This window comes from Eurypyga helias, unplaced genomic scaffold (assembly GCF_000690775.1).
Source record: "Eurypyga helias isolate BGI_N326 unplaced genomic scaffold, ASM69077v1 scaffold9204, whole genome shotgun sequence".
Taxonomy (NCBI): Eukaryota; Metazoa; Chordata; class Aves; order Eurypygiformes; family Eurypygidae; genus Eurypyga; species Eurypyga helias.
In genome coordinates this window covers 13339-71975 of record NW_010245592.1, presented here as the reverse complement: position 1 = coordinate 71975, position 58637 = coordinate 13339, and the positions used below count along the sequence as shown (strand labels likewise).

At 46.5% G+C, this 58637-nt stretch overlaps 1 protein-coding gene across 1 annotated transcript; it reads right to left on the bottom strand.

The window, feature by feature from the left end:
- Nucleotides 1-6130: 6130 nt before the first annotated feature.
- On the bottom strand, nt 6131-33120 carry KIAA1211L (KIAA1211-like ortholog). Its single transcript, XM_010150126.1, has 10 exons — nt 33072-33120; nt 31943-32108; nt 28956-29091; nt 28428-28592; nt 27724-27792; nt 24306-24536; nt 20571-22188; nt 9868-10067; nt 7082-7220; nt 6131-6276 (listed from the first exon to the last, which is right to left on the bottom strand). The coding sequence occupies exons 1-10, from the start codon at nt 33118-33120 to the stop codon at nt 6131-6133; spliced, it is 2919 nt and encodes a 972-aa protein (XP_010148428.1).
- Nucleotides 33121-58637: the final 25517 nt, after the last annotated feature.

The window sequence follows — 58637 nt, the reverse complement described above, 5'->3', positions numbered from 1 at the left end:
ACCGGGGCTGGAGCTGGATTTACTGTGCCGTCGAACCGCCGCGTAGCCCGTGGGTTTGAAAGGGTGTACGGGCGAGGTTTGCAACGCCACGAGGCTGGGGTGCGGGAGGGACTGGCGCCACAGTCGGGTTTTTTGGGGCATGACCCAAAACGAAGGCATGACCCAAGCAGGCGGCTTCCTTAAGCAGAAAGCAATCCCTTTTGCATACTTGAGGCGAGTGTTGCAGGAAGAGGCAAAGGAGTTAAAAGAAGTCAAGCCTTGTTTAAAGGAGTGGCCAGATGGAGAAGATGATGTCTGTTTTGCCTGGACAGGCTCAGGGCCTTACTCTTCCGCCTCGTCTGCAGGCAGCCTGCCCGTCAAAATTATCTCCTGCGCTGAGTGCAGAGAGGACGAGCCAACAGCTTATTAAGGAGTCTCTCTTATTTCTGCTGAGAAAGGTGGCTGTTATTTTCCTGAAGGGTTATTAACTGAATTCTCCCCTTGCCATAACTCTGGGTGTTTTCCTCTGCTCTTTCCAGACAGTTCTCCTTGGTTCTTAGATGCAGGCAACAGTTTGGAGGGGTTTACTGATAGTCTGGTTAAATTCGGGGCAGGAGAAATAAAAATAATGTGGGAATAGGATTTCTTTAGGAGTTCAGTGTCTTCCAGTTTCTGACACGGTGTGGAAACCTTTACAGCACCTTGGGCTGCCACTCACACAAACAGTCCCGGGACTGGAGCCCAGGGATATGTAAATACCATCACCTCACCCCAATGCAGCCCAGTACCGACTGCTGGTTGGGGAGTGCAGCAGAGGGGGTGGTTGGCAAGAGGAGGGTCTTGCCAGGTTCCTCTGCCTCCTCTCCATCTCTGGTGGGGCCATGCTTTTCCACAGTCCGGCCCAAGAGCAGTATGGGCAGCCAAGTTACATTGTCCTCCTGGAGCTGCTGGCACGGGTGGCAAATGACAGCATGGAAGCCATGCACAGGTAATCCTCACGGGACCCATTGGCGCTAAGTGTCCTTTTCCAGCAGTCAGTGAACAGTGATTTCTTTTTCCTTTCTTTTTCAATTAAAATGATCCTCAGGCAGAGCTGACTTTCAAAGGCAGGGTAATGAATTACATGTCAATTTTAAGCTTTAGAAATCAAACCATATTTGGGAAAAACAATGACGGTGAGTTAAGGGGCCCTCAGATACCACCGTACCCAGCTTAGCATCCTTCAGTAGGCTTCGGTGGAATTATGAACCTACCATTTCGTATGCAAGTAAGCAAATAAACAAAGCAAAAAGAAATCAACAGTGGAAGTACTCAATGTGAAGGCGTGTGAGATGGTGGGAAGGAAACTTGTCCTCCATCGCCTTGCTTCGGTAGAACCTTACGCACTCTTAGCTGCTTTCCTAGAGGTTCTTAAGAGAGCGATTTGGGATCCTGGAGAGGGAGATAGTTCAACATTTTCCTGAACGCCCTGCATTTAAGCTGCCTCAGGTGAGGTAGAGAGGTTTTCTTCTGGGAATGCAGCCAGCGTTGTACACAGAGACTTAGAATCAGCAGCAGAGGTGCTGCAAGATACTCCAAAGGAAGAACATCCGAATGGGCTGTGTGTATGTGATCCATCAGTCTCCAGCCTCAAAGTGCGACATGATGCAGTGAATTATCTTGGAGAAATAATCCATTATAATCTTCACACGGTGTTTATTTTGTGAAGACAGACAGTAAAAGATCCTGTGCTATAAAAACTCAACGGTTCCTGTCGTGTGTTGAGCAGCTTAGGGAATGTTGGGAATACGTGAGCCTGAGACCTGTGCCCACTTGGAACTGAAATGCCTTCTCCTACAGGAGTTAATCCCATGCAGCCATTCTGTGGCAGATCACAGAGGGTTACACTCCCCCCTGGGGTTTTATGAGACATGCAGCACTGCCCAGTGTTCACAAATGGCTTGGTTCTCCTTTTTTTCTGTGGGACTCTGTAACAGTACAAAAGTTATATCTTCTAACCCCAAACACAAAATCCTGTAATTAAACCTTTGTTAGCCACAGCAGAGCGCTCATCGTGTATACAAAGCAAACATTCTGGCAAGTTTATTGTGCTCCTCGAGACTAAGAGGGAATTAATGGCACTGCAGAATTACAGCAAGCGGCTTGCTACGCTGCTGCTGGATATTTTCACTGGCAACAAGACTTTGAATTCCTCTTCATCTTGGAAAAAAAAATAAGCAACGGATTTAATAAACGTTTCTACTGTCAAAGGCAGCACAGTGCGAAACACCACATCGAAGTAAAGGCCAGAGGGATATTTTGGCCTCAAAAATGTACTACACTTTGCATTAAAAATAATGCAGTTGTAATTTTTTTTACTTTAAATCACTAAACATTAGGAGGAAGCTAATTAGGATAATCCAACCAGTAAACTGCGTAAATCATTGAATCTAGAGGCTTTGCACTCAAAGACACCTGATACGCGACTTCATTTGCATTGGGCTCGGTCCCTCACCGCTGGGAAGGACCACCGTCACCTTGCTCCTTAAACAGAAAGCCAAGAAAGTCTCAGGCAGCACTTCTGGGCGAGGAAAATTCTGTTTCCAAGTCCGTGTTGTTGTTGTTGTTGTTTGACTGCAACTCAAACGAAGTCGGTTTATGGGCATGAGTCACGAACAAAGGGTGAACTTCTACATCTTCTTTCCCTGTTAGATGTTGTGCACCAGCAATATATACTGCAGCTGCCTGAGCAAAATGGATCGGGCTGAGTCAGTCGTACTGCTTCTCAGCTGGAGAAGCACAATGCCGTCCTCAGGAAAGCTGATAAGATCTGAAAAGCTTTTCTGGTGGTATCGAGTCTGAAACATAAATCACTGTTTGTACAGAGAAAAAAAACCCCATTTGTATTTTCATCCTTCCGTTGCCACAAATGAGACATTTGACCAAAGAGGAATCCATGGGCTCTAGAACTATTTTCTGCCTGCCCCTTGACAGGACAGGTGTAGCAAGACTTACTTCGACTTAGACTGAAGAAGCCTGGGTACAGATTGATGCCATGAGAAAACAGCAGGTCCCCTAGCCATCAGATCAGAGGGCCAGCTGGCCAAGTGTCTTCTCCTGCACAAAGGCCAGGGCCATTGGCAGGAGAATATGAAGATGGCAAGTCCACCAGTCACACCGCCTCCCAAAGTCTTTCTCAGTCTCCCAGGCCAAGGCCCTGTCTTTCATGCTGCGTGGCACTTGCTGGATTTGGTTTTCTGCTGATCCATCCAGCTGCTTTTTGATGTCACCTAAACGTCTAGTGTCCACAGCCTCCGGTGGCAATCAGTTCCAGTATAACCACGCATTGCATGGAAAGAAGAATATAATGTTACTGCTTCTCTGAAACCTATTTTGTGATAAAGTCCTCCGTAACTATGGCAGAATCGGTCAAGAACCCAAGTTTGGCTCACGTTGGCCCGAGCTGCCCACGGGGCTGCAGCCCCATCCCCTGGGAGGTCAGGTAGAGGTTGCTCAGGGCCTCATAGGGATCCATGAAGCCAGCCGCCGCCGCTCATGGCAACCGGAAGTTGAGCCAGCAGAAACCCTAACACAGCAATGCCTGGACGACATCGCAGTCAATGGCAAACTGCAGGCTGATGTCCGCCCCGTGCTTCCAACCTCAGTGCGCTCCTGAATTTAGATCCCCTACACCGCGTGGAGAGTAGGGCTGCGCCCTGTGAAGAGCTGGTCCCCCCCCTCACCTCCTCTCCTTGACATGTCTGCAAGGGGTGGGGGGGTCGCGGGGCTTGTTCTCCTCGAGACTGTGCAGGTCTTGCCACAACACCTCCACCTTTCATCTCCGTTATCCCTGAGCATCCGTCAACAAAAACAGGAGATAGTCCAAGAGATTTGTACTCTCCCCCACACAGCTGCACAGGTCATGCTCCAGGAATCTAGTCATGATTCCACACAGTCTTCATCATTTTAAACAAGGAGAGAATTGTAAGGAGACAGACCGTACCTTTAACTACGTTTTCCTGCAAACACTGTGCTCTTTGCGTGGAGTGGCAATAATTAGGGAATACAAATTTGGTATTTTTTTTAATATATTATATTCCTTTAATACAGAAACTGGGGGGTTTTGTTGGGGGTTTTTTTTTGGTTTGGGTGTTTTTTTTAAGATTGCTACAAAAGGTAGTAGCATATCTTAAAATCACACTTTATGCTAATCAGTTATTTATTACAGAAAAGGTGTTTTGGAGAGAGAGGGAGTTGAGATGTTTCTTACTGTATCTGAAAAATGTGCCTATTTCTACTGTAGGCCCCAGAGAATGATTTGAATACCAAAGAGAAATGACTTGAGACGAAGGGCTGTTGGTGCCTGCTCACGGGGAAGCAACGTGAACGTTGTTTGCGCAACCAACCTTCGGGCAATTGAGCCCAAGGTTGCCAGTCCTGTAATGAAGTTACTATTTCTGTTTCTCAGAGCTGTCTCACCACTTCTGACTTCAGCATGTAATGCCCGCACCGCCTGCTGTAATCTGCATAAAGGAGAGAACCTGGGACAGCTGGCAGCAGCTCGCTGGAGTCGGGATGGCTGACAGCTACCGAGATGGGCTGGAGCGTGTCCGGCCGGCGGCTGGGTTGGGCCGGCAGCAGCCACGCGGGCTGATCTCAGCAGGCACGCAGGCTGACTGGCTTTATCCAAAGGCTTTGCCAAATAATGTAGGACTTGGTTTTCCTCCTCCTGTTTTTGACAGTGAAAAGTTTTTGACAGTCTGAAAACTGTTACCAGTGTCTTGCATAGTCACATATTCCAAGGCCTGTTTTTTATTCCTTACAAAGCGCAGTTATCGTTACCCAGGGAGCTCAGGTTTTCCTCCTCACCTCCTTAAGAGAAGCCAAGATCGCAAAGCTGCAAATGCAGGTGTTAGGAAATGCCAGGTTTCCTAGTCTCCCTCTGTTTTTCCCAAAAGTACGTTAATGCAACAAGAAAAACAAAACCACACCTATAGACATAAGTAAACCTGGGTACTGGGGTGCTCAGGTAGTACCTCACACATACGTACCCAAAGTGAAGCGCTGATTTGCAAAGAAATCCCCTAATGGAGTTTGTCGTTTGCTTCTTTAACTCACAGGGAGGTCTTAAAATACATTTGGGGTGGTTTCGGTCAGTCAGCAGCAACGGTTTCTCTTGTCAGCCTCATTAAACAGGTGAAGAGCGCAGGAGGATTCATGTAGCAAAGTACAGAGATACTGGGTTTGTAACGAGGATAATGAAGATGATGTGGGGGGTGGCGTGTGAAGCTGACACCACAGTGAAGCTCACCATTTTTCCCAGCATTTCAGTTTGGACTGTTGCTGAAGGCTTCTCCATTCTTATTTTCTAACTAAATTCATATTGTCTGTCGCTACCAACACTATCCTCCTAATCGAGAACGATGATTTCCCATAAAGGAAAACCGGTTGCAACCAGATAAATTCAGGTAGGAAAGGGACTGTGAATGCATTGATGAGCTTCCAACCGCAGTTCGGTTTCCTCACTGCTCGCCAAACACCGTGCCACCACGGCGGCCCACAGAAGGAGCTGAGGGATTTGCATTCATGGTCGCACATAAACGTGCCTGTTTGAGCCTCGTGAAACGTAACCTCAGCCCAGAAACTGCAGCGCTGGGCTCAGCCGGGCAAACACGCAGCTCAAGCAAGGCGCTGTAGCGGAGTGCTCGCCAGCAGCTACTCACGAATACCTCCATGGTCCCAACAGTTGAGTCCAGTGAAACACATCAACAGAATCGGGATGTTAGTGCACAATTTATAAATGTAAACAGAGAAAACCGTAACAAACAGAAGCTCTCAGCAACAACAGAAGTTCAGCTAAGTTTAGCAATGATCCTGTATCGATGCAAACATCATTAAAAGCAGGAAATGCAGGAAATCCGTAAGGCATTTTCTTTTCCACAGTGTAAGCATGTCCTTAGCATAATTTAAGTAATCCATCGCCACTGCGATCCTGATCACTACAAAGTTGCAGGTAAACTTTTTTGACTGCACCTATTGCACGCTTTCTCCACAGCTACACAACAAACCCCTTCTCCTCTCTCTTGAGATTCTTCAGGGTGATTAGCTGGTCTGTAGAACTTCAGTTAAGCAGCTGACTGAATTAGGAAAGACACTGTTCGTGTGCATCGTTCTATTTTATAATCTGTGGCATATCACTCCAAGCTTGCGATTTCTTTTTGGCCAGTTCCATCCACGATGGCTGATCCGGAGCGGCATTACTGGCTTTCTTCAAATGGCTCATTTCCTCCTTATCCCCCAGAGCTGGTGATGGAGCCGCTGTGAATAAAGCGCACGGACGTTTTAGGTTCACTTGCTGTGCAGCCCCACGGCCTAGCGCTTTCATTGAAGACTTCCCCTGCCTTCCCCCGTAGCAGAAAAATCTTTACCTCTCACACGCAGCTTCTTCTGTGGTACCTTATTGTGGCAATAACCGTTCTGGGCTCAAAAGAATACCGTGGTTTTGCCATCATTAGTATCTTTGGGTCCCTACATTTACCAAACCCAACACGATGACCTTGCTGTGCCCCGTGTTAACACCATGCCCAAAGAAAAGCCTTTTCATTAGCAAGAGCATTCATTTGCAAACTCCTCCTCCACCCACCCCCAACTCACAGGCGTTTTATTACCTGCCAAACTTCTGCCCTTCTTTCAAATCTGAATTTACCACATAGATTCGCAGTTACTGTGGGAGGCCTGATGGGCAGGCGGGTTGTGATCACGTCATTCCAGCTGGCTGAGGAAACCACATGAACGCTGAACGCTGCTCAAAATAATTTTGCCTGCATTTTACTTTTTACACTGGGACTGTGTACTTGGGACCCTGTCCTGGGAAACGGCCCAGTGCCCCCCATTCACGTTTCCTTCAGCAAGGGTTCTGACTACTGTGTAATCAACGTGGTAAAAGGAAGAGGCCACCACATAAAACCCCAGGCATGAGTGCTGAGCAGTTTGCCCCTGCTGATGTGGAGCTGGGGAAGAGATTAGGGTCTAGCCCCTGCTCCTTTGCCAGCACACTCGAGCAGGACTTCTTCTGGCAAGGTTGTGAGGTAACAGCCTACATTTTAAGCATTTGATTTCCTACCAGGGACATAATGTGACAGTGAACTGGTTCTCAGCAGCAGCTCCTTCCCTTCAGTCCGTGTCTCTTTCCTCTCCTCTTCAGAAGGGGCTTTGCGTGCCGCCGGCTGTGAAGGTTTGCTCCGTTGCTGCTTCACTGACCCCTAGGCACAGAGAGGGATAAAATCCAAGTACTGCAGAGAGAACAAGACAAGTTTGGAAGAACGCGAGCAAAGGGAGCGGACGTGGTGTCTGTCATGGTCCAGAGACCATGCGCACTCGGCACACATTGGTCCCAAATCTCTCACGTGAGCCCATACCTGTTGAGAAAGGCCCCATGGTTTCATGTTAGCACCCAAGATACTCAACTTCACAAATGAAAACGACCCCTCTGCATCTCTTATGGTATCTGTGAGTAGGTTATTAAGAGTCTTCCATGCAAAATATATTCCAAGCCCTTTGCACACCTCTACTAACATATATGGAATGTGGAAAAAGCTGCCTTCTCTCCTGTCTTCCTTCCACTTCCTGAATTTTGTGGGTTAGGGTGCTATATTTTGGGAGGGCTGACGGTAAATAGATTTTCCATAAAAAAAGAAATCGAACACATCCTCTCATGGATTTTCTTGCCAGTATCAAAAACTACCCTGAAGTGACAGCGCCTGCTGCCGCGGGGGAGAAAGAGAACGTGGGAGTAGCACAGTGGCACCAAGCCTCACACGCTGCAGTCAGGAGCGTCTTGGCATGTTTCTGTTAGCTGATACTGGGAAATAAAATGCATGGCATGAATTGTAGGGAACACTGCCAGCTAAAATCTGGAGTTTCCTATTCTGACACAGAAACTGTATTTTGGGATCATTTAAACCCTCGGTGTTTTAAGCGCTCTGACAATGTTGAACCTTATTGCAGCTCATAATCTTGCCTCGATCTGTCATTAGGCATTATTTCTCATTAATCTAACCACTGCTGGTTTTCCTCATCCAGAGATCTTCTCTTATTCCAGGATACAGTACAGCTATCTGGGCCTCTAACAGCACCATCTGAAGCAAGAAAGTAGGCCATTTGCACTGGGAATGCTACACTGGTATAGGACTGTGCTGGGTTTGTGTGGTGGCGTTTTGGAAGTGGGGGAGGGGCTACAGGCATGAGAAGCTGCTAGAAGCTTCCCCAGCTCCGAATGGGACCCACCTCTGGCCACGGCCAAGTCAGTCAGTGTCTCTGTGATACCATATTTAAGAAAATATATTTAAAAACCTGCTGGGGAACCTGCAGCAGAGAGAGGAGTGGGATGTGGGAGAGACAACCAGGTTAGTGGAGGAAGGCAGGAGGAGGTGGGCTGGAGCAGAGGTTCCCCTGCAGCCCGTGGTGAGAGGGCAGGCTGTGCCCCTGCAGCCATGGAGGGGCACGGGGGAGCAGAGACCCCTCCTGCAGCCTGGGGAGGGTCCCACACCAGAGCAGGTGACTGTGCCCGAAGAAGCCCATGACCCCGTGGGAAGCCCACGCTGGAGGAGGCTGCTCCTGAAGGACTGTGCCATATGGGAGGGACCCACACTTGGGCAGTTCCTGGAGGACTGTCTGCCATGGGAGGGACCCCACGCTGGAGCAGGGGCAGAGTGTGAGGAGTCCTCCCCTGGGGAGGAAGGAGCAGCAGAGACAACCTGTGATGGACTGACCACAACCCCCATTCCTCGTCCCCCTGCGCCGCTGCAGGGGTAGTAGGTAGGGAAATGGGGAGCAAAGCTGAGCCTGCGAAGGAGGGAGGGGTGGGGGGAAGGTGTTTCAGATCTGGTTTTATCTCCCATTATCCTACTCCAACTTGATTTTTAACAAATTTTATGATTCTATGAAATTAATTTTTCTTCCCCAAGTTGAGTCTGTTTTGCCCATGACCAGAACGGGTGAGTGATCCCTCCCTTTCCTTGCCCCACCAGCCTTTCCTGATGTTTTCTCCTCCCCATCCCACTGTGGGGAGGAGTAAGCGAGCGGCTGCGTGAGGCTCTGTTGCCAGCCGGGGTTACACCACGGCAAGGACACACATGCTCCTGCCCCAGTGCAGGAGGTGGTACAGGCAGGACTCACACGCTGCTGCCCCCAAGAGTTAGCCCAGCACCAGGGAAGCCTTGTCAGCATTCTGGATTAACGCTGAGCGCTTCTGCTGTCACAGCTCTGTCACCTGGGGAGATCACTTGCTCCAGTGATCTTCCCTCTTTTGCATGGGATCTGTGGAGAGGCAGCATCAGCCCATATTCCATGGCACCACATGGGTGCCCGAGCTATCCGTATACAGAGAACCAGAATGTATATCTTGGCACTGTCTGCAAGTGCAAAAGTTATTTTTATCCTATTTCACTTCTCAAGGCTCTAAAAATTGTTACCTAGGAGCTTCTGGGACTGAGCTGTTCATTCAGTGTTAAATCAGTCAGGAGGTACAGGAGGTTCAATGAAAAGCTGTGCTTAGGAGGACAGTTAAGGAGAATGTGTTCCCTCCTTATTGAGAGATCTGAGACTGTAGAATTTAGCACCTCATTTGGGGTATTTTAGCATGCAATGCACATGTGAGATCTGGTAAGTATGTACTGGGCACCCAAGAAGTTTTACATGCCTCTCACAGTTCCAGGGTTGCTGGAAGATGCAAAATTACCTATGTGAACTCCGAATCTGTAACACCTTCCCGAGAGCGGTGCCTTTGTTAATTAGGATCATACTCCCTCAGAATCTAATCACTGGGGCATGACAGGTAATGCAGCAGTAGCTCCAAAGAACGCTACCAGAAAGGGAGACGAAAGCATCACACATTTGCTCCGTAAGTACCTCTGTTCGTTCCTGCTCCTTACTCTGTTCCTCTGGATCTGACTTAACATCGGGAGCCGCAAGTTTTTCTCTGTCGAGTTCCTGTTCCTGCTGCACGCCCCTCTGCTTTTGCCTCGCTATGGAAATCCAGGCTGGCTCTGCGGGGGTGTTGGAATCTCTTCCGGAGTCTCCAGCAGCCATGGGGGAAGGCACGCTTCTCTCTGTCGACAGATCATTTACGTATGTGGTTATACGAGGGAGAGTTGTAATTAACTGCAGCTCACACTTGCTCAATATGCTGATTGGTCCCCAGGCATGCGACTGGCCTGGGTAAATAGGAATTCTGCTTCGCCTGGTCTCCAGAGAGCAATCCTCCTGTGCTCGCTGTTTTAAGGTACTGTTCTACTGCTGAGAAACGCTTTGCACGTTTGCTGGAGTCGCAGTGTCACTGTCCTCGTGCAAGGGAGATGCAGAAACGTGAATCAAGCTTCACTATTCACAGAATGACGGCATTTCTCTGGGTGGAAAAGACCAGTAAGATGCTCGAGTCCAACCGTTAACCCAGCACTGCCAAGTCCATCCCTGCACCGTGTCCCTAAGCGCCACAGCTACATCTCTTACATACCTCCAGGGATGGTGACTCCACCACTTCCCTGGGCAGCCTGTTCCAGTGCCTGACAACCCTTTCAGGGAAAGAATTTTTCCTGATATCCAATCTGAACCTTCCCTGGTGCAACTTGAGGCCGTTTCCTCTTGTCCTATTCTACCCATTTGCCAAGTTCTCCTCTTCTGTTCCCTCCTGCCGTCTGCTTCGTGCCCCCTTACAGACAAGCAGCAGTCCATACAAAGCTGGATAGGGCTGGATGGCGGTGTTGCAAAGGCAACTCCCTCCCCGCCGGTGCTGCCCTCGGTTCCTGCTCACCCTGGGCGGCAGCCGATGCCTTAACCTGGTTCCTGCCCTCCTCCCCCCCTTTAGGAGCAGGGTCCCTCGCAAAGCCCCTCGCTGCCTGCAGGAGTTGTGCTGAGCACAAGGGTCTCTGAGGAAGTGAAATACCCTCAACTCAAATATTCTGTAAAGGGAAATCCTGTCCGTACACTGAGCAGACCTGGATCAAGAGAAGAGCCTCAGCTCCTCTGTTGGCTCCAGCCCCCAGGTTCTTCACTTCTTCGTTGGCCCATACTGCACCCAAAATTCAGTTTTCCAACTGATGTGGAGCCTCTGTCTGGTTTAAGAGAGGAAGAAGAACAGTACTAACACTCTTAGAGCCATGCTAGAGCCGTAAAGAAGGACAATTTAACCTTTCCCAGCCGTTTCTGGCCACTAATGTACCCAAATTTACAGGAGGCTCTTCCAGAGCAGAAGTTAAGCTCCTCATCCTCAGATCACGCATGGTCCTGCCCCTAGGAAAAGCTCGTTACCTCGTCGGCATCCTGTTCAGGGGCCCAGGAGGAGGCAGACCCAGCCAGGACGCATTACCGCCTCAGAATCCCCCGGGGCTCAGCTGCTGTGCTGGCGTAGAGCTGGGCCACCCAGCCACAGGACCCTCTGGAGCTGTCAGGCGCGTTTCCAAGGGCTACCGACTAATTTAGAGGAACATGGTCCCAATCAGCAAAGCAGGCAAATGTCTCTGAAGGCATGTTTGCGATGCCTCACAAAGGCAGAGGAGATGAAAGGGATGACGCTCTCTCAAGAGCTGGAGTCTGCGAACTCAGGCATGTTATGAAAGCCCACAGACCTTCTTTGCTCAGGGATTTTCTCAAGTCAGTGCTGCACCTCACCAGAGACAGTCCAGTTATTTGAGCAAGAAAACACTGTAAAGCCTGTGTCAGCTGCAAACCACAAAAAGGGAAAGGACAAGTTGTGCTTCAAGGCCCAAGCAAGATGTTTTGCCAGCTGATGCCTGCACTTCCCTTCACATTCGCCTCATGTGGTCTCACTGGGAAACCTCTGAAAGAAACAAGGCGGGAAGGCCAGCTGTGCGAATGCAGCACAGACAAAGCAGGGCCCTTGGATGCTGGATGAGCTTCCTTCCCTCCTGCGTGGCAACCTACTTCAGTTCTCTGCATCCTACCTACGCCCCGTCTTCCTGTGCCAACGGCTGTTTCCCCCACAGTCTTCGTCCCTTCTCTTCACCAGCTGCCCTCACTTCATTTTGTCTCATTTTACAAGACGACAGAGAACGAGGCTGGGACAGATCTCAGGATGTCACCTGGTCTGTCCCTCAGCTGCAAGGCAAGGTCAGCTGCAAGATTTCACATGAACTGTTTCCTGACAAACATGTGTCTAACCTGGTCTTGAAGCCCTTCAAAATGGGACAGAACTCCGTCTCCCTGGACAACCTATCCTATGGCTTGGCTGTTCTTTTTCTACTCGATTTTCTTCCCCTTGGGCAAGTTAAATCTTCCTTGTTCTAGTTTGAACCATTAACAACTTCTCCAAAACACTAGGGTTAGGGTTAGGGACACGAGCAGGTTACTCATAGCCTCCTTGCAGTGGCCTTTTATGTGTTTGAAGACTTAGACCATGTTTTCCCTATTTTTTTACTTTTCTGATTGGTCATACTCTCTAGATCACTCTTGCTTTTTGTGGGAATTGTCCTAATTTGGTCCAAATCTTCAAAATACAGTGCTCAAAACTGACAGATAGCACTTGAGTGAAATGGTGCTACATCGGGTGAAGGGGAAGGACGCCCCTGCTTCACCTGAGATGGTTATTCCTGTTTTGCATTTGAGGTCCAGATCGTGATCCTTCTGCTCTTCCATTCCCCATCTATATCTGTGCACCACGTTATTTTTGCACACATAACAGAACTTTCTACTTGTCCGTAATGATCTTTTCAGACATTGTTTCTACTTTCTCAAAGTAACTCCGATTTCTGTTCCTGTCCCCTCGTGTGCCCACAGGCTTTCCAGCTCGCTAACACCTGCGAACGTAACAAGCACAGATTTAGTTCTGTCACCCATGTCCTTAAATACACGGAACAGTGTCAGACCAAAGATGGCCACCATCTAATACAACAGTGAATCGTTAGCTGGCACACTCAGTAGCTTTGCATCAACACAATGAATAGCTTCACCAAGACTCTATTTATAGGAATGTCCTGATATTTATAGGAATGCCCTACGATACTGGTCATCATTTGATTGCTCTTGACCAAGTCATGTTGGTTGGAACTTACACCTACATTTTCTTGTAGACATATAGAAATCGCTCAATTACTCCTTTCAGTATTTCACATTAAGTGATATATAACACCCTCTCTCCCTTCTCCATCTCACCTCCCTTTTCAAGATGTGCCACCTTCTGGAACCTTCCCTTATCTTCTGCAGTTTGTCAAGACAACCACTGCAGCTCAAGGACTGCAAACCCATCTTCTCTGAGCATCTTCGGACAAACGGCTTTAGGAGCTTCCGCAGTAAACCCACACAGCTGAATGGCTGTGATGTCTGCTAATGCCTCTGCCATCACATTCCCTCCTCTGCTTGCAGGCCATGCCCTGGAACCCACCAGCACCTTTTTAGGTCGTCAGCAATTTGGGCAGGACCTGTTGGTGCCTGGCCCAGTACAGCCAGGTGCCACGCTTCACCAGTTTCTGAAGTGGTACTGCGATATACAGATCTGCCACCAGTGAAGGTGGTGGGGATGTCTAGTGCTCCTCTGAGGTGAGGATGCCTCAATACATAAAAATGTCGCTTTTCACTTCAGTTACTGCCACCTAAAACAGACAACTCGTTTCCTAGCATCCTGTAATGAACACCCACCCAACAGTTATGCTCAGTGTTATGCAGAAGTTTCCCCACTGCAGCCTCCCTGTGCCCTGCTGGACTTATCCAGTAAACCCATCCCATCAAACATGCCCTTTCCCGCCGTGTACAGGCCTATTCTCAGCCCAGAGAAGATGGGGCTTCTCCGACCGTACAGCTACAGACACACCACCACGTGCATCCTTTTCCACCACCTTTTAACCTTTCTTCGCTGCCTGTAATGACTCACAGACACCACTATCTTTACCCTGAAGGTCTTTTTCAATCCACCCACCAGCTTTCCCATGACACTGGGAAACTGGCTTCTGCCTTGACACTCCGAGTGATGTACTTCATAATCCCTGGGATTCAAAATCACCCTTTGTGCTTTGTCCCATTTCCCGTCACACCGCGGGAACTTTCTGTAAACACCAACTGAACCGCACTTTGTTCCTCCTCTGCTCCCACCACACGATCAACAGTGACGAGTGACTGCTACACCCAGGCTCTATGTACCACACTACGTGTAAGGGTCTCATCCCTACCTGTGCTCCTGTTTCTCTGTCATCCTAGAGGAGTTAAGAGTCATCTTGAGTCATCTCTCTGTTATTCTGATGTGCATTGCCTGGCACAACAGGGTTCCCAGCCCCGCAGCGATACGGTTGGAGGCCGCGGTTACAACAGCATTTTTCATAAGGCAGATGCTCTAACAAGGCATCAAGCGCTTCTGCTCCTCAGACAATTCTCCCCGACCAGACGCCAGACATCCTAGTCACGCCAAGTAGAAGGCAGCCGAATTAGAGCCAAGTACCATCCCGTAAGAGACGCTATCAGAATGCCCCCGTGACGGTAGGGAACAAAAGCTCTTTATCATCATCTTTAAAGATTTGATATGTATCTGTGCGGGCCTGACTGAGGACAGCAGAGCAGTATCACCTACAGAGGATCAAGAGCTAACCTGCTTCTGGGAAGGGCTTGCTTGTTTCTCTAAGCAATTACATTCTGCCCTTGTTCCTGTGAGAGCCCTTGCTGCAGAAAGCCAGGCAGGCACGCAAGGCAGGGGATGCTTTCTCTTCAGCAAAAAACCATCAGATGCAGCCCGTGAAGGATTTGCTACCTCATCTGTCAGCCAGAATTACTGTAAGGGGTAGAAGAGGCATATTCACTACTTGTTATCTTCCCCATTGCCCAGAGGTCTTTTACATCCTCCCACCTCCAACTAGAGAAGGTTTCTTGGCGCACTGTTGTTCCAGCCAGAAGGATGAAAGGTGGTGAAGTAATCCATGAGATAGTAGGGTGAAGTCAGTTGGCAGTTTAAGGTGATCTGAGACTCTCCTTTGAAGCTCCTGGTACTCTGAGGGCAACCAAGAGGCCAAAAGCTTTCTCGAGAAGCAACTCCTCACAGAGAAGTGCTGGTTGCACATCTTCCTCAGTTCAGTGACTGCCTGATCACTTTGAACAAGCCCTCTCTATCTTATCTCATCTGGTCACGAGGTAGACCGTGCGCTTTTACAGTTCACCACGCAGCAAAGCACAGCGTTTAAAGAACCAGATAGCCAGAGTGGAACCAAAAAGCACAACCTAATTCCTGTTTCTGCTGCACGTCATGCGCACAGCAGCTAGCACAACAGTCCCCAGCTGGTAAATGCCACTTCTGGGGCGATAACGCGGTATGAAACGCGAGCAGCGGCATCTTCCGTCAGCAGCTGTGCGAGTTCGACAGGCTGCAGCATCACAAACGCCCTGTGTTTCACTTCTCCCCCAGCAGAGCAGGGCTCAGCCTCTCGCTTCAGCGTCACACTCGCAAGATTTTCTGAATAAAACTAAAATCTGAATCATATTCTTCAGTTCTTATTACAACATGTTATTTTAAACAATATGCTATTCAACCCACTACTCAACAACTTCCTAAGCTAATAAAGGATATTGCTGGCAGCGATTTGTCTCTCATTTGCTCAATTTTAACCTCGTGACTGCATCTTTCCCTGGCTTCCTGGGAGTTGGCTTGGGCTGAGGCTTTTGGAAAGACGAGCAGCGCCTTCTTCCCCTCAGGATAAGTCACCGACAATAGGAAGATACCAGGTCAGAACCTGTCAAGCCGCTCTGCGCGTAATGTCACTACGTATTACAACCAGCATTTGAAGTTCACTGCCAAGGCCTTCTGCTGCACCTGCAACCTCTCCCAGGCGCTGCTGGAGCCCTCCCTTCAGCTCGTGCCCACAGCCACCAAACACACACAGACAGTCCCAAGACCAGCCGCTCCCTCTGCGTTCTTCACCGTTTCCGCAGCTTCCAGACCGACCACCGAAGGGGACCCTGAAGCCCAATGAACCACAGCTCCATGCCCTCCTGTAGATCGGCATCCCCTGAGCTCTCCTCCGCTGGGTCTGACAGCAGCAGAGTTGGCAGCCTTGGCAGTCCCCAAGGGGGAAATCCCCCTCCTGCAGCCCCATTAAACACAGGTATCTGTATCCTTCAGTATTTTACTACAGCACGCTTTTTTTTTCCCACCCATCGGACTAAAGCTCAAATCTTATAGATGAAATTTCTTCTGCCTGAGTGTTGCAGAAATGAATGTGTGCACTGCTCATTGATACTGGGATATCATCCCTTAATGTGTGTCAGGCTGGCTGTGTGAACAATGAGATGAAGATAAAACATTAATCTTTATGTACAAAAGGAGATCTATGATTGACTTGTTATTGTGCATTGGTTTATACACACACAAAGCGAAACACATACCTATTTCTGTCTATTGACAGACAGATACTCGGTGTATTCACATGTATCTGCGGGGGGGGTGGTGCTGCTGACAGGGATAACCGCAGCAAAGACATATTTAAACGTTACCCTGAGATTTAGGGATTCACTGAATCACAGAGTGGTTTAGGCTGGAAAGAACCTTAAAGAATGATCCATTTATTTATTTATTAAGAGATGGCCTCAGGTATCGTCCCCGTTTTCTTTAGATCTAAGCGCCTTGGCGTGCACACCATACAGCGGGGGCCCTTCGTGACATTCAAATCTCACACCTGGAAACGAGCACCGTAGGCCTGCAGGGACCGCAGAGCGTGGCTGCTCTCGCCGCACGTCTGTGCAGGCAGAGGGTCAGGGGCGGAATATTACGGCCTTTTGAGAGCCGGACCCCTAACAGCAAGCAAAACCTAACTCACGGATTGCCCGCGGATTGTAAAAGCAAACATACCCAAAGCTAATCCAAACAACTCCACAGAGGGAGATCTGCCCTCCCTTTATACAGTAGTGCTCGTGCATGCGTAGGTAACTCCGCGCCGATGTACCTCTGCTCCTGTATAAACCACTGGGTCTTTGAAGAGGGGCTTTACAAACGCGTACGGCACTTAGTGACCATGGCCTACATACTTCCCTTTGTTTATTAAAGCGCTCTGTGCATCTGGGTACACACCCAATTCCTTAATTTCAGACAAAGCTATTCTAAAAGATTTGGCTAAGTGTTTGTGACGTTTCTTTCTTCTCTAAGCTGCTCGGTGAGGGATTTGACTTTGGGTTAGATCTATACCACCTTTGCCAGGAGAGGCTTTTAGACACAAGAAACCGCTATGTTTGCATCGAAGTCTATGCTGGAAAACAGCCACACTGCGAAACCGAAAAAGCAACTTCTTTTGTGGGAAAAAAACAGACAGCTTGCTTTTCAGCTGTAGCCAGGACAGCACTAAAGCAATGCCTTTTTTAATGTTTCTTGTCATTTCAGAGCCTGCATTTGCCAGGCAATACACACCAATTTCATTCACCGTTCAGCACCCCACCCCAAGTTCCTTTTCTCTGTTAGGCCACGTCTCCCCACTACAGCTCCTCGGCCGCTGGTTTTTATATATCCCAATATGGACATTCACACAGGTATCGCTTACGCTTTCTTCCTGGAAATAATCCGTTAGCGTGCGCTATTTGCTTCTGCCCTTTGTGGGATTCATGTAAACAACACAGCTCAACCTCTTAATCCTCGCAAAGACTTGTGCCTTTAGCTCCAGAAGCTCCAAAAAGACTCCTCCTGGGGTGACTAATTTCGCACCACCGTTAAAAACCCACCTTGCCACCCGACAGAGGCCAAGCAACCCCCTGCTGGTTCCTGGAAACACTCTGGAACACTTAACCCCGGGGTGATAAGCCAGCATCCCACCAGCCCTCCCGTTGCCTGTGGTACCAGGAATGCTGAAAAGCTAAAAATTGAACTGAATGAACCACACTGCTCCTGCTCACCCCGTGCCACAGCAAACTGACTTTTTCGAGATGAGCGTACGTGAGAATGGGACTGCACCCCCTCACATCACCATTTCCCAGCTCGCCTTCTCGTTCAGCCCAGGGATTTCCTAAATGCGCAATGGGAAGAAACGCCCTGGCAGCATAAAGTGCCTCCCGACGGTGACCACAGCTCTTCAGAAGAGCTGATGAACCCAAGGGCTTGGAGAGGGATGAGTGGCAGCATTAAGGGTGACCGGACAAAGAGAAAGTGGGTTTGCCAGCAGATCGGGATGCCAGAGATAGCTGGTAAACCACACAATCCCCGCTGATCTCGCTTCCCGGATTTCTGCTGCTTGCAGTTGCAAAGATGCGCTCCCGGCTCACTGGTCTGAGGCAAATGTTTCAAAGAGCTTTTAATGACGCTGGGGCAGGGGTACCGCCCCGCTAAGCCCTCACTGCGTCCCAAGGCTCTCCTATGTCTTGGAAAGGGGCATCGCTTCTGGGGCCACAGTGTAAATCCCCCCCACCGAGGCTGGTGTGGTGCCAGGGCGACAGAGGAGGTGGGCACACCTCGTTTCACCTTCAGGTGTCCGGCTCAGGCCGACGGGGTAACTCAGCACAGGCAGGTGCTTGGCCAGATCCAGATGTCTAAGGAGAAGGGTCTGCAGCAGCGTAGGAAGGACGTCGGGTTGATTTGGAGGGGACCGCTTTGTATTTAGAATTACACTATTGCTGAGTCCTGGCACGTCCATGTATCAGAACCCCTTACCAAGCGACTCAACGCTGGAAATACATGGAAAACTGTGGCAGCTTTGCTTAATAAGATTAGTGGGGCAGTAGGTAGGGAAGAAGACTAATTACTCTCCCAGACCAGTCTGAACCACTGTGTTAAACAACCGTCCAGAACAGGGCTCCTCAACCTGCAGCCCAAGATTCAAATTCCAGGTGAGCGCATCCCTGCCAGGGCGGCCGGGACATGGTGCTCACCCCCAGATTTTATTTTGCAGAGGACATTCCTGATCCTGGGGCAGGGAGTTCCCTTCGCCTCAGGGCTGAGGAGCAGAGGAGAAGCCTGGAGGAGAAATGTGCTCCCCAGTTTCGTTTCTTTCCCTTCTCCCTCCTCCAGCCCTGCTCCCGCTGCAGGCACCCTGGGACTCGGCAAGAGGGAAGGGATAAAAGGCTGTGTGCAGGAGCGCTGGTACCCCTGCCGTTTTCCCCTCCACAACCCTAGTTGGCAGATCAACCTAGACCAACCTACCGTGCTAGGTCTCCTCGCTTGTTCCCGGTACGACCCCCCACTCCCAAAATCTCAATCGATCAGAGATTTGGGCATCACTACAAACAATCAACCACTCCTCAGCGCAGGGCAGCGGGGAAGATGCCTTTTCAGGAGCGCTGGGATTGTACGAAGGGAGAGCGCCTTGCCTGCGGGGTGCTGGGAGGCGCTGGCTGGACGGCCATGGGAGCCTCATCCAGCCATGGAGGCAATGAATCCCCTCTTTTACGGCTGCTGGAAAAGCAGGAAGCTGAAGATGTGGCCAGACCCCTGCAAGATCATCTGTGTCACTGCAGCAGGTGACACCTGGATCAGCTGTGGCTCAGGACATCAGCTGACTCTGGGGCCAGGAAGAGGCTTGTGTCACCCTACAGCCCAAGTGGCTTGCTGTGCCCTGAGGTCTTCTTTCGGCTTTGTGTTCCCCCACTGGAAGCTCAGAGACTGGCCCCAACTGGAGAAGAGCTGCCATGGAGGGGAGCTCTGCAATGGCACAAAGAATCTTTTCATCTGCTTGGCCAGCCTCTCCTCCTCGCATTCTTAACATCGAACTCGTGACCAGACACATTCAGGGCAGGGAGAAAGTTCTTCCCACATATCAGAAGACCTAAAGATTATTTTCCCCCCAGTTAGGCTGTTCTCTGAAGCGAAGAGCAGAGGTCTCCCGCTCAAATTGCTTGAGCGCACTTCACCGAACTTGTTTACTGCCCTTGCAAAGACCTCAGAGAGTGGTGCCACTTCCAGCCTTTTCTGTTCTCTGCCTGTAGCCTGCAAAGTATTAGTCTCCAGAGGACTGGTTTGGTTTTTTTTTTAAACTCTAACCCAATTATACAATGCAGACAACAGGGTGAAATTTAACAATCTGCCACAGATGCGATCTTACAGTCTCTCCTGGCTTTAAACTCCAGGAAGCTGCAGGGAAGTTAAATCTTGTTTTTAAACAAGGAATGAGTAATGATAAAGATGGATAAATGAATAAGCAAAGCTCACAGGAGACAATGAATAAATGGCGTGTTGAGCATCCCAGGCACTTCCTAGTATTTCTGCCTCAATGCTATGGTGAAAAAGACAGTCTGGAGGTCTGATTCACTCAGCCGACGCAGGGCACTCCACTTAATACGAGCTCCTGGCTTTTGAACTGCCATGCAGCAGCTCGAAACGGGGATGCTCAGTGGCTTGACATTTCTGTTTCACAATACTTGCTAACGCACTTCATTTTTTGAGTGTCATTTTGAACATCCTTTAAACAATACCCTGAAATGCAAAAAATCACAGGCAAAAATATCTTATTCTGTCCGTTGCTTCTTCTCTGCTTTTCCCTGAAAAGATTATCAGCAAGGGAGAACGAGGGGGCCACACCAGTGAGGCAGAGCCGTGGGCTCACGCTCACCAGCGTTGTGATTGACGTGACAGGGCTGCCTCACGCTCTCTTGCAGGTGAGGTCATCCCTCACCAGTTAAGATAATTTATAAAGTAGCTGGAGTCTTACCGGGCAATGTACAAGGACCTGACTTTTTCTCCAAGTCTCTATCTTCATTTCTGGATTCAGGAGAGTGAAGAGCTTTGTCCTGCTTCTCCTTATTTGCTGCAGTATTTGCAACGGTTATGTTTTGCAAGGCTGGCTTTTTAGGCAATGGAGGTTTGCTACTAAGCTGTTCAGAGGACTTCGCTTTGGGTTTGGTCTTTTCATTTAAAGATTCACCAATATTTGTACCAGCTGTTTTTTTGATCTGGGCCTTATCACCTTTTAGAAAGGAAGCCAACCCCTCGTTTTCTAAATTAAGCTCCGCACTGTATCTTTTAAACCCTTTTGATTCTGGTGACGAGTTGTCTCTGTATTTCAGGGAGAGTGAGGTGGATCTAAGTTTCACTTGAAAAGGACTCTTATCTTCACAGCTTGGCTGATTCTGAGATACCACCAAAGAATCGCTTGGCACCGACACCGCATCAACCGGCGGAGAAACGCAGCCAGGCAGAAGTTCTGTAGGTTGGCCTGTGTTCTCAGCGTCGGACCACAGCAGCAAAGTCTGCTTTTTGTTGCTACTTTTTTCCCCCTCCAGGTCTGATCCCTTCTGCAAGTCTTCTTTCCACTTCTCATTTCTCAAGGACACCTTTGCTTTGGACAGGAAGAAGCCAGTATTTAATGGGCTTTCCAACTCTGATCTTTCTGGGAAGTGTAGGCTTCTGGTCCTTGGTCTCTCTTGTGCGGAGGAGACAGAAAACTTTCTCGGGGCACCGAGTTCATTGGCTGCTTTTTCAGCTTTCTTGGCCAGAAGTTCCTCCTTGTGGATCTGTGACTGACCATGCTCCTTACCAGAAGCAGCCGCCCCTTGCACAGTCTTTGTTTTCTCTAGAGAGCAGGAAGCGGATGATCCCATCCACATTGAGGAAGCAGGATGTGAAACGTGGAATGAGTCCATGGGCTGGAAAGGACCTACGGAAAACTGCTTGGTAGGCTCTGACGATAGAGCAACACCTTTCTTTGCCTCTTTATTACAGGGCGTTTCCACGGGTATCTGATCATCCTGCTGTATATTTACTTCTGACCCTTCCAAGCAAACAGTACTACCCTTACTATTGGAACGATCTTCTTCGGATGGTCTTTTAGTTACTGAAAACAGAGTAGGAAGCTCCTTATTTTCTTGACTTAAAATATTGATTGACACATCACTCACATCCCCAGACACCAGGACCGGTGTTTCCGAGGAATCTTTGTGCTGTGGTACCTCACTGTCTGGGCTGGAGTAGGAAGAAGTTGTGGAGTCTTTGCCTTCTAACACCCACGAGGACTCGGACTTTACACAGGTTGTTTCCGGAGTCAGCTGGCAGCCCTCTGGCTTATTCTCTGGTAGCAGGGCTTCCTGTAGAACAACAGACTCTGAAGTAGGCTGAGTCATCGCTGGTCTCAAAGCAGGGGGAAGGTCCTCAGGCGTTCTGGGCTTCAGCCAGGAAGCCACATCCTGTGCTGCAGCTGTGCCACATGGCAGTTCTTGATCTCTGGGTTTGAATACAGCATCTGGCAAGTCTGTCTGCATCTCCTTTTCATCCTCCTCCTCTTCTTCTTCTGGGGTAGAACTCAAATCTGTCAGAGATTCAGATTGGGTCCTCTGCAAGAAAGAAATTCAGAAAGCTCCATCACCACAAACAGATTTACTTTTTTTCTTATCCATCATTGCATTTACAACCAAGATCTTCGAGAGGAAGGCAATACTTGCCTCCAATGCTGAGCTCGCTCTTTTCTTAACCTACATACTGGATGCTTTTTGATCTAAGCAGATCCTGGAATAATGTGTTTAACCAATATCAAAGCAGTCAGCGACACTTCCTTCTGCACAGCTAGTGCTTTCACGCCTTTGTAGATGGGAAGTTCCTCAAAACAATGGCCGTTGGACTGTCCTTGGCACTGGATTCCCCAGAGCATACTGGATATGTTGTGTTGCTCTTGGGCAAAAAGCAGCACTTGAAAGAGAAAAATCAGTCCCTTTGTATATTGCTGCTGCATACTAGCATTAAAAATAAACCAACCCATTCTTGCATGACTCAAAGAGGGAAGGGTACGTAGAAGGAAGAGCAAAAACCTCACAAGTCCATCTGGTTATGGCACCCTGTGCCAGCTGAGTATCTACCCCCATATGGCAGTCTTCTGCCTAATCCCACTGCCATACAGCCTTGCAGCCTTGCCTCTTTTGTGTAAAAGCTGTCTTTTTCTTTCACTTTCTGTGAGGTCTTGGGATTAAGCTTCAGGTAAGGACTGGATAAACACATACGATGATTTGAAAGGCACATTATTAAGCTGCTGACTATGCCCTTTCATATGGTGCCTGTACCAGCTCACTGATTCACTCCAGTTTCTTGTGTAAATATGTATTTTGGATGTAGGCCCTAATTCTAAGAACACAAAACTTGCACTCTGAAGGTACTTTTAGGGTTCTTCCAACTTCTTGTTTTACAAGTCCAATTGCAGAGACAGAGCTGCAATGCCGCCTGCATTCACAATCCGTATCCGTGGGAACATAAAAGCAGAGGGCATCAGCCAGCCCGGAGCAAGGTGCACAGGCAGAGTCAGGCAGGAAAACAACAGAACCGGTATTAACAGGAGGTGGGAACACTCTCCATGGGAAACCAGATGGGCTCAGTCACCTGGCAGTTTATAGGCAGATTGGACAAAACGAATGTATTTCGGTAACAATGACACAACGGAAGAGGAGTTTTGATCAGTGAGTTATTGCTTTACATGCTTTTCTAAATAACCGGCCTCAGCACTGTGTTCCTCACATCCGTGCTCTGCCCAGCTCAAAGCTCACTCATTTTACATTTTGAAAAACACAGAATTTCAGCTAAGTAATATTTAGAGACAGAGAGAATAATATTACTATATTAAGCAAGCCAATTTAATGGCTTTAATGTATTTAACACATTGAAAGAAACCACAAGCAGTAAAGTGCAAATACTGTAGTAAGAGCTGCAGATTTTAGTTCTAAAAAGAAAAAAAGAAAGATTAAGCTGTGCCCTTCATGAGAGATGACAAAGAATCAGATAAATGTTGTTTTAAAAGGATGGTTTAAAAAATATTTTTTTAGTAGTATATACTTTTTAATAGTGGGGTTTTTTGATAGGATACACTTTTTTTTCCCTATCCTGTGGAGTCTCTTTAGAGCACAGGAACGTTTACAGGTTTTGGGGTAGGGAGTGGGCTGAATTCAGAACAATCCTGATGTACAGAATTTGGCTCCTATTAATAGGTCACAACTTATTCTTTCTGTAGTTTTTGAAAATATAAGCCCAATTCTATTTGGAAAGTTAAAAGAGCTCCTCCATCAATATTCTCTCACAGACTCAAGATTTTACAGGATCTTTCAGACTACGAAAAGTACATAAAAGTTGATCATAACGTTAAAAAATAAAAAAAGGTAAGAAATGAAGCGGTCAGCCCCAACTTCTGCATCACAAACAAGACACTAAATTGTTCTGCATGGTAAATTTAAGAAGAAATTATTACCTAAACTGCTGCATCAAGCGTTAACAAGTAATCTCATGATATTTAATCTGTTCCTAGTGTCTACTCCAGATACACAGCCTCACCAAATAACAGCTATTAAAACCCAACAAAACATCCATGCCACAATCTGACTTTTCTTATTGTATCTGAGTTTGAAATACAAAGGCCAAATACAGAGAACTTCCTGGCATTGTGTCCAAGGTGACACTTTATTTTCACAATTACCTGAGAAAATCTTCTCATTTTACTGGATCTCTGGTTCCGGGGTTTTATTAAAAGCTTGTGTTTAGCTGCAGAGTTATCCAAGCAAGAGGAAAGCTCGGGTGGAGTCTCAAAATTGGCTGCAGGCGAGATGGTACTGTCAGGTATCTGGGGAGCTACAGTTTTAGCACCTCCATGCCTAGGGAACAGCTGACCGTCTGTAGAGCCAGATCTAGAAGAAGGACTCAACGTAACCTGAAAAAAAGAAATTCCCCAAAGAGTGAATCAAACAAAGAAACATGAAAAGGCCATGTTTATTGGCATTTTAAGGTTGCCTCTTTTTTATTTCTGACGTCTCTTTAAAATACATTGCACTTCCTAACGTTGCACGTGGAGTACTGGTGTGAGCAATGCTGCATTTTTAGCTGCTTGAGCATTTACTGTCCAGAGGTAAGGACCAAGCCACATGAACTAGAAGATCCAAGGCACACAAATACACGGCCAGCGTGTTTTAGAAGACAGATTTATGCAGGCTACTCACTTACAGAACCTACAGGGCCAGGTTCTTTTCTGGATCAGCCCTCCAGCATCTGTGTCTAGGTCCCTACCCACAGTGACACTGTGTTGGAGCATCTCTACCTTCCTACTTCATCAGATCCATTCCAACTACCAAAGCCCTCCTAATGACAAAAGAATCCAACTTGTGGCACTGACACTTAAGTCAGCTTGCGTTTTCTCCTCATGTATCTACAGCTGCATATCACTTAGGCAGTTTAGCTGAAATGTAAAATTTCATTTGTAGACTATTCTGGGGAAGGAAATGATGCAAAATTCCTACTAGGGGCCAATAACCAGTCCAGAAACAACCCCTGAATGGTCCAAGGAGCACAGTACTTTCACAAAGCTGGAATCCAGTTTGCCTGTGCGCTTCACCAAAAACAACCCTAGTCCTGGGGCTGATGCGAAAAGGAGACTGAAAATTTTATGAAAAGTGATGCTAAAAAGGGTTCTTCCTTTCCCTTGGATTCAGCTTTTGCAAATAGGCAAAAGGGTATTTCCAAACTATCTGTCATGGCAATAGCATGAGCTCTGTCAACTTGTGACAGCACTCCCTTTGTAGGCTTGAAATTCCGGTTCGTTTCATTAGAGGAGCTTTCCTCCTTTGTCAAGCTTTCTTCTGTGGGCTTTCTTCTTCCCTCTTCTTTTCTTCTTCTTTCTTTTTCCTCTGGAAGTGGTACTTTTACTGAGGGGGCTGGATGGGAGAAGGGGAGAGCAGGATAGTGGTCGTTTCGTTTAGGGAGGGAAAAAGCATCTGCATTTTCTGCAAGCAGAAGTCTGCATTATGCACTGCAGCCAAAAGATGCTCTGTAGTGCAGCGAGGGCCTGCTACAGCTTCCTCAGCATCCAGGGGAAAACTCCCATTGATTTTAGCGGAGGCTGGATCCACAGCTTCCGATCATGCTTTCTATTTAAGAAAAGAGTAGCTCAGCCATGCTGAATAATGGATGCTCTCATTAATTTTCACTCTACAATATCTGCAGTCTAGTACTCAAACATGACTAACGTACAACAAACGACACGTGGCTGCATTATACATTAGTACCTAACAGTGAATACATTGACATTTCATTTTGTGATCAGGATGCAGCAGCGCATGTTCTCTTTCAAGGCACGTCATTATTTGCCTGACTTTCTTCTGGCTTCTGCTTTTCCTCGAGAACTTTGCGTGTCTTCTCCTTGGCAGAGCTCAGGGTTGGCCACCGTGCTGGAAAATCAGGAATCTGGTTTGTTACTTAAATTTCAGCAGCCCAAGTGAAAATGCCAGCTCCAAGCCGGCTGCAGAAGTTGCCTGTCCCACAAAGGCTGGCTCTGGCGAAGCCTGCTAGAGGAGGGGATGGCTCCAAACCTCATGTGCACGTGGCTTGGTTGTCCTTCAGCTGGTCGTGCTGGGTGGCACAAAGTGGGGGGCCATAGGGAGCTCCATCCCCAAAGCCCGGCTGGGACAGTCGCCATCCCTTTCTCCCTTCTTTGATCCAGGAAAGCTTCCAAGACGCAGCAAGGTGTCACTGCTGCCCAAAACCTCAGGGCTGCGTTGTGCAAAACTCCTCAGCCCTGTGAACTGCTCTCCTCCGGCTCCTGGGAGCAGGCCTAGTCTCTCCGAAATGCCAGGCACAGACCCTGCGGTCTGGGAGGAAAACCTTCAGGTGGGGCTACTTCCTGCCTGCCCTCTGAAACTGGACTGGGATGAAGCGAGCACTGAGCTAAATGATGGGGCATGTGGAAAAAGCGGAGCAACCGCGTAGTCACCACCATGTCCCGGGAGTCGGCGAGTGAGTCAGAGGGTGATGTTAATGGAACAACGGGGAGACATAAATCCTCCTTCAGCCGACACGCACCTGGCCTGGGCAACTTTACAGTGAGCCGATACCAGTTTTCAAGAAATGCCTTCTTCGTGTGTGCTGTTGTTTTTCTTTAAAAATATTAAAATTTCACTGCATGTCAGCAGTTTTTCAAACGGCTTCATGTGGAGCCTTGTAAGTGTGGCCAGAAATCTTTGCTGAGCCCTGCTGCAGCTGGCCTCAAAATACATTTTGCATAATTACCGAGGAATAGGCAGCTCAGGGCTAGCTTCTCTCTTCCCTTTCTGCAATTCCCCTCCATCCCTCCGCCTATTTCTAGAAAACGCTTTTCCCTGTACCCCCTGTGTTGTTTCCACCATGACTCCAGCTGTGGACAACTAAAAGGGACTCTTCAGAGACTTTCAAACCCGCCCTTTAATCAGCCAGAACGGCTGGCTGCTGATTGAAGAAAGCCATCTATTTGCCTGTACTCAAGTCCTGAAAACATCACTTCAGCAAAATCCACAGCTCACGTGGCCAGAATCCGGCTGAAGGCTGAAGCTCAGACTCCTAAGCAGCAGTGTCACCCACTGTCATCAGGCAAACACGTTCTGTATCTGTGCGAGGCAACCTTCTACTTAAAGCTAGGGGCTGGACAGATTTCAGAGGATCTAGGATTTGTTCACAGCTCCTCCACAAGCTTCCTCCCTTCTCCTGTGCATGTCACCCAAGCTGTCTCCACTGCAACTTCCCGTCTTTAATAAAAAAAGGGATGCTGTTTCAGTGTCTAAATCTGGTTGGTCGTGCTTGGAGATTAAATCATGTCCGTGAAGTTTCCTAAAGGATATCAGCTATTCTAGAGGGTTTAATTAGTATCAACGGGCGATTAGTTGGCATCACAACTCTGTTGATAAATAATCACAACCCTTGTGGTAGACGGACAGGCATTTAAAAAGCACAGCAAACAGGCAGGCATGCAATTACATACATACAAGGTTGTCTTTTGCAGCAGGCGGGCAACAAAATAGTATTTATGTCTTGCATTTCTTTTAAAAACTACTACGCATAATCGCTTGGCCCTTAATGCATTTGGCAGAAGTTACCTGTTCTTCTTCTTCACTGCCTGTTCCAGCTAAACTCAAAGAGCTAAGGTGCTTGTGAGAGTCAGAGAACTGTGGGATGGAATGAGGAAGAGATTCAGTACACGATGACAAACGAGGTGGATATACTCGCGGCAACCAACTACACAAAGTGCACACAGATGCTGACAACGTAAGTTGTTTTCCTCTCTAGTCTTAAGGATTAGCAAGGACACTGCAAACATAAAGTGTAAGACATGCAGATAAAGAATGAAATAATGGGTAACAAAACTATCATTTAAAAAGAAAAAACAGTTTCAAATCCTTTAATGTTTCTTTCTCTGATGACAGCCTAGAAAGACATTACAGAAGAGAGCTCTCTTATCAGCGCATTCAAGGGAGAATACAGATTTTTCAGCCTCTTTTTTTTTTTTTATGCCTGGCAGCTCTCTGTAGTCCCTAAAAAACCCCAGCATCCCCATGCACGCGCACAAGCACATCCTCTCTTTCCTAGTTCTGCATTTTCTGGCATGATATTTATATTTTAACAGGAACTGAGATTCTAAGTAGCTGCTTACACAGAGAGCGAGCATTTTTCCCATCTGAGTAAGGTATTTCAGGCATAAAGCAGGGATACATACAGCAAACCAAATAATTTATTCTGCCTTCCACGCAGAGGTAAAGCAAGGCCCTAAATACTGATTTTTGTCAACACCAGTACTACTCACTCTTGTTGTTGTGCCTGAATGTACGTTTTCATAGAGCAAAGACATTTCTGGAGGGCTCCTGGGTAATCCATCATCTTCAGAACTGGTCCCAGCATCCTCTGTTCGCTTTGCATGAAGTCCAAATGGAGGCGGAGGTCCCAATTTCATGGTAGGCTGGAGTTTCAGCTTCAGCATGGCATAAAATACATTAGCATGTGATAGTGATGGAGGTTTCCCCGGTACATTTTTTAGCTCAGGTCAATGAGTTACCATTATTTTTAACTTCACGATGGAATGATGCAGGGCACAGGACATCTCACTTCAGACGTTCTCTTAGGGAGCCAAACCACCTATCCATTTTTCAACTATCATTTACGTAGAACGAAGATATGGTACTGCTGTCTAATTAACAAATGTGACATTTCATTTAAGCTGCAGGCAGATATGACAATAAAAAAATGTTTAACCACAAATACTATCCCCAAAAAATCAAGCCTGGACAGATATTCCACCTCTCTCATTTGAACAAAATTATGGCGTGTAAATTACCTGTAAAGCTCTAATCCGATCAGAAACGTTTTCTTGAGAAAACACTCTCAGTGGCCTTGCAGGCTCTTGCCCCGTCTCAGGGATGAAAATGCTATCATGTGACAAAGCTCTGCTTCCCATAATGCCTTTGTGCATCCTGGAATAATATAACAAATGAGTGAAAACTTACAGACTCTTTTTTTGCCAGTCCTATTAGTCTTAACTCAGGTGGTCTGTTGGCCATGGAGATAGGTGTGAGCAGCACACATCACACACGCGATTCCAGACTGGAATACAATGCAGTCATTCAGGCTAATCTAAGTAACACCTTTAAAAACCAAACAAAAATTTGCCAATGCTGTTATGTATCACGTTAACAAACTGAATCAAGGCTAAAGAGAGTTTAACCCCAGCAACTGAGTTATATCTTGCGGAAAAGCTACTGCCCCTTGGATGGAAGCCAGCAGCTGGGTGGTGGGACAGAGCTACAGGCAAGCTCGGGTCCAAAATGAAGGGATTTCACATTAATGAGCCTGTACCTGAGATGGAATAATTTCTTGCTAATGTAAGAATGTGTCTTGCAAGTGACTGACCGTTACCACAGGAAGAATTTCACTATTACCTTTACTATTACCTTTTACCATTTAAGCATGGTACAGCATTTAACACATCTCTGCCATGCAGGTCATTAAGAAAAATATTCTAAGCAATGTAGTTCACACATAGAATCATCTGCATAAATCCTTACAAGATGCTTAGAAGGTCCCGTGCCCTATATCAAGATCCCTGTGATGTTCCCTTACAAGCCTGGGAGACAAAATTTTCATAGACTCTTTGTGGGCTGGCAAGAGGAAGCAGGAGATGCTTTGTGGGGAGCTTCTCCCTTATTCTGTTTCCTACTTTTGATGCGTGTAGTGTGTAACTTCTTTTGCAAATGCTACGTGTGGGGCACAAACACCTGGTTTCCTCGTGGTACAGGAGACCCGCGGACAGCCAGCCAGGAGCTAGTAAGTCTGCGCTCACTTCTCTCAGCTCAGCTCACAGCCTGACTGAGCAAGGAGCAGAAATGTGCACACAAGGCATTTCTTCTAGGACTCCCTTCTTTTCAGTTTTTTAAATAAGAAAGAAATGAAATGGCAAAGGAGAGTACAAAATACAGAATTGTTTGGATTCATGCAACTATCAAATTAACTGAGCAGAAACTCTAGAGGAAAAAAAAAAAAAGGAACTGTGTATTTTGGGATCTTGGATGCTGCCATAGGGACATTCAGAAACATAAACAAACATGGCAGAAAGTAACATTTTCCTTGTAATGGCTGCTATAAATACATTTGATAAAACAATAGCAGGAAGAAGTTGATCTGTATTCCTCCTGCAGCAGGAAGGAAAGCCTGCTGCTTCTGCTTAATGTGTTAGAGACATTAGAAGAACAATTTATCTAAGTGAAAATGTGATCTCTGCGATGCATCCAAGGTCAGAAGGATCTACAGCAATTTGCAGAGTAAGTGCCAGTCAGGGCTGCGACGGCTGCTCAACGCACTGCATTTTATGAAGCCTGCAACAGCAGCCCGATACGCAGGGCCATTGCGTGCACACGTTTATCCCAGCGTGCTACCTTGGCTTTCTCTTTCTAGCAGATGCACACCTCCCAGATACGTAGTGGAGGTACCCTAGATGTCTCCTCAGATTATGTGTGCTTGAATTAATTTTCCTTCCTTTCAAGGAATTTCCCAGTCTTTGTCTGTCCAAACAAACATTAAGAAACAATAACTTAACAATCCTGCAAGTAACGGCATAGGAATATGGCCAAAACAACCCGAGATCGTACCTACTTGGATGTGACCTTGTTGAGCCACGCACAAGGAAGAGAAAATCTGACTACCCACGTCTTAAAAATATGTTCTCAAACAACAACACTATAACCCAGTTAGACCTTGTGCTGCCAGCCCAGAACTCCTGGGGCTTCAAGCTGGACTAATTGCCAATGCCGCAGAAGACACAAAAAAGAATTAGTTGATGATTTATTTTGGTTGGTTGGCGCTGCCTGGTGGCCACCTCGCATAATGGCGTTTTGAATGGCAGGGGGTGGCGTGCCTTTCCCGTCCCTGGGCACAGCCGCATCTCTGCCAGAGGACCGGGAGGTACAGCATCCACCAACGCAAGGGCTTGCTGTTTGGGAGGCCAAGGGGCAATTCATCCATCCAGGGACACATCTGAACATTAGACCAGGTTTCTCATGGCTACCTTTCAGCAGTGGGTAACGGTTTTGGCAATGCCTGAATGAAGACAGGACTTTTAGAGAGACAGATACAGAGGCTGGGATTCACGTGATCCAGCTCGACGTTAAGCCACAGGTACGTGCATGGGAGCTGGCCGCCCCGGCTCTCAAGAGAGAGGCACTTCTAGAGCCTAGGTGGTCTGACCAACTTCAGATGCCTCCGCGAGAACGATACGAGCTTTCTTAGCAAGGCTGAGTTCCCCCTGCTGATTCTAAGAGACAGCTGGCAACTAACTCAGATGCAGACAGATGAATCCTACATCTACAGAAGGAATAAAGGCTTCACAGCCTCTGGATCCTGCTGATTTCAGTTGCAGTCTCCCCTTTTCCCTTCCATGCTTTCAAAACCTGGTGTAAATGGTTAGGCATCTAAATTCCTTTAACAAACCTTAGGAGATATATTTTAGAGGCATAAGACAATGCTGGTAAGATACAGGCTGAGTACCTAATTCATTTTTGAAGACGGGAAGTACATTCTTTTGAAACGATAACCCAAGGGTTATTTATGATTAAATGAAAGCATTTTTCGTTATTGTTTCTTGCTGCGCCCCATCCAATTCCCTTGCAATTTGCCTTGCACAGCCATTTTAATTTGTGCTTTCCTGAAAAAGCCAACTGTTTGAGAATGCAGCATTCTGAACAAGAGGAGGAGGCAATTTTGAGGTGTCTTTAATCTATAAACATGGTAGCAGTTCTGTATTTGTTTACCAGCCACAGCGCAAAGACTTACTCGGGTTCGTCTTCAGAATCATAATTAACGTACATGCCGTGTGAGGCTGCGACATCGCTCGTTGACTGGAATAGCTTCAGACTGCTGCTCCCAGAAGAAGATGTTTCTTTCCTTTTCTTTTTACCAAAAAATTTTTTGAAAGATTTGAACTTTGATTTTTTCTTTCCTAAGTGAAGAAACATAAAGAAGATGTAAACCAGCAGCATTTGCAAGTTTTTGGAACAATACTAAATCCCTTCTAATTTCCTTTTAAGTGCATTTTTTTCCTGGAAGAGGCAATACATTCCACTCTTGCATTAATGTCTTTCAAGACTATACCGATAGCATGAAATTACTATTATCTCGGAGAATGGATTGCAATGTTTATGACACATAAGAAATAACCTACAGTGTAGGATATTTCCTAATAGAGTTTCTGCTTGCCTCTTGAGATAATTAGGCTGTGAAGAAAAACTTTGGTATTAACAGCCTGGGACACAGAGAAGAAATTACAATTTGGGAACCACTGCCTTTGTTCAGCAAGCTAAATAGCCATGATAAGGACAGTGTTGTTACCAAACCCAATTTAAATGTAGAAAAGGCTTACTTAGGTGGAATATGCAGTGTCGGGAGGCTAATGCGTTTTTAATATCAGTTTTATAATACATCCCAGAATATTTTGAATGCTAATTATGAGACTTAATGGATCACGAAGTATTAAACCAGACATCAAGCAATAATGTTGAAAGCAGGGCTAGCCTGCTCAGTAAGGAAAGGCCTGAATTAGGATCAGTTGGAAGCTCTGTGAAGGGAACTACTTGAAATGCAATCAGAGTTTTGCACACGACATCCCAACAACTTGTGCCTGTCCCATATAAGTTGACATGGCAGCACTGTGAAGCATCCCTGTCAGCATTTCACATGTTGCTGGATCTTGTAGGGTATGAAAGTTGTTAACTTTGGCACAAGATGCTAGAAAAACCTTACTTCAAGCCCCTGAAAATGTCAAAAATATAACATCTCTTGGAGACAGGAAGAGAGGAAGGGAGAATGCATTCTCTAAACAGAGTCACTTCTGTGGCAGAGCTCAGGCACTGAAGCTATAAAAGTCACAGCACTTTTCATTCACTGGGGAGCAGAGCAATTCTACCTGAATTGTCCTCTCCATCTCCTTCAGTCTCTCGCACCTTAGGGTCCATTATCCTTGAGGAATTCACGTGACAGTCACTAAAGGAGGTAAAAAACGTCAGTCCTATCAATAACATAACAGTACTTGATTATGTATTGGTACACAAACATTCAGGCAAGTTACTAGAATATAAAAATACAAAATAATACATTATGTGTACGCTTCTATATGTAAACACATAGACAATATATACCTCAATATATTTATTGTGCTTATATATAAATATACATAAAATATAAAAATATCACATAGGATGAAGCTTATTAGCCTAAGGTATAACAGATTCCATGGAAGCGTTTCCACTTTCATAAGACAATAGTACATTATGGTTTAGTTAACCAACTAGCCTCTCCTGACTGAAAACTGAGTTTCATGAGATTCTCAAATGCTTCTAAAAGCCCGCATCAGAGGAGGGGGGCTTCTTTGACTCTCCACCCCCGTGCTTATTCAGGACCACAGGCAAAATGTCTGTGATAATTACAGCATTTGGTTAACATGTACAAGTAACATTACTAAAGAACCGCACATATTTTTTCTTTATTCATATCCAATTTGAAGTATTCTATGGATTCTAGTTTTTCTTCTTTTTTAAGCAACTAGTGAAAAGGTAACAACACTTTTTACTCCTTTGTTCATATAGACAGCAGAAAAATACAAATAAAAAGAAAACAACTTATTTTCTTCTTTTCTTCTCTCTTTGCTTTTTGGAAGCAAAATATCACTTGGCTCATTAAGGTTCCTGAATTTAAAAATATTTCCAAAACTGTACATGTCCCAAGCCTGAGGACAGAACATCTATAATTTAAAATGCATTTTCAGAGCAGTACTCTGTCTGTGCTCTCTTTTCCTCATCTGGAAAACCATAATTTCATGGTCAAGGCAGAAGAAAGTCATGGATGCCGCTGTCTGGATGGTGAGTTAAACGCAGCAGAATAATTCCTTGGGCTGTAATGGTGACAGATGGTCAGGCCACAACTTGGACGGGAAGGTGAGTACACCATGGCTATTTTGATTCCCTGAAGTACCAGCAGTCTGAAGTAACAAGGCTTATAAATTCAAAGAGTCAGCGCAATGTAAATGAAATATTTGTTACTCAAGTCTAAAACACGACGAGTCACCTGAACCGTCAGCAAGCGCTTGAGCCCGGCCGTGACGAGAGGCTGTTCAACAGCCCCAGCAAAGGCACCTCTGCTGCCCCGCAGCTCCGGGGTTCCCTCGCCAGCCGGACCCGCACGCTGGGTGTAAAGCACCCCCTGCCACCACCCACTGGGAAACCAAAATCTAAGTGAAACACAAAGACGATGGAGAACAACTTTTTGTCAAGGGCATCTGCATTATGTAGGGAGAATTAGGAAGGGACCAGCCCTAGAAAAAACCAGACTTGGATGACACCTGTATTTTTTAAGTGAATGCCCAATGGGAAGTAACAGATAAATATGTATTGTGGGCTGTGGCACATCTAGTCAATTATTAAACAAGCTCATGGTGTCTTGGATTCATGCTGTCATGTTGCAATAGCAATGGCAGGAGTGAAATCGATACCTTTAAAGCCTCAGTTGCTATATGCGTGCCCCATAGTGCCTATAAGCTATCTGCATCCAGAGGTGGGATCCTACAGTCTCTATGTAAATTATAGATGCCATAATTTAGGGGGGATCCCCAGCTGTGGCCCACTGGCACAGCTGCGCTGCATCCAGCTGCACTCAGGTGAGAGGTATTTTTTTAATCTGAATGTTTATATGCCGTACTCCGCCAGTTCTGAAGCAACACCAGTGGGGGATAAATGGAAATGCTAGTTTGAAACATGCAGGCAAGTACAAACACATTCCCTCTGGCAAAATCCAGGCAGATAAGGTATTACTGATGATCCAGAAATGCAGTGTTGTCCCATCTCAAACCTTAGCAGCAGATTTTCTAAAGAATAGAAAAGATTTTTAAAAATATTATCTCCACCATAATGTCAGAGAGGATTTGTGATGGATGCATGACATCTGAGCTCATGAGGAGTGTTTCCACTGGGTGTGCCAAACATTTGGGGACAGTAGTACGTGACTCTGTGGCCCGCAGGTCGAGGGAGGGGATTCTTCTCCTCTACTCTGCTCTCATGAGACCCTACCTGCAGTGCTGCGTCCAGCTGTGGGGCCCCCAACATAAGAAGGGTATGGAACAGTTGGAATGAGCCCAGAGGAGGCCACAAAGATGCTCAGAGGGCTGGAGCACCTCTGCTGTGGGGACAGGCTGAGAGAGTTGGGCTTGTTCAGCCTGGAGAAGAGAAGGCTCCGGGGAGACCTTATAGCACCTTCCAGTACCTGAAGGGGCCTACAAGGAAGCTGGGGGGGACTTTTTACAAGGGCCTTTTGCAAGTGCCTGTAGTGAACAGGATAAGGGGTAACGGGTTTAAATGGAAAGCAGGGAGGTTTAGATTAGATATCAGGAAGAAATTCTTCACAGAGAGGGTGTTGAAGCACCGGAACAGGTTGCCCAGAGAAGCTGTGGATGCCTCATCCCTGGAAGTGTTCAAGGCCAGGCTGGATGAGGCTTTGAGCAACCTGGTCTAGTGGAAGGTGTCCCTGCCCATGGCAGGGGGCTTGGAACTAGATTGTCTTTAAGGTCCCTTCCAACACAAACCATTCTGTGATTCCATGACAGGGGCTGCAGCATACATCTCCTCGCCTAGGAAAAAGACACTGAGCTCTGATGAGCTCTCTCCTTGCCAGCCATGTGTTGAAGCAAGCTCCTCACTCCGCTTCTGACCTCACACAGCCGTTCTTCAGGTCTGCCATGTTTTTGCTGCTTTCTAAGATTATTTTAAGAATTACTGTGTCTCCAAAGTGTGCCCAAGATCTGGGGAAGGCGGTCCGCCACTGCTGTGCTTTTGGGCATGTCCCTTGCAAGGGTGCAGGACTCCAGGGAGCCAGGTCCTTGGCCAGGTCCCGCCACCACTACCAGAGTTGTGCCCGGGTGGCTGCACAGTGTCACCTAGGGAAGAGCTGGCTGCTTTGCTGAGGGAGAGCTGCCGACGAGATCCAGATGGTGTGCAGGGAGGAAGGTTGTCCAGGTAAGATGGCTTTGGAGGGAAGCAGAAAGCGACGTGAGTGTGGGTCAGAGGCACCCCGGGGTGGAGACACCGGGCACAAGCACTAGCTACCTCTGCTTCCCATGTAGGAGCCCAGAGACTGATGGCCCCAGCAGAGATGCGGTTATTTTAAATTACGGTAAATAAATCCTAGAAGTTTGGGTCAGATGGACAATACTGGCTTTGCAGTGGGGGACTGCAAGGCTGTTACGAAAACTGCATCTCAACTCAGTGCACAATTGCAAGGAGTGGGGAACTGTCTGGACCTTTTGCTGCCTGGAGCTTGCGAGTGGACGTAATTCAGGTTTTCAGTTCAAAAGACAAGTTTCCAGCCCAAACCCAGGGTTCGATGTGACTTGCCCAGGCCCGGGCTGGCTGATGCGCAGGAGGCGGCGGCAGCCCTTACCGCAGTTGCTATGTGGAGCAAACAGGCTGTGATGAGGACTTGAGGTGCGGCCGCCCGCCCTGCAACAAGGGTGCGGGAGGAGTTTTATGGCCGCTGTTACCAAGGGGAAATTTGTTTGCATTAAGGGTTGAACAGGCACCTGCTTCCCTAACCTGAGGACAACGGGTGAGGAGGAGGGGACTGGAAGGAGTTGCGAAATGCTTGGCAGGCAGCGCGCTGGTGGCCGGGCTTTCGGACGTACACTCAGAAGTCAACAGATGGGTTTTAGCAATCCTTGACTTTAAGCAAATACTGAAGCTGAGACTTTGCCGCTTGATGGAGTGTTTTACTGAGTGAGCATTTCCACTGGAGCAATATCCCAACAAAGTGCGAAGAGACATTGGCCCCTGCTGAGCATCCGGCAGCTGCCAGAGATCGTCTGCACGGCTCTGCGGGCAGGGCACTGCCTGGCTTAGCATCTCACCAAACCTAGCTGTAGGCAATCACATTCATTTCTACCTTAAAATTTACGATGGCATTTTTATTGACCTGGGGGAAAGTTGGTTTTCCTTTTAAATTCTCCCTTTGCTAATCGCTGTTAGAGAAATGCTGGTTTTCACCTGCTCACCGTCCACCATGAGATAACTCTATTTTCTCTCCCAAATATATGAACTCAGAGAAGTGTTCTATCTATATCTCCCTTTTTTTCCTTCAGTATAACCTATTTTAACAATATCTTTAGGCAGGTTTTCAATCTTTCAAGCTTTTTCCTCAGCATCTGTAACAAACCCTCCAGTATTAATACATTCATCATGCAAAAATTTGATCAAAGCATGATACTTAAGAGGAGAAAGAAAAAAACCCAGAGGCCAAAGTTTACCCTTGGTATGACTACAACTGCTTGTCGCTTCCCTGACGTAAACAGAGATTTGATTGTTTGCTCTGGAGCTAAATTTCATCTTCTGCAAAGCTTTGACAGCCTGCAAGTCTAATAGCTGTGTGATGAAGTGCTGACAAAATCCAGCAGCAGTGAATCGGCACCCACCGGCACACGCTTGGATCTGGAGGCTCGGCTGTAGAGCTTTCTCATTTCCACTTTCCCCAAGGATTTGCCAAAGTCCACCACTTAGTTAAATCACCCTATGATCTGAAGACTCAGCAGGATTTGCATCCCAGAGGAGCAGCCTGCATCGCTTTTCCCTCTCTGTTAGCAAGGGCAAGATTTACCACACTGCTGGCACTCGCACTCTTTGCCTCTTCTTTTTTTTTCCCCTTTTCATTTTATGTGTGAGTCTTTTCACAGTGGAATACTAGAGATACCTGGCTTATCAATTTATTATGAGGTTTTATAAACCCAAAATGTCTGATGATAAATTGCTAAATATTACCTGAGCTTGTAACAGTATTTTTTCTATATTGGACTTTTCCCAGCAGAGACTTTTTCCACTTTCCTTCTTCCTTCCTATGCCCTTTCTAGATGAGACACAAGAAATACAGCTGAGGCTATGTGAGGGCAGAGAGTAGAGAGGGAATATAGCAACACAATGGGTGTTTATTCCCCTTCCCATCCCTCCCAAATGTCAGTGCATTCAAAAGTGTGTAACCCAAAAAAATCACAGCTGAACAGAACAACGGCAATTTACACCTTTTATTCCTGCATTGCAGAAGAATGTTTTATTTCTAGTAGACAAAGAAATATCAGGAATTAAAGTGATTTTAAAAATCTGGATTTAGAGACATTATTTCACATGAGAGGAAGCCCTGCCGTTTTCTCTCTCCAATATCACGGTATGCACTAAAATTCCTACTGGCATTAGACAGCTTAGTGGATTTGGGAAGGAAAATGTAGGGATTATGGGGTTATAAAGAAAACACAAATACTCAAAAAAGACTCCTCTAGCTGAGGTACTAATGGAACCAAAACTTCCTAAATACCAGGGGCAAAGACTGAGGCAGCTTTTCCTCACCCCCCTCCCCCAAGGGCTCAGACCTCAAATGAAGGCCCCATCCCTGGAAACGTGCAAGGCCAGGCTGGACGGGGCTCTGAGCAACCTGATCTGCCTGAAGATGCCCCTGCCCATGGCAGGGGGGTTGGACTAGATGAGCTTTAAAGGTCCTTTCCAACCAAAAGCATTCAGTGATTCTATACTCCATCAGCCATGCAGCCCTTCCTGCTGTCACACGGAGCGCAGAAAAGGCACAGCTCGAAGTTTCCAGAGGGAAGAAGCACAGGGCACCTGCTCCCTCCCCCCCCCCCTGCCAGCGGCTGGTGCATCAGCAGAGCTTCCACACCCCTGGAGATGCTCCAGCCCTCTAGCACATGGCTGAGAGAGCACCACCTGGACACTACTGCAGGACACCATGCCTTGCCACAGCGCAGGTCCAAAAGCCTGTGGTGAGCACCTGCCTCCCAAGCAAAGGCTTACCCCTCCCCAAAGGGGAGGCTGAGTGCCGAAGACACTGTGCAAGGGGGTGCGGTGGAAGGGAGCGTAGGAGAGCGGGGTAAGGAGTCTGTGACAGGGAAGTATTCGTATGGCGCAAGAAACCTGCTGTTCAACACACCTCTCTGCTCAGACCTCCTCCTACTCACCAAGAGCCCAACATCACCCCCCCTTTTCAAGCTCTCAAGCCACTTCCAGTGCTCCCAAGTGATAACGCTTGAGCCTAGCCAAAACTAAATCCCTCGCAGCGTGCCCAATTATAAAACTCCTTCCAGAAGTCATCCATCATCTTGAGCTTATGTTACTAAGATAAGCCTCTCCTCCCTATCCCCCTTGTGCAAGAGGAAGCCTAGGAAGCGCAGTGAAGGGCTCCCCCTGAGCTAGTGTGGCACATGTAAGCCCAGGTATTAGGAATGTCCACGAGTGAGATGCAGGTCTCTGGGAATCCAATTAGTTTGTACAAACACATTCAAAAGCTGACATAACGGGAGAGGAAAATTTGATAACAGCTGCAGCCCCATTTCCAAAGCCATACATCTTCCTGCTCCAGACCTCTCTTTATGTCAAAGGAGCACAGATTTCACTTTTTATTCTGCCTCCAATTTTTAAATCAAATTAACAGATGCGCTTGAGTGCATGCTTACGTACGCATAGCCACCCTAGGAGCCTCATCCAGAGTCCCAGTGCTGTGACTGAAAGGCCAGCCAGCATTTCTACTGTATGACAGGACCTATACAGGATCTGTATATATTCTAGCTGCGTTCTCATTCTTTTTGAATGGGTGATGCATTAAAAATAGTTTAACCAGGGAAGACTTATTATATGAGAAAACTGAGTTATTTTCCTCTACTATACCTATACAAATATCAAAGGCAAACTTCATGCCCAACCAAGAAGAAAAACTCCCTGTCACTTTGTATGTACAGCTTTGCCTTCTGTTTTCAAAGCTGGGCAGACAATCATCTCCTTCCAATTTGCTCAATTTTTTTGAATCGGTAAATGAAAAGTATTACTTTGCAAACTTTCTGACTTCATATGTTATCTGCAGGTTTTAATAATTTAGTGAGGATGCTGTTAGCACCTGCTTGTTTACACTGACTGAGGTCCATGGGGAGATCATCTTCCAAATGTGGTATTTTCACAGTTTGCTGTCTAAAACATGATAGTTCATTATCCATCTTCATCAGGACTCACACTAAACCTGGTACACCTTCCTCATCTTTTCTTCTCTGCCTTGGTGGATGAAAGGTTTGGTTTCATCGCTTGTGGCTGACACTTTCTCCAGCTAACTGCTACCATTGTAGCATGCTCTCCTGTTATTGGAAAACCTGTATATTGCACAACCATGATGATGTGGCAAGAACCTGCATGCCACTCCTCTTGCTTGGAGCAAGGCTAGCCACGAGTAGCTTTGCTACCAGCATCCTCTCCCTGGCTGCGCACATCCTAGACTGGCATCTAGGCGAAAGCACCCAGCGTGAACACAAACTCAGTGCCCTCCTCTTTACAGCTCTGCCTTTTAGGGATCCTCCCATCCTCTTCCCAGTCGCTCTCAAAATGAATAGAGCTAGCTGCGAGTGATTTGCCCTTTCTGTCAGAAGCAACTAACAAAAGTTGTTAGTTGCATCAACACATAATCTCTTCCAATGCTGCTCCTTGTGCCAGAGCTTGCTATTCCTCCACCTCCAGCATCAGTGGAGCACCAGTGCTGGAGGTGGAGGAATAGCAGGCTGTGGCACAGGAACCAGCTACATAGAACTACCAACACGCCACTCCCTCTGCACTAGCCCTTTCCTTTGCAGTCCTTGCATCTATCCCTCAAATCCCCTGTCGCACTCTGTGTAAAAAGGTGGTGCTCAATGTCCCTGTGATCGCTGACACAAGAGGCATCAAGGGACCTCAAGTAATAAAATACCTGCTAATATGGGAGATGGGAGACAGGATACCGCTCACTGCATGGGCTCACCTTGGGAGCCTTTGTGTGATCAGGGCGAGACCTGCCATGACCAGCATGTTGGGAGTTGACGGGCTACGACTGGGAGAACAGAAGAGGCAGCAGGTGCCTCTTCCCAAGCCTTTCAGTGGGTTTTCTGGGTGCTCGGTTGTCTTTGCCTCTTTCACTGCTGTTGGGCAGTGTGTGTTTTCCTTTGTTGAACCAGCCCAAACTCCTCTCAGGTGCATCTGTCCCTGTTTATTCCAAAGGCTGCGCAGATTCTCATGTCGGATCCTCACCAGCCCTTCTGCCTGTGCCCCTGCCAACGGCACATTCTTTTCTCTATTACAAGCACAATGCATTTCCAAGGGATGGGGCCGGCTGGGGAAAACCTGCTCTCTCTACCTGTTTTTTTTCAAGAACTGAGAGACCTTCCTTCCCCCATTGTTTCTGGGAGAAATGAGAAACACTCCATAAAGCAAACATGCCTCTTGAGCAGCTTTTGAAGCATGAGCTTTTTGTTTTTAGAGAAGTGCATTCCAACAGAACACACAAACATTGGGGGTCAGAAGGCACCACCGGGACTGCCCAGCCTGATGTCCTGGGTAGTGCAGGGAACAGGACATCCCCCTGAAAGGATGACGGGAACCCCGCTTCCCTGATAGAGATCGGTAATGCGGGGGTATACCCCTTCTCAAAGGTCATGTTTTGTTCATGGGAAAAGCTTTACTTTGCATGCTTTCTTCAAACAAAAAACCCCCAACAACAAGAAAGCAAACCAAACCATCATATAAAAGAATTCAAAGGGGGGTGGGGAGGAGTTTGCATTGGCAAAAGAATAAAGCCAACTCCTGTGAAATGCCTTATTCCTATGGAGTAACCCTCTCCTTCTTGCTTTCAGTTATCTTTTTGTGATTTAATAGAGGCGCCAGGAGATCTATTCTGCCAGCATGGAAAACATTATTATTAAAAGACCTGTTAGAGTCACAAAGCCACATTGGCTCTCCTTCTTCTTTCCCAGCACACAGGGATAATAAAGGCATAGCTGTTTAACACAAAGACACCAGACCTCCCCCAGCCAGCTCCCTACCAGAGATCCTCTGCTATATTTAGGAGCACAAACAGCTCGACGTACTACCAGAGTTTCAGGCTTGTATGAGCCATCTTTACTGACAGAAACACAATCTGTATTTTTAACTTAAATAATATCGAGTGTTCACCTAGAGTACTCAAGCTAACGATGTTCTGAAGAAGTTAATCTTTTTTGTACGCTAGCAGGCTAACGTCACTCAGAGTTAAGGGTCAGTAAAGTATTAAAAATTCCCTGTGCTTCTCCTTGAGAAGCAATAGGAAAGAAAGTAAAACGTCTTGCTTTAGTCAGAACACAATTACATTTGATCTTACATGTCGCAACTGCAATTATTCTTGAATTCAGCACTGGGAACATTCCTGAAGCTGTTTCACAAAAATAATTATACCAGGTCTTTTGGTTTTCAGAATGAGTAAAAATATCAATGTTGTTATAAGGTCTCAATGCCTTTAAATTCAAGGAAATAGAACAGGGCTTTCACTGATCCTTCCTTGCTTTTTGGAACCATGAACACAATAAATTGTCTGTATATCTATGCACACACACACACAAACAGACACTTGTACTTTGTGGCAAAGAAAGAGTAAGACTCCCCTGGGACCAGAGCAAGCCCTGAGGAGCTGCAAACTTACACCCACTGCCCTATCAATTAGCCTAATGTAAGCGTGTTCCTGTACAGTGCAGAGGTTAATGGGGGTTTAAGATGCAGAAAGTGTTTAGCAATACCCAGAATGAGATCCTCATTCAGCTTTATCTGCTATTCCCAAGAAAACTCAGTGAGCCAAGTTAACCAAATGATGAAGGCAACTGCTAACATCAGTGCCGAATATGGCCCAATTTTCATCCTTTCTGAGAACATCTATACCGCAATGGAGCATTTACTCTCAGCTCCATGTGTGGTGTAGTCAATAGTGTCATTTCAGCAGTTTTATTACGTTTCTTTAAAAGTTGATGACAAATCTTATCAAATGGCAGGTTCACCTGAACACAGAATAAAGCTATATACCAGGCCTACTTCCAAATATTTTGCCGTTAGCATGATGAAAAGTACAGCCTGCTTTGGCCAAACACAAGTAACGAGGAAAGTGCGTGAAATAAAGAGACTAGGCTGGGCTTTACCGGGTTCCTTGGAAATTCCTGCGCTGGAAGGATGAAATAATGATTTGGATCATCTATGAACCATCTGCAGAATAGTTTTAATATTGGATATTTAAAGTAGAGAGAAAAAAAAAAAAGAAAGTAGGGAATGCAAAGAGAGTGAATTAAATATTCCAAGAGAAGCCTGAGCCCTTCCAGGCAGAGATACACCAGCCTACCAGCTGAGACTAGCCAGAACATCAGCAGGTTGATTTCCAGGAGCTGCTCACGAAAGGTGCCATCAGGGGCCCTCAGTCCTCAGCACTCCCTCAGCTTTCCTTCATTCAGCCCACACCGCTCCGCTGAACCGGCTGCAGTCGTGCGCTAACCTGGAGTCACCTCGGATGCAGGGATAGCAAGAAGCCATGTCTCCAGCCCAAGGACCAGTTCGCCCTCCTGGGTCATCCTAGCATGAAGGAGCAGCGAGGACAGAGCGAGATCCAGCTGGAGCCGCAGGAAGGAAGCAAGAGGCGGTGTGGAAGGGGAACATCTTCCCCTGCATTCCCTCTGCAGGGCTCTGGCTGCAACCACCAGAGGCCAGTTCCTTCCTCCACATCCACACAAACGGTGCAAGAGGTACAGCCACTGTCAGTGCAATCTCAATCCTCTGAAATTGCCCAGGGCAGCAGAGCTCACATATTTCAGCAAGAACTGCTACCTTGTAAACACATTCCACATTCCTGTTGCCTTAAACCCCACCGGCCAAATGCAAAGCTGAACGGCCTCTTGCCTAGCTGCTGTACTAGGCTCTCTCTGAAGCAGTACGTGTGGCAGGTGTTTAATTGTGAAGGACCGTATTGAGCCTCCTTGGACACTTCCTAATTTAGTCCCTCTCGGCTGTCAATTGATAATCATTGTCTTGATCCTAGATGAGAAAGAGATGAGCTATGGGCTCCTTTCTCTTCCCTCCACCCAAGTAACACTCAGATCGCTTCCAGAAAAAAAGAGCACAAGACTTTTAACGCAAGGTCACAGCAATACACGACTACCGCAGGGGTTTTGGGTAGGAGTCCAGTTAAGTTGGACAGTCTGCGTAACCCAAATAATTTCTTATGTGAACAGGCTGGAAGGTTGCTTTCTGACCACGCCACAATAAACAACACTGCTGAGTCCTTTCATTTTTGCTCACAACCTTCCTCCACAATCTGTAAGAAAAATACAATCACGATTTCACAAATATAAGAGCCCGGATTTTTTGTCAGTTACTCCCTCACGACAAGTACTTGCAAACTTTTCATTCTTACTATCCGTTCAGGATACATTTGCTATTTTGTGTTTCAAAGAGAGGAGATATTTTCCTGCAGCTCTTCCCTCCTCACATACTTGCAGTTCTGTGCTCCAAACCACACTCTGTGCTCCAAAAACAAGGATATGAGCAAATGGAAATAACTGCCACTTGCTCAGACTCTTGTTTTCCGCTTCACTCCTTTCCTGTAGCAATAACCTCCGTGAAAATAACCTCTGGCAAGTCACTCTGCACGTTTCATCTCCAGTTGCCACTTCAGACTTACAGCCTTTTGGAAGTCAGTACTCTGAATGCAGCTTAATAGCTTTTACTGCTGCCTGGTCAGAAGTCCCGAGCCAAGTCTCTAGCGTGCCCCACACCACCTGCACAAGCCCACTCATTCCCTTGGACTGGGACGTAGAAAACATTTGCATCTGCCAATTTGTCCAGGACAAGTAACAGTGAGCATGTGTCTGCATATATGCAAAAATGTTACATGCAGCACAAAATGAGGAGAGAGGACTGGATAAAGTACAAGAAAGGACAGCATTCAAGAGCTCAAACCATCCCTGGCAGCGTTTATAACAGTAAGGGACATAGTCACTGGGAGGGCTCCTGCTCCTTATCTATCCAGAGCAGCAGAAGAATACGCTACCAGTCACAGTGTCATACCAATTGTGCATCCTCTCTCATCTGCAAAACAGATGGATCCAGCCCTGACAGCGCTTTCATCTTAAACCGGTGCGGGAAGAAGGGCAGTAAACATGACTATATGATGCTGCTGCTCCTTAGGTTTAATTTAACTGTATGACAGAGAATCAGGAGGAGAAGGGAGGGACTGAGAAGTGAAGTCCTGCAGGGAGCACACAGGGGGATACATACTGCAGCGGGGGAGCATGACTGGCCTGTCGGAACAAGCCGTTGTTTAGAGAACGATGTCAATGTTGTCACGATGCTGCCGCTTTACTTGGAGCCGGAGAGAAGGAAGGAGAGTGGAGGAGGCAGCTGCCAGCTCTTGCGGCTCTCTGAAAGGCCTGAGATACAGACCTGTCCCTGACCTCAAGTCACCTGGGACTTTTGGGGGAGCATCACAGCATTCCAAGAAACTGTACTACAGAGGTACAGCTGTTTCCATTCATACCCCCCCAAAGCCTGCCATGGTGAATTCATGCTAAACCAGTCCATACATGTACAATGTTGGGATGACAACCAGCCTACAACTTGAAAAGGCCCTCCAAACGGGAAAAGACTTGTTGGCACCTGCATTTTACAGATGGGAACAAGCGTATGGAGAGATTAGGTGCTTTCCACAATGTCCTTCAAGAAGCATTTCTCAGAGTAAGGACCAGAGTAAGTCTCTGAGTGGTGCTCAGCTCCAGGCCTCTCCTTGGGTCCAGCTCCCCATGGCACCCCGTGATGCAGTGGAGAGCAGGAGGCAAAGGAAAACGGATCTCCCTCAGAAGGGGGTCCCATGGACCACTGGTGGGGTGGTGAGAGAAATCTTCCCCATTTCCACATCACCATTTCCCCTCAGTCTCTTCTCACTTCTACCACTGGGGCAGAAAATCTTCCTATCCCACCTCTGACCTGCAGAGCATTTTCCTTGTGAAACCCCTTGCTAGTTTAAGACTGCTCCGGCAGAAAACTCTCACATGCACATTCGTCCCCGGCTGCATCTCACTCTAGGCAATACAGAAAAGAAGACACTTCAGATATTAATAGGTCTAAATCACCTTGTCCCAAGGAGACGCCCCTCTGCAGAGGGTAGAAGGATGCCAGGGTTACCTAGCAGCTCATGCTTGGGTGTTCTGCATTCCCATCCCCACCGTCCTACCCCCTGTGCCAAGTAAGCCCCAAAGGCTACACAGGGACCCAAAAATGATGTTTAAAGGGGCAGAAAGGAAAAGATCTATTCGGAAGCTTATCTCATTTGTCCCCAGGCTCCTTTCTTTGAATATATCACAAATGTTTTACCTCAATACTCAAAAGCCTGATGAGAAGCAGGTTACTAATTTATGACTATGACAAGATTATTATGGTTAATTTAACATGTGCAGGCACTTAACTAACTACTGTTGGGAAATATTTGTCATTAATTCAAAAAATTCCTGCCTGCAATTTGGCAGATACAGTGCAAGTGAGCTGCAGAAATCCAGTATGACATCAAGAGCTCTCATCTGCCATCACCTTTACACGTGACTGTACAATACTTGAGCTCTGCCTGATTTAAACGACCACAACAAAATATACCGCAGCATTCATAAATTAAATGTCACTGGCATTCAGACACTAGAAAAATCTAACTTAAGAGTATGCTTTTCAGATATAGGAACAGGAGCAGAGAGGCACACAACCTCCCCATGGGGAGCCAAAAGGACACCACTGGGAGAAAGGATGGCAGGGCAGCATTCCTGACCAAAGCGCAGAAAGCAAGGCTGTGCTGGTAACAGCTGCCCGTGGTGGGCCTTCCTCCCATCTACTGTGGGTCTGCCCTGACCCCAACCAGGTCAGGTGGTGCAGAGTGAAACCCCTGGTTTCATTTAGGGGCAACCTGTCTCTCAGGCATGGCACAGCCCTCCAGAGCCATCCCACCCCCCGAGTGGTGCCACCTCCCACCTCCCTGGCCATTCCTGGGGAGGGAACTCCCCACCTCAAACTGCTGTTTTGCTTGCTTTCCCAGGGAGGTGGGTGAAAAATCTGTGTGTACAGAGCTAGTTACAGCAACAAATCAAAACTCCTGTCCAAAATGGCCAGTCTCATGGCACACTTAAAGAACGCTAGCACTTCTTGGCTTTTTCTGACCCCCTGGGCAGATCCTAAGTGCCAGAATTGATGTGCAGCACCCATCCTGTGTCCTACACAGTTTAGCGATGCATCATTCTGTCCGCACAGGCTCTTTAGCTCTGTGTTTTTGCAAGTCCTAGTGCTATCACATACACCCCACCTATCAGCCCCTCCCAGCCCAGGGGCTCCTTGCATTGCCTGGCCTTTTTCAGCTCGCTCATACAGCACTGGCTCCTGAGGAATGGCGTGTTTCGGTACACTTAAATCTTTTGAGCTTCACGTCAGAGTGTTGAGATAAATCTTGGGGACATACCACCAGAGACTTCCTGAGCATTCAGTCCCCTGTGTTGCTGGCAAACACTGCACATAATCCTGTCATAGGCTGGTTTTAGTCTTATTTTGAAAACTATTCAATTTTCCCCATCCCTTTGACTGAAATGCTATTCCACACCTTTGTAACTCTGATGGTTAGAAATTTCCAGACTAAATAGCCAGCCTATACCTGTTCACTTTTGTGCCAATGTGATCCTTTTCTTGAGGCAGCTTTTCACTCCTGCCAGGGGTACTTAGAGAAGATGGCAATCTCCCCTTTCAGCCTTCATATGCAAAACCATACAAGCCATGGCAGCTTAATTTCATCCCATAGAAAATCTCTCCATTCTCCTGGCCATTTTACTAATCCTTCTCTGCATCCATCCCACTCCCAGCTCACCTATTCTGGCAGCCAGATGTTCAGAACTGGATGCCATACCCCAGATGGCCTCTATGCTTAGACAACACGAAGGTCACTCTTGGACTTCAGCTCCCAGTTACGCCTGCACGCAGGTTGGCAGACAGGCAGAGAGTAAAGCATTCGTCTTCCAGCTCTAGCCCACTCTCTACTGCAGAGTCCGAGGACATGCCTGAGCCTTCTGCTATCAAGAAATGCCATCCTGTGCAAGGCGTATGTTCCAATAACCTCCCCAGACTTTGCTCCTTCCTACATCCAGTCACCCGGATGGCTGATGCCAGCTGCCGATACCAGACTACAGGACCCATTCCAGCTTCTTTTCAACTCTGAAGCGCCAGCATACCCTCCCTTGGCTGGACTCACAAGGGCCCAGCCACCTGTGTATCTGCAGAGTGTCTCTGACGTAGGTGTAATGGGAAAATATTTTTACATGCAGCTGGACGCACGCACTAGCTCAAGCTTGAGGGAAATCTGACCTTCTTTGCTTAGGGGCCTCCTTGCTTTTAACATTTTTTTCAGACTTTTAAAAAATATTTGTGAGTCGTGGCAATGGGCAGGGAATGAGATGTCTAACAGAGCTCCCAGCTCTGGCAGAAGAGAATTACTAAGGGGGCACTACAAGGCTTTGTCAACAGAAGAAAGATCAGGGAGTGCTGCATAACTTCATCTCTCAGGTTCCACACTATCCTCTGAGGGTTCTGCTTTACTAAAACAGCTACAGCAAAGCCACTAAAAAGGTTTCTGCTGTTAATTGTCTCCTGAAAGTTGTTGACCTGGAGACCAGAACAATTAAATGAAATGTGAAACACCTCCTCAAACAGATATTACTGCTTCTCTGTCCTACATCATCTAAACACACAGCAGTGTGAAGTTACACACTTGGGAGAGCCTTTTGTAATAATGCGCATCCTGAATCACACAAAGGTCCTGCCCTGGTATAGATTTTTTCTCTTTTCTTAAGTGGACACATACACCGTGGGTCCTAGGAATGGATATATGAGGTCTCCCATATGTACGATAGATACAAAAAGCTTGGGATACCAAATGAGAGAAGCACACTTTGAAAAGCAGCTGCAGTATCAGGTATGCAACTTGAGACACTGGGAATTGTTTTTCTGAATACTAAATGTGGAAATACCAGTTGACTGCACTTACTCAGTCTCTCTGAAGAAATCAGCTCCTGAATGCCTCAGAGTCAGCACTCAAATTAAAGAGCTTCATATTAGAAATAATTAAAATATATGGCTTCAAAAGAACCGGGTCTTTTAGGTCCCTATTCAGAATCCACCATTACAGCCTCCTGTGCAAAAATACTACAAACATGCTTGGAAGGGTACCTGTCCTGGAGATGTGCAGCCAGACCTTAGGCTGCTGTCACTCAGCATGCCGCTGCTGAAGTTAATTGGCGCTGTGCCAACTTGTATCCCTGAAGACCTGAAATGCACTGTTTACAGACTTCTGAAAAAGGCAGGTTAAATAGCTTTGAAAACTGCATTTTCTGTAAGGAGTGGTCCTTCAGAAAACTATCATGCCAGTCCTGTACCTGCACTAGATATAAACATATTCTGGTTTAATTCCCACCATCTCTGCTGTTTGTGAGCAGGGAAGAGAAGTTCCAGCACAAGGAAGACAATTTTTTTCCCTAAATATTCTTTTGTAGAACGGCACATCGCTTTAATTTTTACATTTGTCAAAGTATTTCTACTTGTAATCTATCAAAGGAAAACAAAAAGCAGTAACAAATCCCATTGGTTTACCAACCAGAGGCAATGAATGCTGGCCTCTGCAAACAGTATACAGTTAGAGGCTTTCCTAAACTCTTTCCATTTTGCAAAAGTGCTACAAGGAGCCAGTTGCAGCGAGAACGTGGCTACCAATAACTCTTAGGCACTTAAGGATTTTTCATTAGCCAATTCTACAATAAATTAACCAGAGAAGTTTAAAGGTAGTTTTCAGCACTTTATAAACAGACACCAGAAATACCCAGGGAAGACAGTTCATCTTTCCACTAACTTTCTTACTTACCATCTGATGAAACTTTAATAAGTACAAAGGCAGATCAGTACTCCCACAACTGAATGTTGTGCACCTGTGTAACCCAGAAACACATTACACCTGTAGGAAAACAACCTTTAAAGCACCTCAGACATCAGCTTGCTTCAGCTGCTTACCTGCGTACGTTCCTGTTTGCCAGATTCAACATAACACAAAAGGCTGCTGGTGTTTCAAGAGGGATCTGTCACCTCGCCAGACATTTAAGCGGTAGGAAAAAAAACCAGCAGAGGCACTTTCAAGTTTGCACAGAGGATTTAGCAAAGTCTCTATTCAGTTCGACTTGGATAGTGCACCCTACGTCTCATCAGATACCCAGCACCAGGCTGTGCTCTGCCTTCTCAAAGTGTGAGTTATTAGCGCTGCCCCGATCCGTTCCCCAAGTGATCCCTGTATCTAACAACGGAGGAGCCGGTCAGAGGAGAAAGCACCAGTATCCCCCAGTTGCTAGGAAACAAGCAGGGAGATCCTGACCTGAATTCTTAGCAGAGGCTGATGTTGCTCAAGAAGCTTAGCCGAGTCCTTCATGGAAAGGCAGGGACATGCGGAAAAGTTACTCCTGGCTTTGCCAGGGCCACTGCATAGCACCACCCGGGACAAGGGGACAGCAGCTCATATATTTTTAGGACAAAAAAGGCAGCTGTTGTGAAAATGGAAAGCGCATATGCAAAAACAGAGGGTGAATTTCCTGGGTTTTGTGCCAACGAAACTAGAAAGTTTTTAACCTTAAAATAAGACCTATTTCAACTCTGGTCATTAGATACAGTGGAAGAAACCACCCACCACACACACAGCCTCAACACTGACAAATGCAATGACAGAATATTAAACATATGAAAATGAAGAAATTAAAGTTATCCCAGACACATACGCCACAAAGCATAATCTAAAGCCAAACTCATAACACAGAAAACAGGAGAAGCAGATTAGGAAAGTTAATGATAACACGAGAACTATGCATTTTCTGACCTTTTTAATATTTTAAGTCACTGCCATGCCACTGTATTAATTACTGTACTTAGCTTGCAACCTCCTCAGCATGCGTTTTCTAAAAGATGAAAAGTATGAACTGAACTAGACCTGAAGACCTAAAGTGCCCCAGGGCCCCCTGGATGGGGTATACCTGACCCTCGTATACAGCAGAAGGAAACAATGACTCCTCAAATGCAGCATAATGTAAATGTCTCACAGAAACACAATTATCTGAAAGAAATGCTTGTTTGCTTTCTACTGTGCCCAGGGACCATCCATCCTCTTGGCAAAACCAGCAAGAAAGCAATGCTGCGCGCACTGCGCGCGGCCTGGCTCCCGCAGGCTGGAAAGGCTGGTGAGGCTGGGAGGGACAAGGGGTGTCAGTGCAGAAACAGGTCCTTTCATTCTGGCTGGACACTTCCCCATCTCATCTGGGCATGTTCTCACCCATAAGCAACTCCCTCTTTGCTCAGGCGGTTGCTGCCAGTCCCGGACAGGAATTCCAGGGCAGGAGATTCAGTATCGTCTCTGTAGGGTACACGAGATGTGCAGCGGGTATACCTACCACCCAGCCACAAGCTCTTTTAAGGAGGGGTCTCGGGCACAGGAGGACTGGCCTGTCGTGTCTAGAGAAGTCCCGTTATGACCTTAAGAAAGAATTGCTCCACAACGTTATGATAGATTTGTTATCTGTTAAAAACAAAGCCATGCTTTAACAGAATGGAAATGCACACAGGTGTACTTGCAGAAATGCCAGACCTTCTCCGATACGCCATGGCACACCTAATGCTTACTCCTAATGCACACAGTGTACCCCAAAAAGGCTCGCTGTCTGTTACGACTTACAGCCAGGTTTAGTGGCACAGGACAGCTGCGTTCGGCGTCAAGCAATGGTCTCTTGGCCATGCTTGAAATCTCTCCCTCCCCCATAAATGTCCACATTTACCCAAGGAATCAAGTGTAACCCTGCAGCAATTATCACTGTCCAAAAGCAGATGAGTATCACGGTGCTTCAAGTACCTTTCTGGCCAACAGCCAAAGCCCATCACGTTGATAGGAAAATTACACATCTTTTCTTCATGTCCCTTCTCTCATCTTTTTGCAGAAACAGCAAGAGCTCGGTGTTAAGTCCTATCCCAAAAGCACTTAAACTTCCAGACACAATAGTTATGGATGTCATGACCCGGGGAACAGCAAAGCTGAATTAATCCACATTTTAAAGAGAGTCACAATAAAAAAATCTTTATAGATAACTAAGTGACCTTTGGAGGACACAAACTGAAAATTTAAAATGTTAAGTATATACCCACCTGCTGCTAAAGTAAAGCTGCTCACATAACGGAATACTGAGTGTAAGTCAGAAATCACAGCTCTGTGCAGTGCAGCTGCATTTTAAGTAGTGCAGGTATTCTGAAACAATTCTTTTATGAAAGGCCATTCTAAAGATAGCATCATCAGAAGGCTGAATGATGCAGAGAACCTACTCACAGAAATATTTGTATTTTAGGAGCAATAGACTGATTTTTTTACTATAGATTCTTCTTTTGCAACCCAAGTGGAGTGGATGTCACTTGAGCACAATTTTTCCTACAAATTCTTCCAAATGGCCTTAATGTTCAGCAACACAACAAGCTGACACAAACGAGCAGAAATCAGAGAAAACAGAGAAAGTTTGACAAAATGAAAGGTGCAGAAAATATACACTTTTAATAATGAGGCCCTTAATGAGGCAAAGAGAAATTTAAGGACATGTAGATGGAAGATTTTAGAAGAAATAGTGAATTTCTGAATCTGAAAGAGAGAGGGAAAAGGGAAAGCCTTTCAGGGACAAGAATTTTGGATGTGAAAGAGGAGGAGGAAGATGAGAAAAGTACTTCTGGATTTTTCTGGAGACATACCGAAGGGCGTTTCCTAAGGCTGTCACGTGGATAGAAAGCCAAGGGAGATGCTTGGTGAAGACGACAGTGCTTCGGGTAGATGCCAGAACCCAGTCATCTCCTGGCCACAGATGAGCAGATAGCTCAGTCAGTGATTTGTCACTGACATGGTTTGGCAAAGCTACCAGTTATCGTACGGCCATTGATTTTATTTTTGGCGTTTTCAAGCATAACCAAAATGCTGTGAAGACTCATGGGAAGTTTTAAGCTTCTCTTGCATAGAAGAGGGGGTGTGTGTGGTACATGGACCAGCGTGGTAACAGGCAATATAAAAGTGAGAAATGCTAAACAATAAAACAGTTTTATATGAGTGAGCAGAAGGATTTAGATGGGAGCAGTGCTGCTGGAAATGCTGGTTCAAGGGAGAGTCCAAACTGGGTGCCTTTCCTCCCTCCTCACATTTCCACTGGTCATGTCTTGAGCAGCAAGAAATGTTGACTAGTAAAATGGATCAGGGTGGGGTACAGAAAAGCCATTCCATAGTGTCAAAAATAACCTGTCACATCCTCCCCTTGTCTACACTGGCGTAACTTCATTTTATGCCAACTTAAGATCTGGCCAAATGCACTGAGTAAGAGGAAGGCAGCAGTTCCTCTTACACGCTGCACTTTGCCTGCAGGCAGGTTTCAGCAAGGCATGTGTCTATTCCAAGGGAAGGTACTCAAGAAAGGATTTAATCTTCCTGATGATGAATACAGAAGGATGTCAAAGTACCAAACTTGTCAAAAAACACCTTACAACAAACTACGTTGTTAAAAATTTGCTTTATTCAGCTCTATCTGTAAAGCTGTGTAAAACAGACAGTTTGAAATTGCCTGACTTCAGCCCCTGAAGTCGAGCGCCAATGTCCAAATCGCTCTGCGAAGGCACACTTCTACAGTAATTGAGAGAGTACGTAATCCGGTCACATCTCAGCATACATCAGTAGTACAGTACCGAGAAGTCTCCCGGTTGTTCAGATGCAGAAGGAGCCTAGTAAAGCATTGATTCACGTTGATGAATTGTAACCAAGCAACACTGCCAGCATCCCTCCAGCTCATTGTTCGTCTGAGCTGGGGAGAATAGCAGCAGAACCGTACTGAAAACCTGCCAAACTCCGACTTCCCCCATTAAAGGGTACCAGAAGCCAGATATAGCAAAGCCTTTAACTAAAATTTAACAGAAATAAACTGTGACTTCCCTCTCAGTCAATAGGTAATGACGCTCCTGAAGGCAGCAAATTAATTTCTCCGTGTCCGCGACTCTCTTGTAAATAATCTTTACAAAGGAAACAGTTCAAATTTACTTTACACAAAAAGTGGAAGGCAATGAATTATTCATCTGAGCAGAGGGACAGAAATACTGCCTTTTTGTTAGCCTGGCTATTAGAAGCTGAGGGAAACCAAAGACAACTCTCACAGATACAATAACTAATCAGTAACAACACAGATGAGATGGAAAGGAAGTAGATACTTGAAAAACTAGTTCAGTGAGAGCTGGCAACCATTTTCCACGTAAATGTCTGAAACCGACAAAATATAGCTACTACATTATCATCAACATGAACCTTCTTACCAACAGAGGCATTAAAAATGGCTGAATTTTTTCCTTTCGTTGCAGTTGTCTGAGTGGTGGGATTATTTGTTCTTTTTAATGCCACAGGCCTGGACATGAAAACCAAAATTCACTGTAAAATGATCCACTGTTGCCCTTTATGGGAGAAGAAGACACAGTCTGCCAAGAAAGCTGTCAGTTACTAGAGAACCTGGATTTTCAAGATGTGTCACAGTCCTTTCATTTTACCAGGGAAAAAAAGAAAAAGGCACGTGTATAAGTTAAGAATACGATACAGAATCAACTTGTTCTTGTAATGTAGAAGACAGGCTAGCAGCTGTGTGCGTTTCTCAGAGCACAAAAAACTGAGGCACTGACCTGTAAAACAGAAATAGTAATAACATCTGCTAGACTTCTGGGCTCTAAACTCACATTCCCTGAGAGCAAGTTTCCAAGAGAAAGGCTGGACAGTTACGTAAGATACCATTTCCCTTTTCAATGAATTGTGCTTTTCTTTTGAAGCTTTACTTAAAAGTCTGAGTGCAAAACCACATACATCTCTCTCCTCTGGGAATAAAAGTAGTAGGGCAAAGTAACAAACTGCCCTGGCACTGGCCTAAAACCAGACTGATCAATGCCTTTCAGAACCTGGGATGTATTAGATCACCCTCTTCACTCACTCCCTGCTCTTCTTTTTAGTTCTTTTCTACAAATCATGTGGTTTCCTCAATCCCGTCATGGGGGTCAAGCATTCCTGTATTCACTATTCCATGTGGAGCAAGACCAGGATCTCACACAGGGAGACATGCTGCCGCTTAGGCTCTCTCGGCTTGGCAATTTAGGGTTTAAGTCCCCAACGCTGCCAAAGGTTTTGACACTCCACAGAACTTCTTCCAGGGCCAAAGTCTGCTCTCCCATGGCATGAGTACCCAGCGACTTCCTCTCGGTTGTGAGCAGATATTTAAAGTAGAACTTGGTCTCATCTTTTTCTTTCCTTCATGAGTTTGCCAGATGGCTTTATTTAATATCTACTCCCTGGATTTGCTCTTAGATTGATTTTTTTTTCCTCCACATTTGCCATCTGCTGGTCCAAACAGCGAAATGATACACTTGCTTTTCAATCTCACGGCATTGATTCATTCTTCCTGTCAGCTTGGCATCCAAAATAGTATTGCAGGCGGACTGGCAGGTCTGGGTAAGGCCTCACTCCACCAACAGGAATTTTCTCCTTCTTGTGCCTTTGAGAGCTATTACCACAGGAGCAAAGTTGTATGAAGGAGCAAAGCACACAGCCAGAGCAAAACAAAAGTACCAGGAAGAACTGAATCACGTTGTCTTGATAAAGGAAAGTGGTCTGTGCCGCAGCACAGAGAATTCCACATGCACTTCCAAAAAAAACAAATGCTGTGGGAAAAAAACTTGACTTAGATCTTCCGAATCATTTTCCAGGGGCTTTAGGTATCATCTTGCTCTTTCCAGTGACAAAGCACGGGGACTCTGGTGAAGTAACTGATGTGAACATGGGTACCATGCCCATGCCCTGCCTGGTTCACAGCCTGGGCAGCACCCCAGGGGAGAGGGAAAGGCAAGCGACGATGGCTCAGCCCAATGCTCTGGCAGCCAGGACAGGGGCCTGCGGAACTGCTGGGAAGGGTACGAGGAAGAGGAGAGAGGCAGCACAAAGGGAGGAGAAAGGGAAAGGTGACAAAAGGTCTTGCTACAACCCCACCTAAATGCTTAACAGCAGGGTAGTACTGAACTGCCTGAATGTGCACGTTTTACCCACCTTGTTACCTTAAACTCAGAATTTTTTAGAGATTATTCCGTCTCTTGAGTGTTTGTACAGTTCCAAGCACAACAGCTCCTTGTGCTGGCCGAGCCCTCTGAACGCTACGGGAATACAATTAAATAATAAGAGCAATAAAAAGCTGGTGGTATTCATCCTTGAGAAGATCCTGCATGGCTCTGGACAAATCTTAGCCACAGCAACATTCTCAACAAACACATTTTCTAATCCTCTCATTAGTACAGTCACACTCCCTTAAAGGTATTTTAAAGACAAAAAAACCCCATTCCTTTCATGAAAAAAATACTCATTTCATTTCATATCTGAATGCCACAAAAGACCAACAATTTATCAAATAGTTTAAGTGAACAAAAGCTTGAGAACTCCTAGCAAAATGCTTAAATTTGCATGCACACTTGTCTTTTTCTGTTTCTCCTGTGTTTTTGGTGGCTCAGCTGACATCCAAATAGCCTGCCTGCTCTAAGGTTTGCATCACGTGGCAAAGTAAGTGGGAACAGCGTGTGGTCGGCAGCATGTAGCTCTCTTAACATTTAGATAAATGCTGACGCTACAGACCTGGTCCTACTTTTCCAGAGCTTCCCACCTCAGTTACAAAACTAATAAACCTACACCAACTGTTCAGTGTCCTTGGTCTCAGAAGCTCTGATCCAATGCCCACTGAGGCCAAAAGAAAGGTTTCTTAATTACCCAGTGAGCGCCAAATCAGGTGTAATTAGACTCGAGTGCAACTGAAGAACAAGACGTATAAATTCTTTTGCAATGCAAATTCCTTCGCTACTGAGCTGTATTGCACTGACCCACCCGCTCCAGGTCTCCGTGTAATCTGATAGTTCATACATCACCCAGCGTCGAAGGGAGTGGTGCTGAGCAACAGATTTCTTGATATTCCTAAGCCGCTTTATGTACTTCATGTTGGTGGCTGATAAAGAAATGGCAACCAGAATTCCGGTTGTCACCATCATGAATGAAAGGATAAAAATTCAGTGACAAGTTATGAAATGTTACATCTGCTCAAGAAGGTAGAACCAGCCAAGAACAATGTGTCACAGCAACGTGTAAAACAGCATCAGATCTAGTCAGATACAGCACAAGCCAGGTCTATATTTGCAAGCTGCTCTGGTACAGATGTTAGTAGGTGTACTGAATAAAGGAGAGGAAGACTGTACCACCAGCCTGCATATCCATGGTAACCAGGAGAGAATCTCCTGGGAAAAGAAGTAGCGAGGTGGGGAACAAAGGCGCTTTATTCTTTTCCCTTTTGCAATAGGGCTACTCAGCTTTCACATTATACAGCGAGATTATTTAGGCTGGGGCAGTGTTCAGCCCCAGATAACAAGAGCAATAAGGAAAAAGGACAATATGGAAACACCAGCATCTTTAGTGCTCACAGGGCTTGTCTAGCTTGCACTGTGGTCCATGCCTCGGCATGTTCACAGCTATCGTTCCAACTAGGCTGAGGCCGATGCGAACACACCCAGTCACATTACGGCCCACCCATTATACACTGTGTAGTCCTGTGCTGGTTCTAGTCAGGACAGAGTTAATTTTCTTCACAGTAGCTGGTGTGAGGCCATGTTTTGGATTTGCCCCTAGAATAGTACTGATAAGGTGGTTTTAGTTGGGGCTAAGGAGTGTTTGCACTAATTCAAGGGCTTTTTCAGCTTCTGATACTGCAGCTGTGTTCCCAATTCTCTCTCACTACAGGCAGTGTGGGCGCATACACAGGTCATACAGCTGACCCAAACTAACCGAAGGAGTATTTCATTCCATAGCACGTCATGCAAAGTACATAGGCAGGGAGTGGGCTGGGGGGGCCATAACTCATTTGTTCATGCATTAGCTCATTAGTTTTGTTCATTCGTTGGGTGGTGGGTTGGTTGGCCACCTTTTCCTGATTCTCCTCCTCCACTGGAGGAGGGGGGGAGGTGAGCGAACAGCTGTGTGGTACTTTATTATTTAAACCACAACAAGTACCCAAAACATACCCTGGTAGGATGGGGCATGCAGCTAAAGAAGTAATGACCTGCTATGCAGCTATCAGTATACAGGATTTAGGTACAAAGTACCAGTATAGCACATTTCTCTGGGTATATTCTGAATGCATTTATGATGACTCAACTGCATCTGCTCTTGACAAAGTTTATAACTTATCTTACAAGTACCCATAAAAGTTCTATTACTGTCGAAGACATCCAGAGAAAGAATGAACTACTGCACAGCGATGAAATGACTGGGATCTCCATACAAAGCACAGGGATACCAGTCTCTGACTGTGTGTGCCTTCTGCATTACTCTAATGACCCGAAGGGCAACCTCTGGAGCTCCCACTCCCCTGTGCGCCCCAAATGACCCTCACAGAGCTCTCTCCATGTCCTTCCAGCTACCATCGGGGCAAGAGGCAGTGATGCGGCTGACAGCGAGATGA

Excerpts from the sequence above, each read along its gene's own strand:
- KIAA1211L (XM_010150126.1), bottom strand. The coding sequence starts at position 33,120 with ATGGACCCTAAGGTGCGAGAGACTGAAGGAGATGGAGAGGACAATTCA. Across the intron at positions 29,092-31,942 it reads GATTCTGAAGACGAACCCGA|GATGCACAAAGGCATTATGG; the intron begins GTAAGTCTTTGC and ends ATATTATTCCAG. Across the intron at positions 10,068-20,570 it reads AGGTCCTTGTACATTGCCCG|AGAGAAGCGTGCCTTCCCCC; the intron begins GTAAGACTCCAG and ends ATCTGTCGACAG.